A 72,089-nucleotide genomic window follows, 5' to 3' on the forward strand; every position below is an offset into this window, starting at 1 on the left:
TCCTGATACATTTTGTCATTTCTCATTTCTCGCGCTGCTTTACGCGCATACAATAGTTCGTTACATATGGTTCTATTATATGGAGAATTATATTTATCACGATTTTTAACGATATTTCTAGCAGTAGTCTCTTATATGGGTATAGTACCCCATAGTGCAATGTTCGATCACAGTCTACGTTTTAAGTTAAGTCATTTTATTACAGTTCGTATTCCAAATGTACGTAAAGTTCCTCATCGAAATTCATCCCTCTGGTCATCTTGGTTTTCAGTCTGATAATAAATTTGGATTCGATTTGTCGCAATTTGCGTAGCCTGTTGCCCCCTCGTTCTCCCAGGTTGACCATATGTATGCCAAAATACGACATTGCTTTCCAATCTCCTCTCTGACATGATATTATGTGTTTAGCTGTTGCATAGGCCATGTCCTTGTTTTTCACCGCTCTGATGTGCTCCATGGTGACATTAGCGTAGTTGGGTGAAAATGAAATCCCCATTGCAGTTCCACATTCTTGTTTGTACAGTTGGCTGTCAAATAGAAATACATTGTTCTTTAAACACAACTCGATCATTTTCATCAACATTTCAGTGTGTCTACGTTCTCCGATATTCCGCTGCTTTAAAAAATAGTTGCATGCCCCCAAGCCAATTTCATGTTTGATGGATGTGTACAGTGAAACTGCATCAATGGTGATCAGTAGGTAGTTCTCACTCCATGCAATGTCATTTAATACTCGTAAAAAGTCCCCGGTGTCTTCGATATAGGAACTCATGCTTTTAGCAATCGGTGCTAGGAACAGATCTACGTACTGGGAGATGTTCTCATAGAGGCTTTGACATGTTGATGAAAATGATCGAGTTGTGTTTAACGAACAATGTATTTCTATTTGACAGCCAACTGTACAAACAAGAATGTGGAACTGCAATGGGGATTTCATTTTCACCCTACTACGCTAATGTCACCATGGGGTGGTGGGAGAAATCAATTGCATGGGATCCCATAAATCAAACAGATCTAGACAAAATAATACTGTGGGTTCGTTACATCGACGATCTGTTTTTAATTTGGAATGGTACGAAAAGTGACTTTGAGGCATACTTCAAAAAACTATGTGACAATGACATCGGACTACAGTTCACTCACACCATCAGTGAACAAGAAATTGACTTCCTTGACATAAAAGTATATGTAGAAAATGAACAATTACAAACCACATTGTTCAGGAAGCAAACATCAACTAATAGTATCCTCCATGGAACTAGCTTTCATCCACAACCTTTGCTAGCTAGTATCCCGTATGGCGAATTTATTTGCATGAAAAGAAATTGCTCCAAAGAACAAGACGCTGAAAATAAAATCATGGAAACCACAGTTAGACTAAGATCGAGAGGATACAGTGAAAGAATACTTGAGAAAAGCAAGAAAAAAGTTGAACCCAAAACGAGATCAATGATATTATCTACAAAAAGAGTGAAAGATAAATCTGATGAATCACCAAGATTTGTGACAACCTTTAGTAAGGAAAGTGGCATTATCAAGAGTAAAATTCAAAAATACTGGCATCTGATTTCGGGAGATCCTGACCTAAGAAAAATCGTAGGTGATGGACCGAAGATGAGTTACAAAAAAACGTCCTCACTGAAAGATCAACTGGTAAATAGCCATTTTAAATCTAAGAAACCTGGAAAGGAAAATAATTGGCTAACTGATCAACGGAATGGATTTCGGAAATGTAATGCATGCAAAGCGTGCAAAATTGACCTGAACAAAAATACCTACGACGAACCGAATGGTAAAAAAACGCCCATCGAAGGAAAAATAACCTGCTCATCCACACATGTGGTCTATGTGATACAGTGTAAATGTGGGTCATGCTACATTGGGAGTACAACTTGTGCTCTAAAAAAACGAATATTGGAGCACATCAGAGCGGTGAAAAACAAGGACATGGCCTATGCAACAGCTAAACACATGATATCATGTCAGAGAGGAGATTGGAAAGCAATGTCGTATTTTGGCATACATATGGTCAACCTGGGAGAACGAGGGGGCAACAGGCTACGCAAATTGCGACAAATCGAATCCAAATTTATTATCAGACTGAAACCAAGATGCCCAGAGGGATGAATTTCGATGAGGAAATTTACGTACATTTGGAATAAGAACTGTAATAAAATGACTTAACTTAAAACGTAGGCTGTGATCGAACATTGCACTATGGGGTACTATACCCATATAAGAGACTACTGCTAGAAATATCGTTAAAAATCGTTATAAATATCATTCTCCATATAATAGAACCATATGTAACGAACTATTGTATGCGCGTAAAGCAGCGCGAGAAATGAGAAATGACAAAATGTATCAGGATACTGTTATTTAGTGGAGAACGAGCAAACATTGACGAGAAGGATAATAATGTTTTGAAACCGTGTGTGTTGAAAATGGGTACTATACCCGGTACAATAGATACTGTCTACATATGATGCAAATATGAGACTATAATCATTATGTGCGCGTAAGGCAGAGCGTATACAAACTGGACTATTGAGAATTGTACATATTGTGACCACACGTTGCCCTTTCACTTTGGAATGTAATTAACTACTAGTCCCATAATGCACCCTTACTGCTAACTGGGATAAATAGTGGACATATAAAAAAGCTCACTTACCGTGAACAAAGCCTGTGATGGCTGAAACGCGTTGGTCCAAGCTGGAGAAGTAAAGTAAAGCTGTTTAAATCTTACAAACGCTGAGTGCCGCATTCTTGGAGAGAAAATTGTTATTGGGCCCTGATCCGGCCCCGTTGCAGAGCACCCACAGTTGAGCGCACAGAATCTGAGGATCGCTTTGGTGGAGAATATATATATATATATATATATCCAAAGACACTCCTTATCATTTCACCTTCTCCTTCATGGGAAAGAAAGAGCACGGACCACAGAAGTTCGTTCCTTTCGCAATTTTGTTACTGCTCCCCACAAATCGCAGAAGCCATGACGCGTTTCGTCCCTCACATTGGACTTGATCACATGACGCGGACTTAGCTAGACCAGTTGTTTAAATACCATTTTTTTCCTCCTTTTTGCCGCATGATTTATTTAAAGTGACCAGTGCACTGTAACAACAGAGACAATCATTGACATAGAAATGGTAATGCTCGAGTGGGTTTCAATTGTCTGGCATATACTATAAGCAATTGCAAGTTAGTAACAGTTTCAGTTGTGACATGTGCATCAATTTATAATTAAATAAATACATATAACACTGTTTGTTAAATATATAAATACTAATAAATAAATTAATTAATTAATAGCAGACATTCGCATACTGAATTGATTTTTTGAAGAATGCGGTACCAATACCTAGAATCGCATTTAAAAAAAACCTCTGTTTCATTGCCATTAAATAAATAAATAAATAAAATTATATATATATATCACTCTCAATTCCAAAAGGAAACACGCTGCACTCGCGGGGTCACTTCAAATATATTTATTCGCAAAAGTGCGTTTCGGCGTTTAGCCTTCTTCTAGCTTGCTTATGGATACAAGAGCACCATCGTGGCAGTCTTCAAAACAGGTAAAGTAATTTCATTGGATGCAGCCTGTAAAGGGAGAAAGAGGACTGTTATATCTTGGACAAATGTCCTTTCACATACAGCACATACAGGGATTATAAAGTCCAATGGTAACTCTTTGGGAGCACAGAATCATTGTATTCGTGTCTGCATGACACAGTGGCCCCGCAAGAGCAGTGTGTTTCCTTTTGGAATTGAACCTGATGTTTGACATGGACCCACCTCCTTGTACGGGTGCACCCGCCAGGAAGAGTGCAACAGATGCCTATGGTGGAAAGCGGAGCAGAGTGGGTTCCGCAAACTTCACGGAACAGAGACTGCTCTCATAAAAGCTGCCAACGACATCAGAGCCATCAGGGACCAAGGAGGAACAGCGATACTGGTCCTGTTGGATCTCTCAGCGGCCTTCGACACGGTCAATCACGCTGTCCTGATTGATCGTGTCGAAGAAATGGGCATCTGCGCAAGGGCAAAAGAGCTTTTGGCTTCATTTCTGTCCAACAGAACGCAAGCAGTGACCCTGGGCGCCTTTCAATCTACTGAGCTCGCCCTCCCATGTGGCGTTCCGCAAGGCTCATCCCTAAGTCCGACACTCTTTAACATCTATGTGTCGGACTTAGCGAGGGTAATTAAGAACTACCGGATGAGCCTTACCTCATACGCCGACGACACCCAATTGGTGATCGCTATCAAGAAAGACGGTGAGGAGGTAGCAGTCAGATTCCAAGAAGGCATGATGGCCATCAAGGAATGGATGTCTGAGAACTGTTTACGCCTCAACTCAGACAAGACTGAGGTAATGATTTTTGGAAAACTTTCACCACAGTGGTCTACCTCCTGGTGGCCGATACCACTCGGAGCCCCTCCAGAACCCGTGCAAAAGGTTAGGAATTTAGGAATCTTGTTCGACGACAATCTCAATTTTTCCAGCCATGCCAATCAGGTTGCGTCGTCCGCTTTTTATAAACTTAAGATCATCAGGAAAATACTGCCCTACCTTCCTGAGAGTACCAGAAAAACAGTGGTGAGTTCCTTAGTGCTCTCATCACTTGATTATTGTAACGGACTGTTCGTAAATGCTCAGACACGGGTGGTGACCAAACTGCAGCTAATTCAAAACGCTGCAGCAAGGCTACTAGCTGGCATTCCCAAGTTTCAATCCACCAAACATGCGATAAGGAACTATCACTGGTTAACGGTGAAAAATCGTATTAAATTCAAGACCTTGTGCCTCACATTTAAAGCTCTGAAAGGTCTTGGACCAGCATTTCTCAAACAGAAACTCCTCCACTACCAACCGAAAAGATCCCTACGATCGGAACAGAGACATCTACTGGTAGTGCCACGCACCAGTACGGTCAAATGGGGCGACAGATGTTTCACCAACTCTGCAGCCAGACTTTGGAACACGCTTCCAAACGAAATAAAACTGGCACCCTCCCTTCTCCAATTCAGAAAATTGATAAAAACTTGGTTATTTGACCAATAATCTGTTCAGGCCAACTCTTCTTAAATTAAGATACATGTTTAATCTGAGACTGCTAGCTAAGTCATAGCGCCAAGACACCCACGGGTATACGTTGCGCTTTATAAATTTTTAAAATAAATAAATAAATATATATTACCTACTAGCGGTTGCCAGTAGGTAGTTATAGTTACAACCTAGTTTCCATAGGATAAGCATTTTTTGATTTGCTAATACCTTTGGCGTCGTTTCACGAATCCTTGCGAAATTCTCCAAAAAAAACGTCTATCCATGTCAGATGCCATCCTGCAAGTTTGGGGGTGATTCGTCAAGCGTGGGCTGAGAAAAAATAGGGGGTCCACGTTCATTTCTATAGGAAATTTTGCGACGAGCTACAGTCCGAACTGTTGACCGGAATTACCCCAAATTTGGCAGAAAGGTAGAGCCTGGTTCAGAAATAACCTTTTTATTAAATGGTGTGAATCCGTTGAGTAGTTTTTTAGAAATTCAAAAATTAAGAGTCAAAAAATCTATTTCCCATAGGAAACTTTGTGCAAGGCTACAGCTGAAACTACTGAACGGAATTACCCCAAATTTGGCGAAAAGTTAGTGCTTGGTTCAGAAAGTGAGCTTTTGCTAAATGGTGTAAATCTGTTCAGTGGTTGCTGAGTTATTAGAAAAATTAAAGTTTCGATATCTGGGCGGAGTTTAAGTCTCGAGCTTCACTGTGATTGGCTGCCAACTCTCCAAACCAGGAAGTGTTGGCAGCCATCTTGTGACTCAGTAGAAGCGAGTCACCAGAAAACAGAGAAACAAAGATATAAAACAAGAGAAGGGGGCAGGGTAGAAACACTTTGACCCCCTAGGCCTGCTCAGGGGGACCCAGAAGGACCCTCAGGGCCAAAGAAAGCATTTGTTTAAAAAAGAAATTCGATTCAGAAAAGGGGGTGGTGATGGACAGAGTATCTGAATTAAGCAGAACACTCCTACCCAGTCAACAGATCCGGGCTTGATCCATCACCGTTTTTTAGCTCACTGCACCATCCCAGCTCAGAACCTGGCTACATGCAAATTAGTCTGTCCCTGGCCCAGTGCATCATGGGAACAGGGCAGACCAAACTACCAAGCCAATTCTTTTACTGGAAAGGAAACAATCTTCCAGGGACCGGTTTCTGGCATTAGAGCCGTCTTTGGCCCGGCTTGCTTGAATCCTGATGGTGCAGTGAGCAAAGGACTCATGTCTGAGCATACCCTTCCACGCTTATGGTTGACAAAACGATTCAGAAATGGGGGTGGTGATGGACAGAGTATCTGAATTAAGCAGAACACTCCTACCCAGTCAACAGATCAGGGATTGATCCATCACCGTTTTTTCGCTCACTGCACCATCCCAGCTCAGAACCTGGCTACATGCAAATTAGTCTGTCCCTGGCCCAGTGCATCATGGGAACAGGGCAGACCAAACTACCAAGCCAATTCTTTTACTGGAAAGGAAACAAGCTTCCGGGGACCGGTTTCTGGCATTACAGCCGTCTTCGGCCCGGCTTGCTTGAATCCTGATGGTGCAGTGAGCAAGGGACTCATATCTGAGCATACCCTTCCACGCTTATGGTGGACAAAACGATTCAGAAAAGGGGGTGGTGATGGACAGAGTATCTGAATTAAGCAGAACACTCCTACCTAGTCAACAGATCAGGGCTTGATCCATCACCCTTTTTTAGCTCACTGCACCATCCCAGCTCAGAACCTGGCTACATGCAAATTAGTCTGTCCCTGGCCCAGTGCATCATGGGAACAGGGCAGACCAAACTACCAAGCCAATTATTTTACTGGAAAGGAAAAAAGCTTCCGGGGACCGGTTTCTGGCATTACAGCCGTCTTCGGCCCAGCTTGCTCGAATCCTGATGGTGAGGTGAGCAAGGGACTCATATCTGAGCATACCCTTCCACGCCTATGGTGGACAAAACGATTCAGAAAAGGGGGTGGTGATGGACAGAGTATCTGAATTAAGCAGAACACTCCTACCCAGTCAACAGATCAGGGCTTGATCCATCACTGTTTTTTAGCTCACTGCACCATCCCAGCTCAGGACCTGGCTACATGCAAATTAGTCTGTCCCTGGCCCAGTGCATCATGGGAACAGGGCAGACCAAACTACCAAGCCAATTCTTTTACTGGAAAGGAAACAAGCTTCCGGGGACCGGTTTCTGGCATTACAGCCGTTTTCGGCCCGGCTTGCTTAAATCCTGATGGTGCAGTGAGCAAGGGACTCATGTCTGAGCATACACTTCCACGCTTATGGTGGACAAAACGATTCAGAAAAGGGGGTGGTGATGGACAGAGTATCTGAATTAAGCAGAACACTCCTACCCTGTCAACAGATCAGGGCTTGATCCATTACGGTTTTTTAGCTCACTGCACCATCCCAGCTCAGAACCTGGCAACATGCAAATTAGTCTGTCCCTGGCCCAGTGCATCATGGGAACAGGGCAGACCAAACTACCAAGCCAATTATTTTACTGGAAAGGTAACAAGCTTCCGGGGACCGGTTTCTGGCATTACAGCCGTCTTCGGCCCGGCTTGCTTGAATCCTGATGGTGCAGTGAGCAAGGGACTCATGTCTGAGCATACCCTTCCACGCTTATGGTGATAAAAACGATTCAGAAAAGGGGGTGGTGATGGACAGAGTATCTGAATTAAGCAGAACACTCCTTTCCAGTCAACAGATCAGGGCTTGATCCATCACCATTTTTTAGCTCACTGCACCATCCCAGCTCAGAACCTGGCTGCATGCAAATTAGTCTGTCCCTGGCCCGGTGCATCATGGGAATAGGGCAGACCAAACTACCAAGCCAATTCTTTTACTGGAAAGGAAACAAGCTTCCGGGGACCGGTTTCTGGCATTACAGCCGTCTTCGGCCCGGCTTGCTTGAATCCTGATGGTGCAGTGAGCAAGGGACTCATGTCTGAGCATACCCTTCCACGCTTATGGTGAACAAAACGATTCGGAAAAGGGGGTGGTGATGGATAGAGTATCTGAATTAAGCAGAACACTCCTACCCAGTCAACAGATCAGGGCTTGATCCATCACCGTTTTCTACCTCACTGCACCATCCCGCCTCACAACCTGGCTACATGCAAATTAGTCTGTCCCTGGCCCAGTGCATCATGGGAACAGGGCAGACCAAACTACTAAGCCAATTCTTTTACTGGAAAGGAAACAAGCTTATGGTGGACAAAACGATTCTGAAAAGGGGGTGGTGATGGACAGAGTATCATGTAGCCAGGTTCTGAGCTGGGATGGTGCAGTGAGCTAAAACTCGGTGATGGATCAAGCCCTGATCTGTTGACTGGGTAGGAGTGTTCTGCTTAATTCAGATACTCTGTCCATCACCACCCCCTCTTTTGAATCGTTTTGTCCACCATAAGCGTGGAAAGGTATGCTCAGATGTGAGTCCCTTGCTCAATGCACCATCAAGATTCAAGCAAGCCGTGCCGAAGACGGCTGTAATGCCAGAAACCGGTCCCCGGAAGCTTGTTTCCTTTCCCGTAAAATATTTGGCTTGGTAGTTTGGTCTGCCCTGTTCCCATGATGCACTGGGCCAGGGACAGACTAATTTGCATGTAGCCAGGTTCTGAGCTGGGATGGTGCAGTGAGCTAAAAAACGGTGATGGATCAAGCGCTGATCTGTTGACTGGGTAGGAGTGTTCTGCCTAATTCAGATACTCTGTCCATCACCACCCCCTTTTCTGAATCGTTTTGTCCACCATAAGCGTGGAAGGGTATGCTCAGATGTGAATCCCTTGCTCACTGCACCATCAGGATTCAAGCAAGCCGGGCCGAAGACGGCTGTAATGCCAGAAACCGGTCCCCGGAAGCTGGTTTCCTTTCCAGTAAAAGAATTGGCTTGGTAGTTTGGTCTGCCCTGTTCCCATGATGCACTGGGCCAGGGACAGACTAATTTGCATGTAGCCAGGTTCTGAGCTGGGCTGGTTCAGTGAGCTAAAAAACAGTGATGGATCAAGCCCTGATCTGTGACTGGGTAGGAGTGTTCTGCTTAATTCAGATACTCTGTCCATCACCACCCCCTTTTCTGAATCGTTTTGTCCACCATAAGCGTGGAAGGGTATGCTCAGATGTGAGTCCCTTGCTCACTGCACCATCAGGATTCAAGCAAGCCGGGCCGAAGACGGCAGTAATGCCAGAAACCGGTCCCCGGAAGCTTGTTTCCTTTCCAGTAAAAGAATTGGCTTGGTAGTTTGGTCTGCCCTGTTCCCATGATGCACTGGGCCAGGGACAGACTAATTTGCATGTAGCCAGGTTCTGAGCTGGGATGGTGCAGTGAGCTAAAAAACAGTGATGGATCAAGCCCTGATCTGTTGACTGGGTAGGAGTGTTCTGCTTAATTCAGATACTCTGTCCATCACCACCCCCTTTTCTGAATCGTTTTGTCCACCATAAGCGTGGAAGGGTATGCTCAGATGTGAATCCCTTGCTCACTGCACCATCAGGATTCAAGCAAGCCGGGTCCAAGACAGCTGTAATGCCTGAAACCGGTCCCCAGAAGCTTGTTTCCTTTCCAGTAAAAGAATTGGCTTGGTAGTTTGGTCTGCCCTGTTCCCATGATGCACTGGGCCACGGACAGACTAATTTGCATGTAGCCAGGTTCTGAGCTGGGATGGTGCAGTGAGCTAAAAAACGGTGATGGATCAAGCCCTGATCTGTTGACTGGGTAGGAGTGTTCTGCTTAATTCAGGTACTCTGTCCATCACCACCCCCTTTTCTGAATCGTTTTGTCCACCATAAGCGTGGAAGGGTATGCTCAGATGTGAGTCCCTTGTTCACTGCACCATGAGGATTCAAGCAAGCCGGGCCGAAGACAGCTGTAATGCCAGAAACCGGTCCCTGGAAGCTTGTTTCCTTTCCAGTAAAAGAATTGGCTTGGTAGTTTGGTCTGCCCTGTTCCCATGATGCACTGGGCCAGTGACAGACTAATTTGCATGTAGCCAGGTTCTGAGCTGGGATGGTGCAGTGAGCTAAAAAACGGTGATGGATCAAGCCCTGATCTGTTGACTGGGTAGGAGTGTTCTGCTTAATTCAGATACTCTGTCCATCACCACCCCTTTTCTGAATCGTTTTGTCCACCATAAGCGTGGAAGGGTATGCTCAGATGTGAGTCCCTTGCTCACTGCACCATCAGGATTCAAGCAAGCTGGGACGAAGACGGCTGTAAGGCTAGAAACCGGTCCCCGGAAGCTTGTTTCCTTTCCAGTTAAAGAATTGGCTTGGTAGTTTGGTCTGCCCTGTTCCCATGATGCACTGGGCCAGGGACAGGCTAATTTGCATGTAGCCAGGTTCTGAGCTGGGATGGTGCAGTGAGCTAAAAAACTGTGATGGATCAAGCCCTGATCTGTTGACTGGGTAGGAGTGTTCTGCTTAATTCAGATACTCTGTCCATCACAACCCCCTTTTCTGAATCGTTTTGTCCACCATAAGCGTGGAAGGGTATGCTCAGATGTGAGTTCCTTGCTCACTGCACCATCAGGATTCAAGCAAGCCGGGCCGAAGACGGCAGTAATGCCAGAAACCGGTCCCCGGAAGCTTGTTTCCTTTCCAGTAAAAGAATTGGCTTGGTAGTTTGGTCTGCCCTGTTCCCATGATGCACTGGGCCAGGGACAGACTAATTTGCATGTAGCCAGGTTCTGAGCTGGGATGGTGCAGTGAGCTAAAAAACAGTGATGGATCAAGCCCTGATCTGTTGACTGGGTAGGAGTGTTCTGCTTAATTCAGATACTCTGTCCATCACCACCCCCTTTTCTGAATCGTTTTGTCCACCATAAGCGTGGAAGGGTATGCTCAGATGTGAATCCCTTGCTCACTGCACCATCAGGATTCAAGCAAGCCGGGTCCAAGACAGCTGTAATGCCTGAAACCGGTCCCCAGAAGCTTGTTTCCTTTCCAGTAAAAGAATTGGCTTGGTAGTTTGGTCTGCCCTGTTCCCATGATGCACTGGGCCACGGACAGACTAATTTGCATGTAGCCAGGTTCTGAGCTGGGCTGGTTCAGTGAGCTAAAAAACAGTGATGGATCAAGCCCTGATCTGTGACTGGGTAGGAGTGTTCTGCTTAATTCAGATACTCTGTCCATCACCACCCCCTTTTCTGAATCGTTTTGTCCACCATAAGCGTGGAAGGGTATGCTCAGATGTGAGTCCCTTGCTCACTGCACCATCAGGATTCAAGCAAGCCGGGCCGAAGACGGCAGTAATGCCAGAAACCGGTCCCCGGAAGCTTGTTTCCTTTCCAGTAAAAGAATTGGCTTGGTAGTTTGGTCTGCCCTGTTCCCATGATGCACTGGGCCAGGGACAGACTAATTTGCATGTAGCCAGGTTCTGAGCTGGGATGGTGCAGTGAGCTAAAAAACAGTGATGGATCAAGCCCTGATCTGTTGACTGGGTAGGAGTGTTCTGCTTAATTCAGATACTCTGTCCATCACCACCCCCTTTTCTGAATCGTTTTGTCCACCATAAGCGTGGAAGGGTATGCTCAGATGTGAATCCCTTGCTCACTGCACCATCAGGATTCAAGCAAGCCGGGTCCAAGACAGCTGTAATGCCTGAAACCGGTCCCCAGAAGCTTGTTTCCTTTCCAGTAAAAGAATTGGCTTGGTAGTTTGGTCTGCCCTGTTCCCATGATGCACTGGGCCACGGACAGACTAATTTGCATGTAGCCAGGTTCTGAGCTGGGATGGTGCAGTGAGCTAAAAAACGGTGATGAATCAAGCCCTGATCTGTTGACTGGGTAGGAGTGTTCTGCTTAATTCAGGTACTCTGTCCATCACCACCCCCTTTTCTGAATCGTTTTGTCCACCATAAGCGTGGAAGGGTATGCTCAGATGTGAGTCCCTTGTTCACTGCACCATGAGGATTCAAGCAAGCCGGGCCGAAGACAGCTGTAATGCCAGAAACCGGTCCCTGGAAGCTTGTTTCCTTTCCAGTAAAAGAATTGGCTTGGTAGTTTGGTCTGCCCTGTTCCCATGATGCACTGGGCCAGTGACAGACTAATTTGCATGTAGCCAGGTTCTGAGCTGGGATGGTGCAGTGAGCTAAAAAACGGTGATGGATCAAGCCCTGATCTGTTGACTGGGTAGGAGTGTTCTGCTTAATTCAGATACTCTGTCCATCACCACCCCTTTTCTGAATCGTTTTGTCCACCATAAGCGTGGAAGGGTATGCTCAGATGTGAGTCCCTTGCTCACTGCACCATCAGGATTCAAGCAAGCCGGGACGAAGACGGCTGTAATGCTAGAAACCGGTCCCCGGAAGCTTGTTTCCTTTCCAGTTAAAGAATTGGCTTGGTAGTTTGGTCTGCCCTGTTCCCATGATGCACTGGGCCAGGGACAGACTAATTTGCATGTAGCCAGGTTCTGAGCTGGGATGGTGCAGTGAGCTAAAAAACTGTGATGGATCAAGCCCTGATCTGTTGACTGGGTAGGAGTGTTCTGCTTAATTCAGATACTCTGTCCATCACAACCCCCTTTTCTGAATCGTTTTGTCCACCATAAGCGTGGAAGGGTATGCTCAGATGTGAGTCCCTTGCTCACTGCACCATCAGGATTCAAGCAAGCCGGGCCGAAGACGGCAGTAATGCCAGAAACCGGTCCCCGGAAGCTTGTTTCCTTTCCAGTAAAAGAATTGGCTTGGTAGTTTGGTCTGCCCTGTTCCCATGATGCACTGGGCCAGGGACAGACTAATTTGCATGTAGCCAGGTTCTGAGCTGGGATGGTGCAGTGAGCTAAAAAACAGTGATGGATCAAGCCCTGATCTGTTGACTGGGTAGGAGTGTTCTGCTTAATTCAGATACTCTGTCCATCACCACCCCCTTTTCTGAATCGTTTTGTCCACCATAAGCGTGGAAGGGTATGCTCAGATGTGAATCCCTTGCTCACTGCACCATCAGGATTCAAGCAAGCCGGGTCCAAGACAGCTGTAATGCCTGAAACCAGTGCCCAGAAGCTTGTTTCCTTTCCAGTAAAAGAATTGGCTTGGTAGTTTGGTCTGCCCTGTTCCCATGATGCACTGGGCCACGGACAGACTAATTTGCATGTAGCCAGGTTCTGAGCTGGGATGGTGCAGTGAGCTAAAAAACGGTGATGGATCAAGCCCTGATCTGTTGACTGGGTAGGAGTGTTCTGCTTAATTCAGGTACTCTGTCCATCACCACCCCCTTTTCTGAATCGTTTTGTCCACCATAAGCGTGGAAGGGTATGCTCAGATGTGAGTCCCTTGTTCACTGCACCATGAGGATTCAAGCAAGCCGGGCCGAAGACAGCTGTAATGCCAGAAACCGGTCCCTGGAAGCTTGTTTCCTTTCCAGTAAAAGAATTGGCTTGGTAGTTTGGTCTGCCCTGTTCCCATGATGCACTGGGCCAGTGACAGACTAATTTGCATGTAGCCAGGTTCTGAGCTGGGATGGTGCAGTGAGCTAAAAAACGGTGATGGATCAAGCCCTGATCTGTTGACTGGGTAGGAGTGTTCTGCTTAATTCAGATACTCTGTCCATCACCACCCCTTTTCTGAATCGTTTTGTCCACCATAAGCGTGGAAGGGTATGCTCAGATGTGAGTCCCTTGCTCACTGCACCATCAGGATTCAAGCAAGCCGGGACGAAGACGGCTGTAATGCTAGAAACCGGTCCCCGGAAGCTTGTTTCCTTTCCAGTTAAAGAATTGGCTTGGTAGTTTGGTCTGCCCTGTTCCCATGATGCACTGGGCCAGGGACAGACTAATTTGCATGTAGCCAGGTTCTGAGCTGGGATGGTGCAGTGAGCTAAAAAACTGTGATGGATCAAGCCCTGATCTGTTGACTGGGTAGGAGTGTTCTGCTTAATTCAGATACTCTGTCCATCACAACCCCCTTTTCTGAATTGTTTTGTCCACCATAAGCGTGGAAGGGTATGCTCAGATGTGAGTCCCTTGCTCACTGCACCATCAGGATTCAAGCAAGCCGGGCCGAAGACGGCTGTAATGCCAGAAACTGGTCCCCGGAAGCTTGTTTCCTTTCCAGTTAAAGAATTGGCTTGGTAGTTTGGTCTGCCCTGTTCCCATGATGCACTGGGCCAGGGACAGACTAATTTGCATGTAGCCAGGTTCTGAGCTGGGATGGTGCAGTGAGCTAAAAAACTGTGATGGATCAAGCCCTGATCTATTGACTGGGTAGGAGTGTTCTGCTTAATTCAGATACTCTGTCCATCACAACCCCCTTTTCTGAATCGTTTTGTCCACCATAAGCGTGGAAGGGTATGCTCAGATGTGAGTCCCTTGCTCACTGCACCATCAGGATTCAAGCAAGCCGGGCCGAAGACGGCAGTAATGCTAGAAACCGGTCCCCAGAAGCTTGTTTCCTTTCCAGTAAAAGAATTGGCTTGGTAGTTTGGTCTGCCCTGTTCCCATGATGCACTGGGCCAGGGACAGACTAATTTGCATGTAGCCAGGTTCTGAGCTGGGATGGTGCAGTGAGCTAAAAAACAGTGATGGATCAAGCCCTGATCTGTTGACTGGGTAGGAGTGTTCTGCTTAATTCAGATACTCTGTCCATCACCACCCCCTTTTCTGAATCGTTTTGTCCACCATAAGCGTGGAAGGGTATGCTCAGATGTGAATCCCTTGCTCACTGCACCATCAGGATTCAAGCAAGCCGGGTCCAAGACAGCTGTAATGCCTGAAACCGGTCCCCAGAAGCTTGTTTCCTTTCCAGTAAAAGAATTGGCTTGGTAGTTTGGTCTGCCCTGTTCCCATGATGCACTGGGCCACGGACAGACTAATTTGCATGTAGCCAGGTTCTGAGCTGGGCTGGTTCAGTGAGCTAAAAAACAGTGATGGATCAAGCCCTGATCTGTGACTGGGTAGGAGTGTTCTGCTTAATTCAGATACTCTGTCCATCACCACCCCCTTTTCTGAAACGTTTTGTCCACCATAAGCGTGGAAGGGTATGCTCAGATGTGAGTCCCTTGCTCACTGCACCATCAGGATTCAAGCAAGCCGGGCCGAAGACGGCAGTAATGCCAGAAACCGGTCCCCGGAAGCTTGTTTCCTTTCCAGTAAAAGAATTGGCTTGGTAGTTTGGTCTGCCCTGTTCCCATGATGCACTGGGCCAGGGACAGACTAATTTGCATGTAGCCAGGTTCTGAGCTGGGATGGTGCAGTGAGCTAAAAAACAGTGATGGATCAAGCCCTGATCTGTTGACTGGGTAGGAGTGTTCTGCTTAATTCAGATACTCTGTCCATCACCACCCCCTTTTCTGAATCGTTTTGTCCACCATAAGCGGGGAAGGGTATGCTCAGATGTGAATCCCTTGCTCACTGCACCATCAGGATTCAAGCAAGCCGGGTCCAAGACAGCTGTAATGCCTGAAACCGGTCCCCAGAAGCTTGTTTCCTTTCCAGTAAAAGAATTGGCTTGGTAGTTTGGTCTGCCCTGTTCCCATGATGCACTGGGCCACGGACAGACTAATTTGCATGTAGCCAGGTTCTGAGCTGGGATGGTGCAGTGAGCTAAAAAACGGTGATGGATCAAGCCCTGATCTGTTGACTGGGTAGGAGTGTTCTGCTTAATTCAGGTACTCTGTCCATCACCACCCCCTTTTCTGAATCGTTTTGTCCACCATAAGCGTGGAAGGGTATGCTCAGATGTGAGTCCCTTGTTCACTGCACCATGAGGATTCAAGCAAGCCGGGCCGAAGACAGCTGTAATGCCAGAAACTGGTCCCTGGAAGCTTGTTTCCTTTCCAGTAAAAGAATTGGCTTGGTAGTTTGGTCTGCCCTGTTCCCATGATGCACTGGGCCAGTGACAGACTAATTTGCATGTAGCCAGGTTCTGAGCTGGGATGGTGCAGTGAGCTAAAAAACGGTGATGGATCAAGCCCTGATCTGTTGACTGGGTAGGAGTGTTCTGCTTAATTCAGATACTCTGTCCATCACCACCCCTTTTCTGAATCGTTTTGTCCACCATAAGCGTGGAAGGGTATGCTCAGATGTGAGTCCCTTGCTCACTGCACCATCAGGATTCAAGCAAGCCGGGACGAAGACGGCTGTAATGCTAGAAACCGGTCCCCGGAAGCTTGTTTCCTTTCCAGTTAAAGAATTGGCTTGGTAGTTTGGTCTGCCCTGTTCCCATGATGCACTGGGCCAGGGACAGACTAATTTGCATGTAGCCAGGTTCTGAGCTGGGATGGTGCAGTGAGCTAAAAAACTGTGATGGATCAAGCCCTGATCTGTTGACTGGGTAGGAGTGTTCTGCTTAATTCAGATACTCTGTCCATCACAACCCCCTTTTCTGAATCGTTTTGTCCACCATAAGCGTGGAAGGGTATGCTCAGATGTGAGTCCCTTGCTCACTGCACCATCAGGATTCAAGCAAGCCGGGCCGAAGACGGCAGTAATGCCAGAAACCGGTCCCCGGAAGCTTGTTTCCTTTCCAGTAAAAGAATTGGCTTGGTAGTTTGGTCTGCCCTGTTCCCATGATGCACTGGGCCAGGGACAGACTAATTTGCATGTAGCCAGGTTCTGAGCTGGGATGGTGCAGTGAGCTAAAAAACAGTGATGGATCAAGCCCTGATCTGTTGACTGGGTAGGAGTGTTCTGCTTAATTCAGATACTCTGTCCATCACCACCCCCTTTTCTGAATCGTTTTGTCCACCATAAGCGTGGAAGGGTATGCTCAGATGTGAATCCCTTGCTCACTGCACCATCAGGATTCAAGCAAGCCGGGTCCAAGACAGCTGTAATGCCTGAAACCGGTCCCCAGAAGCTTGTTTCCTTTCCAGTAAAAGAATTGGCTTGGTAGTTTGGTCTGCCCTGTTCCCATGATGCACTGGGCCACGGACAGACTAATTTGCATGTAGCCAGGTTCTGAGCTGGGATGGTGCAGTGAGCTAAAAAACAGTGATGGATCAAGCCCTGATCTGTTGACTGGGTAGGAGTGTTCTGCTTAATTCAGGTACTCTGTCCATCACCACCCCCTTTTCTGAATCGTTTTGTCCACCATAAGCGTGGAAGGGTATGCTCAGATGTGAGTCCCTTGTTCACTGCACCATGAGGATTCAAGCAAGCCGGGCCGAAGACAGCTGTAATGCCAGAAACCGGTCCCTGGAAGCTTGTTTCCTTTCCAGTAAAAGAATTGGCTTGGTAGTTTGGTCTGCCCTGTTCCCATGATGCACTGGGCCAGTGACAGACTAATTTGCATGTAGCCAGGTTCTGAGCTGGGATGGTGCAGTGAGCTAAAAAACGGTGATGGATCAAGCCCTGATCTGTTGACTGGGTAGGAGTGTTCTGCTTAATTCAGATACTCTGTCCATCACCACCCCTTTTCTGAATCGTTTTGTCCACCATAAGCGTGGAAGGGTATGCTCAGATGTGAGTCCCTTGCTCACTGCACCATCAGGATTCAAGCAAGCCGGGACGAAGACGGCTGTAATGCTAGAAACCGGTCCCCGGAAGCTTGTTTCCTTTCCAGTTAAAGAATTGGCTTGGTAGTTTGGTCTGCCCTGTTCCCATGATGCACTGGGCCAGGGACAGACTAATTTGCATGTAGCCAGGTTCTGAGCTGGGATGGTGCAGTGAGCTAAAAAACTGTGATGGATCAAGCCCTGATCTGTTGACTGGGTAGGAGTGTTCTGCTTAATTCAGATACTCTGTCCATCACAACCCCCTTTTCTGAATTGTTTTGTCCACCATAAGCGTGGAAGGGTATGCTCAGATGTGAGTCCCTTGCTCACTGCACCATCAGGATTCAAACAAGCCGGGCCGAAGACGGCTGTAATGCCAGAAACTGGTCCCCGGAAGCTTGTTTCCTTTCCAGTAAAAGAATTGGCTTGGTAGTTTGGTCTGCCCTGTTCCCATGTTGCACTGGGCCAGGGACAGACTAATTTGCATGTAGCCAGGTTCTGAGCTGGGATGGTGCAGTGAGCTAAAATACGGTGATGGATCAAGCCCTGATCTGTTTGACTGGGTAGGAGTGTTCTGCTTAATTCAGATACTCTGTCCATCACCACCCCCTTTTCTGAATCGTTTTGTCCACCATAAGCATGGAAGGGTATGCTCAGATGTGAGTCCCTTGCTCACTGCACCATCAGGATTCAAGCAAGCCGGGCCGAAGACGGCTGTAATGTCAGAAACCAGTCCCCGGAAGCTTGTTTCCTTTCCAGTAAAAGAATTGGCTTGGTAGTATGGTCTGCCCTGTTCCCATGATGCACTGGGCCAGGGACAGACTAATTTGCATGTAGCCAGGTTCTGAGCTGGGATGGTGCAGTGAGCTAAAAAACGGTGATGGATCAAGCCTGATCTGTTGACTGGGTAGGAGTGTTCTGCTTATTTCAGATACTCTGTCCATCACCACCCCCTTTTCTGAATCGTTTTGTCCACCATAAGCGTGGAAGGGTATGCTCAGATGTAAGTCCCTTGCTCACTGCACCATCAGGATTCAAGCAAGCGGGCCGAAGACGGCTGTAATGCCAGAAACCGGTCCTCGGAAGCTTGTTTCCTTTCCAGTAAAAGAATTGGCTTGATAGTTTGGTCTGCCCTGTTCCCATGATGCACTGGGCCAGGGACAGACTAATTTGAATGTAGCCAGGTTCTGAGCTGGGATGGTGCAGTGAGCTAAAAAATGGTGATGGATCAAGCCCTGATCTGTTGACTGGGTAGGAGTGTTCTGCCTAATTCAGATACTCTGTCCATCACCACCCCCTTTTCTGAATCGTTTTGTCCACCATAAGCGTGGAAGGGTATGCTCAGATGTGAGTCCCTTGCTCACTGCACCATCAGGATTCAAGCAAGCCGGGCCGAAGACGGCTGTAATGCCAGAAACCGGTCCCCGGAAGCTTGTTTCCTTTCCAGTAAAAGAATTGGCTTGGTAGTTTGGTCCGCCCTGTTCCCATGATGCACTGCGCCAGGGACAGACTAATTTGCATGTATCCAGGTTCTGAGCTGGGATGGTGCAGTGAGCTAAAAAACGGTGATGGATCAAGCCCTGATCTGTTGACTGGGTAGGAGTGTTCTGCTTAATTCAGATACTCTGTCCATCACCACCCCCTTTTCCGAAAAAATAATTTCAGCGCAATTCGCGCAGTGGACACGAGTTCCTGGGGTTTTTTAATGAGGCCCCTGGGTGGGCTAGGTCCCAGGGGCATTTCTTAAAAAATAATAGCGGGGTCCGCTGGGGCCCCACAGCCCCAGGGCTTTACTCATGTTGGGAGGGGGATTCAGTAGGCGGTAGAAATTATATCGGGAAAAAAATAATGCGCCGTATTGCAGTGTTCCTTTAATATGGTCGGCCAACATGGGGCTGATTAAGACTGCCCGTATCAGGAAGGCGCGCTGGGGGGGCAGAAACTTCGTCAGAGGGGCGGCGAATGCTTGGAATGCTCTACCTCTGGCCCTAAAGCAAAGTGCTAACCTGTTGGCATTTCGGAAAAAGCTGAAAACATGGCTGTACACGAGCTAGACGAGAGGCTTGAAACTCATGGAGCTACGACTTCAGCGCCAGGACACCGGTTGGTAATAGTGCGCTTTATAAATGGTATAAATTAATAAATAAATAAATAAATAAATAAATATGATACGGAATAATGTTTACTTATATTGCAGTGTTCACTTTTATCACGATAGTGTCACTTTGTTACAGGAAATTTAATAATATGTGGGAGAGCGTGTTCTGTATCTTTGTGCGGAACAAATTTAATGTTTAATTTGCTGAGGTGTTTCAAGAACAAGCTTAATGTTCATTGGCTGCGAACCATTGAAAGTAGAAGTGTTTCCAGCCATTCACTTCCCCTCCACAGAGTAGCAAGGACCTCTGATTGGCTCACATGTTCTAATGAGATACTTCCAGAGGTTAATGTTCATTGGTTGCGAACCATTGAAAGTAGAAGTGTTGCTAGCTATTCGTATCTCCTCCGCGGAGTAGGAGGGACATCTGATTGGCTGACGTGTTCTAAGGAGGAGCTTCCAGAACTTAATGTTGTTTGGTTGCGAACTATTGAAAGTAGAATTGTTGCCAGCCATTCACTTCCCCTTCGCGGAATAGGAGGGACAACTGATTGGCTGACGTGTTCCAAGGAGGACTTTCCCAAGCTTAATGTTGATTGGCTGTGAACCATTGAAAGTAGAAGTGTTCCTTCCCCCTCCGCAGAGTATTAGGGACATCTCATTGGGTAACGTGTTTCAAGCGGGAGCGTCCCAAGCTTAATGTTCATTGGTTGTAAAGCATTAAAAGTAGAAGTGTTGACAGCCATTCCCTCCCCTTCTGCGGAATACCATGGATATTTTATTGACTAAAGTTTTCCAAGTACAAGTTTGCTTCTTATTGGGTGGGAAAGGTTCACTGCTGTCAGCTATTTTGTGACGCACTTCAAAGGAGTACAGGAAAACAAAGTTGTAGAGGGTAGTGTAGGAACACTGTTAACTCTATACAGTGGTCACAAGGTCGTGGACAAGGACTGTGAAGGTAAATTTTGCGGTACATTTTACGGTTTTGTAAGAGTGGAATGTCCAGCTAACTATAACGTCCCTAAAACCTATGGTTTTTTCAGTCAATTTCCAAGGTTTTTTAAATGCTCATTTCTAACTATAACGTCTGTAAAACCTATGGTTTTTTCAGTGAATATATACATATGTATACACATATATAGGTTTCGATAGTGCCCTAAACATGTGTAATTCACATGCTATAGTCTCACTGTCTTTATTGTGTAAATGTCTCACAGCACATTGCCAAACGCAGTTTCAGGAGTAAGAAAGAAAGAATTCATTTAGTGATTTATATATTAAAAATGCTGTGTTTCTGCTGCAAGTTAGAGGTTCTCTTAAGAACAGAACAGCATGATGCCCATGGGTATGAATTCCTGACAACACAAAGGGCTGCACTCTTTTCAGACTTGCTAGATGAAAGGGTGAAGGTTATTTGAGCACATTGCTTCAGACTGGCAGCATTTACAATGAGAACTCTATTAGTCCATTATAAAATGTTAGATATATTTCTTGCTTTCAGGTTTCTAATATTTGCCTGTGATAAGCTTTATTAGCACCATAATTGGCATTCCCTTTTGTGCTCTAGCTTAGAGTATGACAAAGATTTGCAGCCACTCCATTCTTGTATTAATTGGGTTCTCAGGATCAAGTGGGGACCGGGGCCCGTCTATACAAATCATCCTGCTACGGTCACCGGCAGGTCTCGAGGAGTCTCTTACCGACCCAACCCCATGACTTACCCTATGGTTGGACCCATAAAACCAGCTTTCCCTGTTCTATGGCCCACAAGCTATCTACACGAGGCCAAGTGCTGTGGGAAATTTATCCCAGGGGTAGGCCAAAGTTTGGCTCACATAACTAGGCCCTCCTGGTCTGTTTCTACACCAACAGGCTCTTTGCCCTCCTCAGTCATCTGCCTTGCCTCTGTTTTTCACACGCACGGCTTTGCCTCGGCCCATAGGGTTATTTTCTTTGGACCTATGGCTTTGGCTTCTACCTTTTTCTTTGCAGTTTTATATAGCGTAAATTCAAAACCCAAAGATATTGGAGCACTTTACATAAGCACCGGTTTCACTACACAAGGAGACATTCATTTTTGTGTTTTTAGGCATGAGGAGTTTAAGTGATTTGCGTAAGCGGATGAACCTTTGCCAAGACTAGTACCTGGTTCCCCAGTACCAAAATAGGCAGGTCTGGACGAATACCACATCCTCTCCCCATTTGTCCATCCCACTGCTCGGTGGTGGCTCCTCCGCTGAGGCGAAGGAGCGTCACTTCACTGCTCAAAAGGAAAAATAATATGACAATAACGTATCGTTATTATCATCTTATTTTTCCTATTTCTGTCAGTGGGGGGGAGGGGCTGTCCAGAGCAGTGGAGGAGTGGGTTGCCCACTAATTGGGCATGAAGTGTTTGGCCGGGCGTTTAGGGCCGGCCAAAATGTTCATAGGAACTTTGCATGACTATGCACAGGCTCCCTGTCTGAGTCTGAAGGCCGAACCACAGCCCTCAGACCAATCCCAACACTGCATTGAGTGTTGTGATTGGCTAAGGGGAGCCTGTGCCCCATGTGCTTCCTGCTGCTGGCTGGGACTGCAGGAAGATCGAAGATGACGAGGACGGAGGAGAGGTGGCGGCTGGGCATTAAAGGGAAGTCCTTTTTTTCTTATTTTTTCATTTATTTATTTTATTTATTGCAGGTTTGTACCGCGCTGGCTTCGACTCCCGGGGGAGTATCTCCGCGCCTTTGGCTTCTACCATATAGGTTTAGGGGAAGAGCTAATTTAGCAGCCATTCTAGTGATGGAACAAGAAGGTCATCAGCATTTCTCTAAAAGGAAAGTGTTCTGCACATAGCCTGAGAGATTTTGGGAGACTATTCCAAAGGGAAGGTCCTGCTACTGAAAGTGCTTTACTTCCGTGTCTGGCCTTCTTTGCTCTAGGTACACAGAGAAGGCCTTGTTTGCTCGACCTGAGTGACCGAGAGGGTATATAGGGGACAAATTTGGTGGACAGGTATGAAGGGCCAATTCCGTTGAGGCTTTTATGTATGGTGCAGCATACCTTGAACTTGGCCCTCTGTTTGACAGATAACCAATGTAGTTTTGTCAATAGAGGTTTGGAAGGCGTACGAGGAGGGGCATTCAGGACTAAGCGGGCAGCCGTGTTCTGGACCACCTGAAGTCTTGTCGTGACTCCCTCGTTAGCCGATAGTAGCAGGCCATTGCAATAGTCTAGTCGACTCAGGACTAGAGCTTGTACCAGCGTCCTCCTAGTTGCATCTGGTAAAAGGGGGAACATTTTACTCAGCATGCCAATTACATGAAAGCAGGCTCCCGCCACCTGGTTGCCATGTTGTTTGAGAGTAAGTTCCTGATCTAGTCGGACTCCCAGATTCTTGACTATTTCTTTAGGCTTAGGTACTGGGCCTGGTCTTGTGGCCACCAGTCAGGAGTCCAGAGTAGTTTTACCTCACCAAACAACATGACTTCTGTCTTTCCAACGTTGCACTGCAAGAAGTTGGAGGACATCCAGTGTGCCACTGCTTTCATGCCCTGAGAGAAGGAGTTCCGAACCTCGGGAGTAAAGATCTTAAAAGGAAAAAGGAGTTGCGTATCATCCGCGTAGGATATCGGGATGAATCCATGCGTTCTCATGATGTTAGCCAGGGGTGCCACATTCACCAATCAACTCCCCACCCCGCCCCCACCACCCCCATCTGGTAGCAACAGCTGTTGCCTCTGCTCCCATGTTTTTGCCCTCAGAGAGCGGGACATATCCAACCACAGAGTGAAGGGGGATTATGGAATGATTTATAGAGAGAGTCAGAAAGAAGGAGATTGGGGGGTCGTTGGGAGGGAGAAACATTAAAAGAGTCAGAAAGACAATGGGAGGCAATGGTGAAAGATGGTAAAGTTAGAGGGAAAGCAAGATTTCAAAAGAGAGTCAGGGAAGAGGGGTAAGAAAAGGAGGGGAATAGTGAGAATGGGGAGTAGTCGGTGAAGAGGCAGAGGAAGAAAATCAGAGGGGTATAATTAGAAAGACAGAGACATAAATGGAGTGAAAGAGAAACACATTGAGAAAGAAGGATTGAGAGAAGGTGGGAGCGAATGAATGGACAGAGTAGGAGTGAAAAGAGTGAAAAGAGTGAAAAGAAAAAGAGGGGACAAGAGATGGTGAAGGAAAGAGAGTGACAAGTAAAGACTGTTACAGCGTGATAAGGCTCTTGGTCCATAGGCACTACTACGGGTAAATATTTGGATTTTCTACAGACATACTGTATACGTGCAATGACTGCATAAAGTGTGTAATGTTAATAGACATGCCTCCATTGATGTGACTAAGGGGTCCCAGTTGTAATTCATGGAGCACTTTTTGAGTCAGTCGTGTGCGTCTCAGTTCACAAACAGGGTAGTGCTTGCAATGTTAACAGCCCTGGGAAAGGATAAAGAAGTATGTTCATTTTGAAATGTAGAGCACTGATCACTAGGGTGAGAGGTATACCCAGACCATAGTTTGTGATGACATAGGTCTGTCTGTTCTGACATAACCCCTCACAACACTCTTTAAACCCTCATTAACATTTTGAAGACATCTTTGGAGTTATATTTGTCGACCACTCCTTCACTCTCCTGATGGGGCCCCTCCTCGTGGCGGAGGTCCATTAGTGTTTATCCCCATGGTTAAAAGTCCTGAGATCCCTTGTGTCATTTTATACTTACCATTCTTTCCTCCCTACCTTTCCCTTTGTCATGTACACTACATACTACTCCATCTGTTGCACACACCTCTACCTATCTCCACACATATATTCTTCCATCATCAAATAGCATTACCCATTTGATTCATTTATTATTTACCTGATCTTTGTTACAGTCCAAGGTCCCTTTTTATCCTCTTTTTCTTCTTACTTCTGGTTTTATTTCTCTTCTTTCTTTCCTAGTCTTATCTGACATGTCCACTTCACACAATCTTCGAGTAATAACCTGGAATGTTCATGGATTCACAAATTATATTAAAAGAAAAAAGACACTCTCTTGTTTACAGTCCAAGCATATGAATATAGCGCTCACCTTGATGCTAAAGAGTCCGAAAAATTACGTCGAGACTGGGTGGGTCAGGTTATACACAGCAGCATACAGACGAGAACGGACCCAGATGCGACACCAGCCCGTAAATGTGGAGTTGCGATTCTTATCCATAAATCTTTACCAGTGACAGTCTTGAAATCCTGGATAGATCCGGATGGCCGATATGTCTTTGCCAAACTTTGCCTCGGTGAAACACACATATGCGTTGGCTCCATTTACGCTCCCACTGGACCAAAACGATCATTCCTCCTTCAACTAAACCGCCTTTTAATTGAAATAGCTGCTTCCCAGTTTCTTATCGGTGGAGATTGGAACCTAGTGCGTGATCCTGTCCTAGACAGAACAGGCTCTCTAGATAAGGCAAATGTGTCAGATAGGGCTCTAATGGATGATGTGGTGGCAGATAATGGTTTGGTAGACCATTGGCGACTTTCTATCCGATGCATAAGAACTACAGCTTCGCTTCCCCTACGCTTGGCACAGTCTCTCGTTTGGACTATTTTTTAATCTCTCAAAATGTAGTTCAAATAACACAGGACTCTCAGATACTGGAGGCAGCGATCTCTGATCATTCTCCAGTTCTACTTTCCTTACAAATTGGTTTATCTAAGCCAGGTCGGAAACCCTTGCGTTTAAACATTCAATGTTACAGGGCAACCAAAAACAAAATGTTATCACAATCCCATTTTCAAGACTTTATGTCAGTCAATCAAGGGTCCGTTTTACTCCACCGGAACTCTCTGGGCAGGGGCAAAAGCCACTATCCGTTGGCAGCTTAAGAGAAATGGAGCTCAGTTAAATAAACAAAATGCTAAAAAGCAAAAAGAATTGGAGCAAGATATTGTGTCTTACACTTGCTTATATATACTTAATCCAACAATTTCACACCGTAAGTCATTGGAAAAAGCTTGTATGGCTTTAAACAACTTTTTTACCTCTAAGGCCGAATACGCCCTACATAGAATGAAAGGGAGACATTATGAGCAGGGGGAAAAGGCGGGAAGATTATTAGAAGCCCAACTATGTCAGCAGCAACAGCTATGACTATACCTGCCATTGTTATAAGCTGTTTTGTTATATGCTGATTTGTAACGCGCACAACTACTACCGGAGTATCCTGGCGCGGTATACCGCTGGGGAACCCATCCTGGCTTTCCCTGTGGGATGGTCCCTACTGGGAGTCCCCAAGGTGGAGCCAGGCATCCCCGGCGTTGATGGGGCCGTTGTGGAGATTAGGCAAGCTAATGCCCAGAGTTGCCGAGTGGGACCCCTGGTTAGAGTGGGCACCGAGGCGAGAATTATCGAGTCCGCTGACCCTGGTCCACGACCCTGCCGCGTCAGGAATTGAACCCTGGTCCGGGGCCGACTCCTGCTTCCGGGTCTGTCGCCTCTAACCAGTGAGCCACACCACTCCACTAAGTCAATGAACTGTGTTACCCAAACTAAACCCAGAGATATTTGCCCAGTATTATCAGTCTCTTCACACTGCTGAAACATAACTTGACACTGACAAATTGGATTCTTTCCTTACAAATGTAAACTTACCCTGTTTGTCAGATGAAGGTAGTATCTTATTGGAAGGTGAAATTACCAGGGAAGAAATAGTGCGTGCAGTTGCTGGCTTGCCATACCATAAGGCCCCAGGAGAAGATGACTTTCCTGCAGAGTTTTATCGCTGGGCAGGAATAGATGTGCTTGACTATCGTTTACTCGCATTCCAAGAGGCAGAGCGTGAGGCCTCCTTGGACCTCATATCTAAGAAAGCTATTATTGCTGTGTTACCTAAACCTGGTAAAGATCCTCTATTATGTGGCAGCTATCATCCCATATCTTTATTGAATTGCGACATCAAAATTCTAGCTAGCATTCTGGCCTCTCGTTTACGTAAGGTTATCCCATCTCTCATACACTGTACCCAAGTAGGATTTGTTCCGGGGCGTTCCTCTAGGAACCATCTTCGCACACCTGCCCACACACTATGGTATGCCAAGAATCTTCGTGATGACGCTTTGGCCTTGTCGCTTGACGTGGAAAAGGCCTTTGATCGGATTGAATGGGATTATCTTTTTAGGGTGTTACAAAAATTCTGCCTGGGAGGCCAAAATATAAACAAAATACGCTTGTTGTACAAAAATCCCTTGGCACAGGTAAATTGTGGAGGCTTTATCTCAGATCCATTCTCTATCAATCGAGGTACTCGTCAGGGTGGCCCCCTCTCCCTGTTGCTCTTTCTTCTAGCCATGGAACCGTTAGCTGCCTCCTTAAGACAATCTACTTATATTAAGGGCATTTCTCTTCCGACAGGTGATTCCAAAATGTATCTCTACACAGATGATATTCTTCTTACACTCACAGATCTCTCCACCTCTTTACAATCTGTGTTCAAAATAATAGCTCTTCCCTTACTGGGTACAAAATTAATTGGAACAAAAGCAAAGCACTACCCATCTCGAACAGGACCACAATAGCAGCCATTCAAGGTTTTCCCTTTCAATGCAAATCTTCCCATCTCAAATATTTGGGCATACTAGTGAACAAAGGTCTAGAGGGCATGGTTACGGATAATCTCAATCCCCTCATTGCTCAATTGCAACGTGATTTTGAAAAATGGAAGGCATTGGGACAGGGACAGGGTTCAAGCCGTAAAAATGGTTACTCTTTCTTGTTTTCTTTATATCCTCGGCATGCTCCCTATTCAGGTCACTTTAACTATGTTATGTTCAATTGATTCTAAGATAAAATCTTTTATATGGAACTCTGCCAAACCCCGTCTCTCAGCTTCAAAACTAAAGGCTCATTGATAATATGGAGGAATAGGTCTACCCTCAGTGGAACATTATGCTTTGCCATTACAACTTTCTCAAACGTCATATATGCTTCCACATTCATCGGATGCGCCACAGTGGGTACATCTTGAACACTACCTTTCCTTAACAAAAGCAGGTCTTTCTGTTTTATATGGCTCTGAATATCGTCCCTGAGACTCCACTAATCCTATTTTGTCAGCTATGCGTGCCGCTTGGCAAAGGGCACACTGCTTACTGGGCTCATAGGAAAGCACCATTATGGAATAATTCTGCAATTCCTATTAATAGAAAATCTATTTTTTGGCCTGTTCAGGAAGCAGCAGGTGTTTCGACCTAGATCAACTTTTTTCAAACGGTTATATTAAATCATTTGTCCAACTGCAGGAAGAATTTCATTTGCCTGATATTCAACTTTCAAAATATAACCAGTTACAACAATCCTTACAAACAAGCCTAGGACCTCCACCTTGGCTCTTACCCTACTCACCAATTGTGACATATCTCTACACTTGGGGTAAGATGAAAGGAGACACATCTGGCTTCTACCAAAATCTCACTTCGCATCTTTTTTCTCAACCCTTATCACAAACTTTACATACTAAATGGCAAACCTTATTAACAGTCTCTTATGCGGATGATGAATGGTCTGACATTCTTAGCAATCTCAATAAGGGTGCACGTGAAGCACGATTGAAATGTTGCTTATTCAAGATTTTACATGATTGGCACTGGTCACTAACAAAACTGCATAAAGCTGGCTTGCTTCCCTATTCTAACTGCTGGAGATGTGATAGTACGTCTTGTAACCTTTCTCATATCATCTGTGGAACCCTTTTGAAATTATATAGGTAAAACCTTACTTTCCACGATTCCTTTACAAATTCCACTTTCACATGCTACCATTCTTCTGCATGAGACACGTCAATCACAATCACCTTCTAGGCCCCAAACCCGACTTTTACGCACAACCTTAGCTAAAACCAAAATTTGTATATTACGGAAATCGCCTCAACCACCATCACAAGAAACTTGGATGGTGGCCATGATCCAAACAGCTTCCTACGAACGTATTATATACAACATACAGGATTGATCTGATTGCTTTCTTCGAATATGGGCACCTTTTCTAGCTTCATATACTGATGCTAACATTAATGACCCATCAACGCAGTAATTTAATTTCTTTCTATTGCCTCTCATTCTCATTCATTATACATTATTGGTGGTTATAAATCTTAACACATATTGTATTTATGCCGTCCTGAGCACGGAAGAGGTTATCTACTATTTGTTATTGTTTTTTAATAGCAATTCACCAGAGCCTTTACATGTAATTCTATATCTTTTAATAAACATATTTATACATGTGTGTTTCTCTGCTTACACTTACATTCTCCACAATATGCCTACTATTTTCATTTATTGTTTGTACATTTCTCTATAATGTCCATTTCACTCTCTTTTTCTATCCTTATCTTGTATTTCCTTTTTCTACTACATCTCCCTTGGTTCCGTAACAATATATTCATATACCTGTAATATGATGTAATTTATTTAATTTTGTTTATGTCAGCGCCAGGATACCCTTTGGGTGATAGTTGCGCTATATAAGTGCACCTTACATTACATTACAATATTACTTTTTCTCTTTCTTTAAATCAGCATAATTAATTTATTTTATGTTAGGTATTTATCATATTTTATCTTACTTTATCTTACCTTTTCTTATCTATTTTTTAGAATGTCCTCTCATACATTTATATTGATGTACATCAAATGAAATTACTTAATCCTTATATTCATCTTTTACCTATTCACATTGCTTTTCTAGAGTGTCTTTTTAATCCATGTAACAAACTCATATTGTATTATGCATCATATTTGTAAATATTACAATTATGGATTTATTTTGTGATCCCTTCTTTCCTTACCTCTCTCTTCCCCGTTCCATAAATTCCATTTTTTATGGCCTGAAAATAAATCCAAATATTTGTCCTTGCACTTGTATGTCTATGTATTTATTAAATTATATATGATTAATTATTCAGAAAGTTTTTCTATATGCTTATATATAACAATCTGGCTCAGATGGAGGCTTAGGAGTACCGACGGAGAGTGCGGTGCTTCCCTCGAGCCCTGAGCCGTTGCCAGGCGGGGTGGAGCCATTTACTCCTACTATCATGTGACGAACATACTTTCTACAAACAAAAGAATACACCTCACATATCAGGTGATCTTTTTTCATGTTGTAAGAAATGTAAATATTGAGTCACTATAATTAGTTCATTTATCACTTCACTTCACTTCACTTTTTGCAGTAGCATTTAAACGTTTACCGGTCCTGATGAAAGCAATGGACTCGACAGCCCCTAGTAGATTGCTGAAACATGTTGACCAATTTAATATCAGAGTAGATATTTGTTAAATCTACCTATGCTGCTTTTTAATATTGGCAGAGCGAGCATAGAACCTAATAAAGTTTTCTTATTTCTGCTCACTCACCCAATTTTATATATCTTCACTCACCTTTTCCACACACCCCTTTTCACAGCACTGCAAATCAGTCACCCACCAAACGAATTGATGGGTAGTTTGTGATACACTACCACTGCTTGGCCGCCACTTGGCTCTTGGGAGGTTATACCAACTGACCTCTCCTTGTCTGAGCCAGTGACGTACCAATTATTGTGAACAACAGGAATGCCAAATGATGAGGGGCGGTTCCGTGTGGTGACTGATGGATAACCTGTAAGTGATCACTGGTATCCAACAATTCTTCTTTTTATTATGGTTAGATGAGTTGACACTGTTCTGTTAGTTTAATGACCCACACATAGACTGGTTAGACCCTCAGACACTCTTTTGTTTTTCTATATATATAACAATCGTCATATATTTATTGTATGATAATGCATACAGTTATCATAATATATGTATTTTTTCTATTTAAAATTTCAATAAAAAATTGAAACACATAAAAACCCCTCATTAACACAATCCTTGGCTGAATCACACTTTTCAGTCTGTATTTCGCCTGTGATATAGTATAGAACAGAGGTCTCCAACCTTTTTAATAATAAGAGGTACTTATGGTCAATGTAAATTCTCTCGAGCTACTAATATTACTTAAGATGTAATAGACCACATCGGACAAGAATACATTAGTGACCATCTTATGCAGCGATCATCTCAATGCATCAGGCACAGTTTCCAGCAGTAATGTGAAAAAGGCTCTACATTGGTAATACATAACAGCCACAGGTGCAATGCCCTGACACGAAGTTAATAATATTAACTTCCTCCACACCATTTGATTTTTCTCATTCAAATATCAGCTCTAAATGTATTTTGAAAAGGCATCCATATTTCTCTACACATCAGCTTATGAGTTCTGAAAATACACACATTTTCATCTCTAATACTTGCTTTTCGGTTTTGGTAACACATAGATTAATTCAACCAAGCACAAGCTTCTAATTTAGTGTCCGAAGCTACACACAAGAGAGCTACTTACAGGTACCTGTAGCTCTCTAGCTACTCGTTGAAGAAGCCCTGCAATTACCCAGACAGCAGGCAACATCCTACTAATCATTGGCAAGGGTGATCCCTGTTTTTTGGTTCTGCATTAATCACCAGGTGCTTTTCATACTGTTGACTATCAGGTCTTATGTGAAACTCTTACATGGAATCTATTCCAATTCCTATGTCTTATGGAGTTCCGCAGAGCTCTATTTTTGCCGTCTTCGTGTTCATTATCAACAGTGTATCCAAATGTCAATCTACTAAAGACCGAGGAATAGATTTACCAAAGTGTTGCATGGGCACTACCATGCTAGGCAAAATTTTGACAAAGTTACACATAATTATGTCAAATGCAAATATGTCATTTTAAGATATATTTTAGCAAGAAATGAGTCCTTGCATTAATTTTTGATGCATGAACGCATTTAGCACTTAGAACATAGTGCAAAAGGAAAAGCACCATAAGCAACAGCCAGTCCCATTTGGTACATTAGGGCGTAATACCACAAATTGGCTTTTTACATAATTTCTAAAAGTTCACTAAACAAGCAGTTAACAAAAATCTAACCTTGCAAGATTTCTAAAAATGTACTAATACTTTCTAAAGGGCCACTCCATGCACTTCAAACCTAGTGCAGGAATATAAAGAGGTGAAATGTATTATCAACTCATGTGCCCATACACAATGTTCCAGGCTATCATATAACTCCTTATAAGCCCTAGAAAATACTTTCGCAAAACGATTCAGAATTTTTATCAGGGGCCACCATAACTGAGTTAACCCAGGAGATGATGTGCAGCATGGCTAAAAGTTTGAAAAAAAGCACTATGACACTATCATAGCTGGTTTTGCCAATGCACTTTTTTTCTTTTGGCGGATCGGGTGTGCCACACAAACATAGGGAGAGTGGGTCGGAATGGGCAACAAAGACAATGGAACGGAATGTGGCAGGCAAAGTACAGTAAAAAAAGAGTACTTTTTATTTATGGCAGATGGGGTAAAGGGTTAAAGTAAAATAGGAAAAGGACAAGTGGGAGGGGCCACAGCAACGTGAACAAAGGGGGGGGGGTGGGAGGGGTTAAAGCAGCACAGATAAAGGGTGGGTAGGAGAGGTTAAAGCAACACGGACGAGGGGGTGGGAGGGGTTAAATGAACTCAGGCAAATTTTAAAGCAACACAGACAAAGGGCAAGTAAGAGGGAGTTAAAGCAACATAGGCAACGGGGTGGGAAGGTATAAAGCAACAAGGATAAAGGGTGGGACGGTTTAAAGCAACATGGATGTAGCATGGTTGGGAGAGTTTAAAGCAGCACGGAAAAAGGGTGATAGGAGTGTTTAAACCAACAAGGATAAAGGGTAGGTGGGAGGGTTTAAAGCAACATGGATAAGGGGTGGGTGGGAGTTTGTTAAAGCAACACAGATAAGGGGTGGGTGGGAGTTTGTTACAGCAACTCGTATAAGGGGTGCGTGGATGGGAGGATGGTAAAGCAACATGGAAAAGGGGTGGATGGGAAGGTGTTAGAGCAACATGAATAAGGGGTGGGTGGGAGGTTGTTAAAGCAAAACAGATAAAGGATGGGTGGACGGGCTTAAAGCAACATGGATAAAAGGTGGGTGGGGGTATTTAAAGCAATACAGACAAGGGGGATGGGAAGGGTTAAAAACAATATGGACAGAAGGGGCTAGGAGCGGTTAAAAGCAACACAGAAAAATGAGGTGGGTGGGGTTAAAAGCAACATGGACAATGGGTGGGTGGGAGTCATTTAAATCAACACAGATAAAGGGTCGGTGGGAGGGTTTAATTCAACATAGATAAAGGGTGGGTGGAAGGGTTTAAAGCAACCTAGATAAAGTGTGGGTGGGATGGTTTAAAGCAACATGGTTAAGTGGTGGGTGGGAGGATTTAAAGCAACACGGTTAAAGGATGGATGGGAGGGTTTAAAGCAACCAAGTTAAAGTGTGGGTGGGATGGTTTAAACCAAAACAGGGAAAGGTGGGGTGGAAGGGATTAAAGAAACATGGCAAAGGGGGTGGTAGGGTTTAAAGCAACATGGACAAAGGGGTGGTGAGAGGGGTTAAAGCATCATAGACAAAGGTGGTGGAGAGGTTAAGCAACACAAACAAAGGGGTGTGTGTGGGCTAAAAGCAACAGAGACAGAAGAGATGGAAGGGGTTAAAGCAACACAGACAAAGTGGGGCGGGGACGTTAAAGCAAGATAGAAAAAAGAGGGTGAGTGGGGACTTTAAGCAACACAGACTAAGAGAGGTGGAAACGGTTAAAAGAAACATGGACAAAGTGGGAGGGGTTAAAAGCAACACGGACAAAGGGGGGTGGGAGGGCTTAAAAGAAACATGGACAACGGGGGTGGGAGTGCTTAAACACGGACAAAGAGGGGGTAGGAGGGGTTAAAAGCAACACAGACAATGGGGTAGTGGGAGTGGTTAAAAGCAACATGGATGGGGCGTGGCTTGGACGCCGTGCAAGATGGCCGGCTAGTTGCAGAGCTCCGCCGCATCAAAGACTCTCCAAACAGTTTTCCCGATGTGAAGGGAACTGTTTTCACAGCGGCCTGCAGTATCTGGCACCGGAACCGGCGGTGAGCACCTACATCACTTGTACGGCCCCTTACAAACCGATTTTTCAGTGTAATTCGCGACGCACCTGTCGCGTACTGGAAAACGCGCGTTTTGGGAAGCCGCCATTTCACATTTCGCGTTGCCGCAGCACCAACGGACTTCTCCGTCTATCTATCCTCTTCAGCGTTGGTTCTCCGCTCTCACCCTCAATCACCTTGCGGACATTGCGGTAAGCGCCGAAGGGATTCCTGCTGCCTGTGATACGCCCTGCCTAATTTTAACCTTTTACTCAAGATGCGATTGTCGCCTGTCAGGAAGCCGCCATTTTGAGCGCATTTTGCTCGCGCTGCAGCTTCCCTCAGCACAATGACTTTTTCTTCATGGCTTCACTGCTTTAGCATCATTTTTGCCTGCTTCTATCTCCTACAAAATGTCTGTTGCATACTGGAGTGTACAACGTTTGCTTCTCTGTTTAATAAATGAACATAAATGAACATTCTTTATGATGAACCCTCTTCTGGATGTATAGCAATATTTCTACAATTGCCTCTCTACGCTTCCTACAGTGTGCCTGCCTATTAGGAGCCTTCCAGCATTCCTATTGTATTGGACCATTGTGCGTTCCATGTTTTCTTCGGAACCTTGTGAACTGCATTCCAGCCATTCTGCGCCTTCTGCCATTTCACATGTCATGGGTGGTCTCTCTATGCTCTAAGCTTTTCAATGTTCCACAAGGCAGTTGTGTCTTTCAGTGACTTTTCGTAAGACCATAAGTACAGTTTAATATCTTTGTGGAGTCCTTTGTTCAGTTCCTATTCCTACCTCTGGTATCTATACTTGACTAACTTTCGCTGGACGGAGTGCTGTCTCTACACCTCCTTTTCGTGCTATCATTAAACTGGACTTTCTCGTATGGTCAAGTTAGCAAGCCTAAATTCATTTTTCCTTCCTCTGTGAAGACTCCTCTAAATTCTCGCACTGATTCACTCGCTTCCTCACAGACTCTCAAGATGGCGACCTCTACTTCTCAACGAGCCTCACAATTGCAGGCCTCTTCAAATAAATCTTCACCTCCGGCGTCTTCTTCCAAACAACTATAACAACATCCTCCTTCACCGGATAAATCTTCCTCTTCATCCTCCATGGATTTGATTTTAGAAGAAATCCGGGCGTTACGACCATTTGTTGAGGAAACAAGTAAAGATATGCAACTTTTAAAAGATAAGTGGGAGATCATGGATGCTCGCATTTCCTCAATTGAACAACAAATCCCTGAGGTTCAATCTAACACACAACGCATCACTTCCTTGGAAAATACTGTTCTTTCACTTCAACATCATACGGAGGATTTGGAAAATCGCAATAGAAGGAATAACCTACGTATTTATGGTTTGCCAGAATCTCTTGAGGGGGATGACCCAGTCACTTTTTTCACCTCTTTTCTTCCAAAACTTTTGGACATGCCATCTTCTACGACCATCAGCATCCAAAGGGCTCACAGACTTGGACCACGTACAACTACATCTACAAAGCCTCGGGGTGTCATCATCCTTTTTTTAAAATTTACGAATCTTCTATCCATTCTTTCTGCAGCTACAGCCAAACGACAAGTATCCTGGCAAGGTCAACGTGTATTTCTAACCCAAGATGTATCTAATGCTACTACCTCTAGACGTAAGGAATTTCTTTCCCTCCGCCCCTCTTTGCGCTCCATGGGAGCACGCTATGGCTTGTTTCATCCCTGCACCTTCAGAGGGACTCATCAAAATAAGACTTGGACCTTTCAAGACCCTGGTGAACTTCGAAACTTCCTCCTTCTGCAGAATAGTGATGGAATGGAATCCTCCCCTTCAAATAGTGGCTAACTGGTTTTACTATTTTCTTGCCTCTACCTTCTAGTTGATCTGTTCTTTCTTGTACTTATGTACTCCATGTGTTATGCTTCTTGTTCTTTCTCCCTTTATTTATTTCCTCTAGTATGCTGTAGTGTTTATTTCTGATTTATATTCCGCTTGCTTGTATTTTATGTTATTTTATATTGTTTGTATCTCATATTATACTTATTTTTGTTCAATATGACCCTCTTAATAATTGTTTTTGTTTCCTTCCATTGCAGAATTGTACTTTACCGACTATTCCCTTCATCCTATGTCATCCCTATCTAGTTTTGTGAGGTCTCGGTGCGGTCTTGTCTCTGCTCCTGGTCTGCTTCGTCTTGTTACGTGTCACCACTTCCCCATATCCCTCTTTGTATTCACCTTCAGGTATGTTTTTTGCAGTCATCCTTATGGATTTGTACTGTCTTCTCTGTTTTCTCTCTCCCTTTTCTCGCTCTAATTTTTCTTCCTTTCCTTTATCCCTGCTTTTCCCCCTTTCCCGTATTCTTTTTTCATACTTTCTTACTTCCAGCCTTTTTATACTTGGTTTTTCACTATTACTGTATATTTTGCACTTTACGAATTTGAATTGTTAACTCTGTTTCAATATTTAAAGTTGTTTCATGGAATGTGAAAGGTTTTAATAATCCTATTAAGCGGCAGAAAGTACTATCTCACCTTTCCTCTTATAATCCTGACATGGCTTTTATCCAAGAGACCCACCTCTCTGAAGTTGAATCTCTAAAGTTGAAAAGACAATGTGTTGGTACCGTGTTATTCTCTCCGGCCCTCCATAAAAAGAATGGAGTTGCTATTTTGATCCACAAACGACTCAAATGCAAGATTGTACTGGAGGAAAACGATGATGAAGGTCGTTGGGTATTAGCTAAATTACTTATTAATGCAATTCCAATTACCTTGTTTAATGTCTATGGTCCCACGCACTTTGATTCTTCCTTTTGGCCAACAATCACTCCCAAATGCATCCAACGTAAAGACGATTGTTTCCTTCTAGGTGGTGATTGTAATCAGATAGTTGATCCCTTCTTGGATCGTAAGTCCTCTGTCCGCTTCACCCCACATAAGCCCCATAAACAGTTCTTGGATACTATTGCAGAGGCCCACCTTGTAGACTCTTGGAGACTCACTCATCAAGACACTTTAGATTTTTCTTTCTTCTCTCCCCCACATGCTTCCTTCTCTCGTCTAGGCTATATTTTTCTCTCCCCTTCTTTATCCCAAAATCTTTTATCTTCCTCTATTGAACCTATTGTCATCTCTGACCATTCTCCTATTGTTACAGACTTTGACCTCCTTCCCCCTCTTCCTAAATCATCTCGTTGGCGTTTTAGTTCTTCCTTACTAACTGACCCTAATTTCTCCACATCCTTCCGCTCTTTTACTACTAAATTCTTTCAGCTCAACTCTGATCCTCATCTCTCTCCACATGTTTAATGGGATTCTTTCAAAGCTACAGCTCGGGGATTCATTATTGGCTTTGTTTCTAAGGAAAAAAAAAATTCTCCATAAGCGTACTGTTGCTTTGGCGCATATTAAATCCTTGGAACATCGGTTTTATACCTCCTCCCCCAAACATATGCCTTCTGAACTCCTTCAAGCTAAAATTGCCTTCAACAAACTCACCACTGATTCGGCTTCTTTCTTCCTTCTTCGTAGTAGCGCTCGCTACTATGGGGGTCATAACAAATCAGGCAAATTACTCGCTAATTACCTCAAATCACGGAAAGAACGTATTTTCATAGATTCCATCTATTCCCCTTCTAATGTTCTCCTTCACACCGATAAAGATATTTTGAACCAATTTCAATCTTTTTAAAATCTTTGTATACTCCCGAAAATCCCCCTTCACCTTCTCTTCTTCAATCATATTTTGATAATTTGCCTCCACCTGATACATCCCACCTTCACTTCTCAGATATCGAAACTGATTTTACCTTACATGAACTTTCCACTGCATTGTCTTCCCTTACCAAAGGCAAAACTCCAGGTCCCGATGGTTTTCCGGTTGAATTTTATTTACACTTTTCTGATCTTCTTTTGCCCAAACTTCTATCTCTCTTTCAGTCTTTTTGCTCCACTGGTCTTGCCCAAGGTTCCTTTCAAGATGCCACTATCTGTCTTATCCCTAAAGAAGGTCACGATCCGAAATTCTGTAAAAATTACCGCCCTATCTCTTTGGTTAATGTTGACTATAAACTATATGCTAAACTGTTAGCCCTACGTCTTGATCCCTTCATGCCATCCCTCATTGGGAAGGAACAATGCGGATTTGTTAAAGGTCGTCTCACATCGGATAATTCCAGACTTTTCCTCAATGTTTTAAATAAAGCCTCTTCTCTTTCTATCCCCCTGGCAGCTATCTCTGTAGATGCTGAAAAAGCCTTCGACAGAGTTGATTGGTCTTTCCTACTTGCTTCGCTAAAGTGGCATGGTTTTGGTCCCAAATTTATTTCGTTTATTTCTTTAATTTATTCTACTCCCAAAGCTTCAGTCCTGGTAAATGGTCAGCTCACTTCATCTTTCACACTTCAACGTGGGGTTCGTCAAGGATGTCCTCTTTCCCCGCTTCTTTTTATCTTAGCTCTTGAGCCCTTTCTATCCTCTATTCGTAACAATTCTTTGATTTCTGGTTTTCCATATGGAGACCATCAACTCAAATTATCTGCTTATGCTGATGATATTCTTTTATTTATTTCCGATCCAGTTTCTTCTGTCCCCTCTTTGTTAGCTGAGTTTGAGAAGTTTTCTCTTGTCTCAGGATATAAAATCAATTCCGACAAGACCGAAATTCTTCCATTGACTAAATATTGTCTCCCACACTTCTTTACCTCCACAGGCTTCGCTTGGAATAGTAATAAGATAAAGTATCTTGAAGTTCTTTTCTCTAACTCTATCTCCTCCTCTATCAAACTTAATATGAATGCAGTCATCTCTAGAATTGAGCGATTGCTGTCCTCTTGGAATCCTCTCTTTCTTTCCTGGTGGGGTCGTCTTGACTCTGTCAAGATGGTGATCGCACCTATTCTGATTTATTTATTCTTTATGCTTCCTGTCCACATCCCGGCCACTTACTTTCATCGCATTGACTCTATTCTATCCAAATTTCTGTGGAAACAGAAAAAGCCTCGTATATCTTTAGCGACTCTTCGCAAACCCAAATCTAATGGAGTAATTAATTTTCCAGACTTTCAACTCTATCATAAATCCTTCTCTCTTCGTCAGGCCTCCCGATGGCTATCGTCTGAGTTATCCCCTTTTTCTCCTCTTTGGCTTCTTGTTGAACGTTCTTTATTACTACCTTTTTCATTTCAAGATGTTCTTCGCTTTACTTCTAAATCTCCTTATACTATCCCTCCTCTGTTCAAACATACTTCTTCTCTTTTGAAGCCTTTACTTTCCCCATTGCTCATTTCTCAAGAGTCTTTTCTACTTTTACCCATTTGGTACAACTCGCTTATCCTTTTGCACAATAGACCTATTTCCTGGTCCTCTTGGAGATCGAAAGGTATTATTAGGGTTCATCATCTCTTTGATGGTTTTTCACCTTGCTCTTTTCCTCAATTTCAGTTGCAGTTTCACTGCCCTCGTTCATTTGCACAGAAATATTATATCCTTATGGAAATTGTCCTTGATCGCTATTACTCTCTCCCTTCTTCAGAAATATCTCCCCCTTCTTCCCCTCTTCTTTCCATACTCTCCACTGTTCCTAAAGCCTCTCTTATCTATCGCTTCTTCTCTGCTCCTAACCCTGACCGCCCCAAATCTAAGATAGAATTATCCTGGGAGAAGGACTTGGCTTGTTCCTGGTCTATCTCTCTCTGGGATAAATTATGGATGAAAACTTTGAAGACTTCTCGCTCTGCATCCCTTACTCAGTCCGTCTTTTTATTCTATCATAGACTTTATCTTTCTCCTCTTTCCCTGTCTCATTTCCTTTCTTCTTCCACCTCTAACTGCTAGACATGCAATACCCCTGAAGCTGATCTATTTCACCTTTTCTTTCTTTGTCCTTCTGTTCAAGTTTTTTGGAAACAAGTTTGGTCTCGCATCTCACACATCTTTACACTCTCTGTTCCCTATTCCAATTCCCTCATCTTTCTAGGAAGTCTTTCAGACTCTTTGGACCTTCCTCCACATTCACTGGGTCTCCTTGATCTCATGCTAGCCCACGCTTTTCAACACATTGCCTCCAATTGGAAGTCCCTTACAAATCTCTCCATTCGTTGTTGGTGGAATTTCCTGTGTAACTCCCACAGACTTGATGTTGCCTTTGCCTCCTCTTGTAAACCTCCTCGCAATGTTGAGCTTTATTGGTTATCCCTTACTTTGTATTTAAATCAGTCTGTCAACAAAGGTTATACTCCACTTTCCTCTGACAATTTTAATCCCCCTTAAACATATGTACTTCTGCCTGCAGTTTCGTTCCTTAAATTTCACAGTTTAGGTTTTTCACTCAAGTTATAATTGATACTTCTGCTTTTAGTTATTGTGCACTTGTTTTTGTTTTTCCTTGCCGATAATTGTTTATTCCTATACTTACATATATATATGATTGCTGTTAACATGGTTTTTTTTATTTCCCCTCTTCCCTTCCCTTCTTCCCTCCCCCCCCCTTAAAATTAGAAAATGCTTGGATTTTCTCTTTGTGTCACCAGTAGTTTAATATTCATTTTTATTTCCTATTTTTTCCTATTCATTTTGTTCCTACTGATGTCACCTTGTTGTTTTTTTATATCTTGTTGATTCAATAAAGTTTTCAAACTTTAAAAAAAAGCAACATGGACAAAGAGGGGTGACAGGAGTTAAAAACAACATAGACAAAGGGTGCTCAGAGAGGTGAAAAGCAACACGGAAATGGGGAATGGAAGGAGTTAAAAGCAACATGAACAAGAGGGTGGGAGTAGTTTAAAGAACATTGACTTTGTGTTGTGAGGGGTTAAAAGCAGCACGGAGAAGGGGCATGGAAGGGGTTAGAAGGAACACGAACAAGGGGTATGGGAGGGATTAAAAGCAACACATACAATGGGGCAGAGGGGGGGGTAAAAGCAACACAGACAAGAGGGGTAAAAATGGGGTTAAAAGCAACATCGATAATTTTAAACTAACATGGACACTAGGGGTAGGCAGGGTTGAAAGCAACGTGGAAGCGTAGCCTAGACAGAGACTTCAACACCCTCTTTACCTCCAAGGCTGAATACTCACTTCAGAAACTGAGGCACAGGCATTACAAACAAGGGTAGAAGGTGGGTAGGCTTCTGGTGGGGCAGCTGAGACAGAGGGAAGTGGAGTTAGCTATACCTACCGTCACAACTGACTCAGGGACCCTGGTCACCAAACCGCAGGAAATCACAGCTGCATTCGCTTACTAATCCCGGGTTCTTAACTCCTCAGAAATAACCCCCATGGAGGCACAAGAAGCCACCTTCCTGGACGTTGTCCATTTACCCTGCCTCACAGATGAAGGCAGAGAATGGCTCTGAGGTGGGATCTCCAAGGAGGAGATAGTACAGGGCATCTGAAACCTACTGTATCACAACACCCCGGGGAGGGTGGCTTCCCCGCAGAGTTCTACAGGTGGACCAAGTCCGAGATAGTGGAGCTTCTCCACAAGGCCTTTACTAAGGCTGACTGATCGGGTTGCCTTGGTTTAACATCCAACAAGGCACTGATCTCAGTTCTGCCCAAGCTGGGTAAAGACCCCCTTCTCTATAGCAGCTATTGTCCCATCTCCTTGCTCAACTGGGATATTAGGATACTGGCAGCATACTGGCTACCTGCCTCAAGCAGGTTCTCTCCTCCCTTATCCATCACACGCAGCTGTTGTAATGGGCCGCTCATCACGCAATCACCTACAAAAACTGGTCGATGCAGTATGGATAGCAGTGGACCTGCCGGAGGTGGTTTCTGTACTTTCGTTGGACACTGAGAAGACTTTTGATAGGAGTCCTTTTCACCACGCTCCAGAAATATGGCCTAGACGAGAAGTTCCTCTCCAAAGTGCACTGGCACTATGACTCCTGCACAGCGCATGTTAACAGTGGTGGCTTCCTCTCCAACCTTTCACAATCTGCTGTGATACACTCTAGGGGTTTCCACTCCCCCCCTTCTGTTTCTTTTTACCATGGAGTCCCTGGAGGTGTCAGAATGGTTTGTGGGTTTCCCTACCCCTGGAGGCCCCTCAATACCTATACTCAGACGACATTCTGCTCACCCTGTTGTCCCTTCCCTCCTTCATCCCCTCTGTGCTGGAGGTCATCGGTGCCTTTGCGTTCATATCCGGCTATTTGGTCCACTGGGGTAAGAACAAAGGCCCTCCCGTTATTGAGGATTACCACATGCACGGCCTTTGTCAGGTATCCATTCCAGTGGAAAAAGGCCCGGAGAGCATGGTGGCCGATAATTTGGACCCATGTGGCATGAGCGCATGTGGCAGGATTTTATGAAGTGATCCCAAAAGAACCTATCACTGTGTGGTCGGACTCAGGTGGTGAAATGGTAACCCTCCCACAGTTCATGTGTGTGTTGGGTATGCATCCTCAGCTGACGCCCCTCTTTACTCTTCAGCAGGTGGACAAGGCCATTAAAGCATTCATCTCGCAACCGGAGAGACCTCATCTGGCCATCAGGAAAGTCATTGTTCATAGGTTCGGAGGGGGCTTGAGCCTCCTATCTGTGAAGCATTAGTGCATGGCTCTGCATCTGCATCTGGCACAGCTGGCATACATGCACGCCCGGGTCCAAGACCTGTGCTTTGGGTCATGATTGAGAAAGGATTCCTGAAGGGCTCTCCAGGGCAGTACTGGCCCTCTCAATACCAGGACTGCAATCCCCATTCACCAGTCAATGTACAAAACCTAAGCACGAGCCCACAAGCTCTTCTTGGTAGACGCACACCTGCATGACAGGGCACCCATTTGGAACAAATGCGCTATCTGTGTTGCGGGGAACATGCTTAATTGGGGCCCCTGGTGCATGGCAGGGATCCAAATTCTCACAAATTTGCTCTCTCACGGTGAGCTCAATACCTTTGATGCTGCAGGGCAAATTTGGCCTACCACCTAATCAACAGTGGCGCTACATGCAACTACGTCACTGCATGATGAGCAGACTTGGCCCACAACCCTGGTCCATTCCCCATTCCTCTGTGATTGCGTACCTTAACGCCTGAGACCAGTTTAAGGGCATGATGTCTGGATTCTAAAATCTTCTAATTCGACACCTCTATTCACAACCTCAGGTGGCAAGCCTTAAGGGCGACCTGGTAGACTCATCTACAGTTTTAGTATGAGAAGGGGGGCTGGGGAGAGGTCCTGGAGGGCCTGAGCCAGGGAGTTCGGGAAGCCCGGATGAAATTCAGCCTTTTCAAGATCCCCAGGGTCGGCAGTGGACATTAGTGCGGCTCCAGGATGCGGGTCTGTGGCCACACTCTTCCTGCTGGAAGTACAATCACGTTCCTTGTGACATCGTCCATCTCTTACTGGACTGCCCTGCTATCCATCCCATTTGGGATGGATAGCTACCAGAATCCATGAGCATGCCCTTGCAACTCCCGGGCCCATTGATCCTTCTCCATGACCTGGCTCACCAATTTCTCACCAGTGGCCTCACAGCAGCCAGAATCTGCATTATGCGACATCGGCACTCCCCACAACTGCTCACGCACGATGAATGGCTCACAGCCATGAATTAAACTGCCTCCTATGAGAAGATAATTCATAATCTGATTGACAAGTCCAACCTGTTTCTTTTCATATGGTCCCCCTTCCTGCTGGAGGACTGGCCCTCACCCTTCTCCTCTGCCACGATGTGCCTTCTCCACCTTCCCCCCTTTCCAACTGTGTTTCTTTTGCCATGCCTTACACGAACACTGCCCGCTTCTGCCACCCTCCCATCCTCTTCTTCTCATTCCCCTCTCTTCCCTGCCTCCTCCCTCTTTCTCTTTTCTTTCCTTCCATCTCTTTCTTTCGCCTCTTCTGGAGGCGACTCTCCCCTCACCACCCACCATGACCCCCGACTTATGACTGGCTCTGTTGATCCACCCCTTTGCTTGATAGTTATGTTGGATAAGCATGCGTCACTGCTAACAGTTGTATGTCTTTCTTGTGTCAGCGATGGATGTACATGACATTACTGCCTTTGTTTTCCTTGGAATCTTTGACATCAAGAAAGATAATTACAAAGAAAGGCAACATGGACATCTAGAAGCAACAAGGACAATGAGGAGGTGGGAGAGGTTAAAAGCAACTTGTACTATATGGGGTTAAATCAAGCAACTTGGCTAACGTGGTGGCAGGATTTAAAGCAGGCGTTACAGGCAACAGGGGTAGGAGGGAAGAAGCAACACAGAGAAAGGGGTAGGAAGGAAGAAGCAACATGGACAATACGGGTAGGAGAGAAGTGGCAACACAACATGAAGAAAGAAAAAGGAAACTAGAACCTCAATTACACCACGAGCAGTGAAAAGACACTAATCAATCAATCAATCAATCAATACATTTATAGAGTGCACTACTCACCCCCGAGGGTCTCAAGGCGCTGGAGGGAGAGGGGGCCCTACTGCTCGAAAAGCCAGGTCTTGAGGTGTTTCCTGAAGGTAAGATGGTCCTGGGTCAGCCGTAGGTGTGCGGGGAGGGAGTTCCATGTCTTGGCGGCCAGGTAGGAGAAGGATCTTCCTCCGGTGGTGGTTCTGCGAATCCGTGGGACGGTGGCGAGGGTGAGACTGGCGGAGCGGAGGTGGCAGGTAGGATTGTAGAATGATAGGCGGTTGTTGAGGTATTCGGGGCCTATGTCGTGGAGAGCTTTGTGTGTGTGGGTGAGGAGCCTGAACGTGATCCTCTTGCTGACGGGTAGGCAGTGCAGGTTTCTCAGGTGGTCTGATGTGTGCTGTGACGAGGGATGTCGAGGATGAGTCGTGCGGAGGCGTTCTGTATGCGCTGAAGTCGTTTCTGAAGTTTGGCCGTAGTTCCAGCGTAGAGGGTGTCCCGAAGTCTAGTCGGCTGGTGACGAGGGCCTGAGTGACTGTCTTTCTGGTTTCAGTTGGGATCCACCAGAAGATCTTTCGGAGCAAGCACAGGGTATTGAAGCATGAGGATGAGATGGCGTTGACTTGTTTGGTCATCGTGAGGGAGGAGTCCAGGATGAATCCCAAGTTGCATGCGTGGTCAGTGGGTGTTGGTGCGGTGCCCAGCGCTGCGTGCCACCATGAGTCGTCCCAGGCGGATGGGGTTTGTCCGAGGATGAGGACCTCCGTCTTGTCTGAGTTCAGTTTCAGTCGAGTGAGCTTCATCCATTCCGCGATAAATAAATTAATTAATCAATCAATAAAACTTTATTTCGGCTCTAAGTCATAAAAGCACAAAAGATAAAAACATAACAGAAAATAGTTGAAAATATATTATATGAAATGTGCAATATAAAAAACATTATGATATCCAATGCCTCCTTACTACCTATCCGGCTCCTGCAACATGGTAGTTTTATGCATTAAGTCAAGAAGTACCAGGTGTCTCCCTCACTGATGTTGTTCATTGACATAGTTGCATAATGTTATGTTCTTGTTATGTTGTTATGTTATTTTGTGTCTTTTATAGCGCTCGGCTACTCAAAAGAGTGTCCCGGCGCTTTATTGACAACCTGAAAAGACAAACACAACACACATATTAAAAGAAACAGGGTCAGCAAAATACAGAAATCTAGGAAGCAAAAAGCCAAGTTTTCAAGCCCTTCCTGAAAGCGAACAAATTTGGGGTGCTACGTAGTGCCAGGGGTAGGGAATTCCAAAGCTGTGGGGCCCGGAGCATAAAGGAACGACCTCCCATACGAGCCTTCCTCACACGCGGAACGATGGCAAGGAACAGCAACTCTGACCTCAGAGATCGGGAAGGACGATAGGAGACAAGCCTCTTCTGAAGATATTTAGCCCCTGTGGCATAGAAGGCCTTGTGTGCAAGAGTTAAGGCTTTAAAAACTATCCGCTGTTGGATAGGCAGCCAGTGAAGCAACTGCAACAAGCCAGAAGCTCTGACACGCCTATGCAGGCCAAAAATGGCTAATACTATAACTGCACATCAAGCTGTATAGAAGTTAATACACAATATAATAGATTGGACAGCGATCAAAGATTAAAATATATAAATACCCTGGTAAAAATTCCTGAATCATTTAAATAAATATTGCTCCATTATTAATATCAGTATCCATTTTCAGGATCGTCACTATATAAATTTCCATATGAAATGCTCATCTTGTAACTTACTCTCCACACACCAACAGAAAATGAGAAATAGCAAAGACTATGAATCTACTTGTATCAAATCTCAAGATCGTGAGTGCTTCTTTGTACTTCCAGGTTCTCAAATTCCAACAAATCGGAATAATCCAACATCTACTATAGATCACATAAGTTGGACAGAAAAAGAAAATGAGCTTAATGCTTTCTTTTGAGTCACCACAGACCGGGCACTGCAGCTCATTGACCCGTGGCGTACGCTCCCACTTGACAGTATAGGCCTGGAGAGGCAAGGTTCCATACCAGAATTGCAAACACTGTTGCCTTGCTAGAGGGGGTTCTATTTCATCCAGGACGTTTTCCTGTTCAAAGAAATCCTTAACTGTAATAAAGGCATTTGGTAACGATTCATGCCTTGACTGACTGTGTAAGAGATTATCCCTATATTGCCAATATATTGTTTTGATAAATAATTTGGCAATAGCTCCAGCCTGGTTCGGGTACTCCATAGACCATGAATGCCAATCTCTGTCACTGTCCCCTTCACATACTTTAGCCATGGAATTCTACAAGAGCCCACTTTAGACAAGATTTCCTCTAGCCATTGGTGATAGAAAGATGACTCTGTGGTAGCCCAGATACTCTTCCAGTAAAGTAAGGGGCGCAGTGGCAATCTGTCTGAGAGATCTCTAATCCAAAAGTCCAACCTAAGTGGAAGCACCCACCAACAGAAGTATAAAGCGATTTTCTACCATTGCCAATGGGGTCGCACCCAGGTGCCCCCGCAACTCTGCACTGTAGGCAGCTGTCCTCCAGGCCATAAGATTATAAACCTATATTGCTGGCAGGATGGGACGATACTGTGAGCTGCATGACAATTTTAAAATATCTCCCACTACTCGCTCCGTTTACTGCATTATGTGAGCTTGACAGCCCAGATGTTCTGTCAGAGTGAAGCCTAGATACACAAATGTGTGCATACGTTCCAATGGGGCCCCTACTAAGTGAGATGGGTCCTGGTCAAGAGCCCAGGATTCAGGACCATGTACTTAGTTTTTCTCACATTAATCTCTAATCTCCTCAATTGGCAGAAACATTCAAACAGGTTCAACAGCTTTTGGAATCCCATCAGGGTTTTGGAGAGTAGTAAGGTATCATCAGCACACATGAAGGCAAGAATCCTCCTATTTGCTAATATGGGTGCGTAGTTGTCACACTGATCCAGGAATCAGGCCATGTAAACAAAGTGGGGGCCAATACGCACCCATGTCTGAGTCCTCTGGTTATGGGGAAGGGATCAGTTAGCTCACCTGCACTACCATGGCTAACATGTGCATAGCTGTTAATATGCAGTCTAAGTATAATGTATAGCAAATGACTTGGCACCCCCACCTCAGAGAGAACCTGCCAAAGCATTGACCTTGGTACTAAATATAAGGCAGAGCGCAGGTCTACAAACACTACATAAAGACGCCCCTTCCCAATGTGACTGTGTTCCAGTACAGCATTTGTAAACGGAACACTTCATCAACTGTACTGTAGTGTAGTTCCTATTTTCCCTATAGGCCCTGCGCATTGGAATAACATGAACAGCTGTGTAGACGTAGGACTGAGGTCTTCTAGGTCTCTACTGACTATGTTAGACTTAATTTAGGTTTGCGCCAGCTAGCTCAGAGGTCACTGGAAACTTTCTTGCCTGAATAGGAAGTGATCAGCTTCCCTGGCTCAGACAAGAAGGGATTCAGCTTCCGACAACCGCATAAACATGACAACTTTGCTCCCTCAGAATAAGAGTCAATCTCTAGAGTCGTGTGAAACAAAAGACAGCTATTTCACTCAGTCAGTTGTGCAGTTTTAATTTCACCACGGTGCAGAGAATAGAGAGACGGGCGTTTTCAATAAAAGATATTATTTATTGAGCAGTCTTCCTTCTCATGCAAGAGAAATGAATTGCCACAATTGCAAGACTTGTTATAAAGTAAAGTACGTACAGTAAAAGGAGTATTATGAAATAATACTGTAAAAGCATTGATATGGTTTCTTAGCCATAAGACACTTTAAAATGGATAAAATATATATACATATATACATAGGCTGACATGCTCAACTGGTGCTTCTAAAATACGCCTACCCCGGTGTACCTGACCTAAGCCTAATACGTGGGAAGGAGTAAGTAAGTAGCAATTTAAGTTAAGTAGGTTTGTTGCCAAGGAACTATTCAAGAATTCTCTCTAAAGGTTTAGTCAGCACTGTACCTTGGGAATAGAATGTAGGAGGTCTTGTATCTCACTCTCAGGACTCGATATTCCAGTCACCCGCAAGGGTAGGCTGGAACCGCCGGAGCTGGATTTTCACGGCAGGAGAAAAGACAGCGTCTTTCTCAGCGCGTCAAAGAGGAGGGGCAGCGTCCGTGGGCTTCTCGCTTCAGCTGGGCTCTCGGAAAGTAGATTAGCTGCTCTGCTCCAGAATCACCACTGTGTCTTTGCTTAAGGCAACGTTGGTATATTTATACCTGAAAGATGCCGAATTTGACGTAAGGTTTGGACATAAGACGTCAATAAAGATGTCACTAAGAACTGGTCCTGCTTACAGTGCTCGCAGGAGTTCCATTACAAATCAAAACAAAGCAAGCGGGACTTTCCCAGGTTGCTGGGGGTTTGGTGTGTCGAAAGAACTCGGTGTGCTCTCTAGGAATCTAAGGAAGTAGCTTCTGCTGTGTAATGGACTGCAGAGGCGATTTACTGAAATATGGCTCTGATTATTATGCCATTATAGGGATATTTATTGATTATAACCGTATAGGGGCATAAGGTCACAATATTGAATCGGGTTCCTAGATAAAACACATCAGTACTTGTAGACTCTCTAGAGCCTGCCTGCAGAGGTATCACGTTCTCATTATCGGATAGCCTTTCATGTAGTCTACCCAGAAAAAGGTTTTTGCATATTATCTATGAGACTTATTGGTTGATAGTTCGCAGGCAAGTCAAATTAGTCCTTTATTTCCACTCCCCGCCCCCCCCTAAGTGTGTGGAATAGGTGTGCCCTTAACAATTGCTGTAGAAAGCACTGCAAAATAAGCACTCAAAAGATTTTTCTCACTCAAGAATAGGCCACCTGTGATTTTATCTAATCCAGGGGGTTTATTGGGCATTACTCCCCTGATTGCCAAATGTATTTCCTCAGCTGAAATATCCTTGGGTGCTTCTTCTAGTGCATAGGTGGTGAACCCTGGAAAGACATAGCACTCATGCTCATCTTACCTTGATCACTACGCGGCTGGCAGATTTGCCCAGAACCCAACAATCTTGCTTATCAACCATCTGCATATGTAAACTGGAGAAGTTTGCCACCCAATCTCTTGCTGCAGGGATATTTCTATGATGCTGAACCCTTCCTTGCTACCCATTGCTTCCAAAGTCCAAAATGAACGATTATCTTTCAATTTAGCATCTACTAGTAGGGCCTCCCATATACCCTGCTCCCGATAAAGAAATCAGTACTTTGTTTATGCTCTACGCGAAAAAAGAGGAATTGAAACTGAGACACACTGGCAATTTAAAAGTTAGCAAATAAGAGTAACAAATAAGAGTAACAAAGCCGACAGATGGTAATTAATGGACAGACTCCAAGCCTCTTGTTTTATACAATATCTGACACAAGCAACAGTGATTGTGTGCCGTCTTAGGAGAAGACACCTAAAGGTACATATATGGTCTGATTCATATAGGTTAACTTACCCTTTTGTGTAAGTTTACTACTTGAAGGTATTCACAAGCTACTTGCAGAGTATTATGACTCAACACTCCCTATACTAATTTATTTTTATTTTTTTGAGACCCACGGCCTCAGATTTTATTTATTTTCACAAAGTAAAATGTACACAAAGCCAATCAACCATACAATGTTATATAATCAGCAGTCTTTTCATACTCGGCAGTGTGCCCGGCATTCCGGACGTATTCAAGTGAAAGTAAACAGTAGCCAGGAAAGATGCATTAGTCCACAGTTAACGGTACCTAGAATAAAGCAAGCATGTTATATCTGCAGCGTACCCCATTGCATATGGGCAAAAATTGTCCATGACGGGCCAGAGCAGTTGTTCAGGGCTGTGCTTCCTGGGTAATACAGATGGTGCATTGGGCTCAGCCACTTCCCGCAGTATATTACGGAGCACGAGGCTACAGTCATGTGATCATGGCAGTACATAATTACATAGAACTAAAACGCAAGAACAGAAATAATGATCACAGCAGAAACATCACCAACTGCAAACAGAAAAGAAAAGAAAAAGGGGGGGAAACACATCAACAACAATAAGACTAGTGTTCGCATGTATACAGTGTGACTGTATTGCCAACATACTGGGGACATCAGATGGGGCCAGTAGAGGGAGGGAGCAGTCGTGTATTGAGGGTTGCTGTAGCAATGAGGCGGCAGGGGGGAGAACGGTAGACAAGTCTGGTTGATCGTAGCCCCGATGGGGGGGGGGCGGGGCAAAGAGGGGGGGTCAGGGCCAGGCCCCAGGGTGCAATAGTTACTAGGTCATCACCCCACTACAAATGGGCAATCATGTGATACCCGACTGGAGGCAGGCCTGATGGTATGCGGTCAGAGTGGTGTCCCATTCCTGGGCATTTGGATACATGCGGAGCCCCGCCGTCTCCTCCCTGTGTAACGCCACGCTTTCCGCGCTAGCCCAGTTAGCAAATGAATGACGCCAGTCTACCGGCCGAACACTCCCTATACTCATGTGTGCTAACTTCTCCACCCCAATTGCAAAACCACTTGGTACACAGAACTATGCACACCTACGTATAAGGAGCACAGCATTCACAAACTCTACAAATAGTTTGTGAATACTGAAAAGTAGTAAACTTACAAGCTACACCCCACCATCCTGGACTTGATAAGGGACCTGCACCCACTCCTGGAGCACCCAACACAAAGGGCGCATGCCATACCACCACATGTGCAGGTGCTCTGTAGCCTACACCTGCTTGCATCTGGCAGTTAACAGGGGGTGATAGCTGCGATAGGTGGGTGTCCCATAGCTGCCTGTCCCATTTCTTCAGGAAGTTCCTGGAGGCCGTGATGCAGAGAATGCATCATTACATCAGCTTCTCTGACACACATGCGGAACTGCTGAAGACCAAGACTGACTTTGCCAAATGGCACAGCTCCCACATGTCATCTGCTGTATTGATGGCACACACATCCCAATCTGCCCACCTGCAGCCACTGTGTACATCTACAGGAATAGAAAGTCCACCCACTCCCTAAATGTGCAGGTAATCTGTGATGCTGCCTCCCAGCTGCTCCTCCCTTGCTCCGCCCCCCTCCACTATCCACTTATGTCAGAGCAACATACACGCAGCGGGCACGCACTATGCGCGCCGAAGACGCGCCAAATGTAAGCCAGTCTTCACCCGTCCACGCCTGGACAGCACCCAGCCCCGGGCCCCCTGGTCCCCGCATAGTCCACTCCACCCGCATAATGTACGACGCTGCAACCCTCTCTGCACTCAACTCCGGCCGTCTCCCTGACTGCCACCAAGCCGCCCCTGGACACACCCATGGGTCCTTCACCTGCCACTCCTGCAAGTTCGACTGCATCAGGACCCACACTAAATCCACAAACGCCAAACAGAGCTCCGACACTAACCACCTGAAGTGCATCCTGCTCAACACCCGCTCGATCCACAAAACGCCACTGAACTATGGAACCTACTAGACACCACAACGCCGGACGTCGCCTTTCTTACAGAAACCTGGATGAACACCTCATCAGCGCCCGACATCGCCATAGCTATCCCAGACGGTTACAAGATCATTCGAAAGTACCGCATCAACCAAACAGGAGGAGGCATAGCCATCGTCCATAAGAACACCATCCGCATCACAATCAGTTCCGACGACAACCTCGCAGCCGCCGAACACCTTCACTTCCAGATTCACACCGACCCTAAGACCACACTTAGAGGCACCCTCATCTACAGACCACCAGGACCCCGCACACAATTCAGCGAAGACATCACCGACTTCATCAGCTCACACGCCCTCCCCTCCGAGGACTACATTCTACTAGGGGACCTCAACTTCCACCTGGAAAAGAACAACGACAGCAACACCACCACCCTTCTGGACAACCTCGCCAATCTTGGACTCAAACAACTGGTAAACACCCCCACCCACTACGCCGGACTCACGCTCGACCCAATCTTCTCCTTCAGCAAGCAAATCTCCTTCAATCACACCACAGGACTCCATTGGACGGACCACAGCTGCGTCCACTTCAACTACAGAAAGACGACGACCCACCACCACCCACAACAAATCCCCCGTAGAAACTGGAACAAAATTACCACCGACCAGCTCACCACATCGCTATACCAAAACCCTCCCGCCAAATCATTGGACCCAAATCAAGCAGCCATCAACCTCACACAATGAATCACCCACATCGCTGACGAATTAGCACCATTGAAAAACCATCAAAACAAGCCAGGTAGCAAAAAAGCCCCCTGGTTCAATGATGACCTTAAGAAATCCAAAAAGTCCTGCCGCACCCTCGAGAAAGCCTGGCGAAAAAACCCAACCACAGACAACATGACTGCACTCAAGAACGCCGCCCGCAAACACCATCAGTTGATCCGATCCACCAAGAAATCAGCATTTAAGGATCGACTCGACAACAACGCCCACAACAGCAAGGGACTCTTCAGCATCGTCAAAGAGTTTACCAATCCCAGCGCCGGCACCAACGACATCACTTCCTCTCAAGACCTCTGCGACTCTCTAGCCTTGTTCTTCCACAGCAAAATCACTGACATACATAACAGCTTCGGCGATCAGTCTACCCCCCCTACCTCCGAACCGAAGCCCCCACCACCAACCTTTGCACCTGGAACCCAATCAGCACTAAAGACACCATCCGCTTGATGAACTCCATCCACTCTGGATCGCCAACCGACCCATGCCCCCACCACATCTTCAACAAAGCCGACTCCATCATCACACCCCATCTCCGAGACATCATCAACTGCTCCCTCAACACCGCCACCTTCCCGGAAAGCTGGAAACATGCCGAACTCAGCGCCCTCCTGAAAATACCCACAGCAGACCCCACCGAACTTAAAAACTACCGCCCCATTTCGCTCCTCCCATTCCCTGCCAAAGTCATTGAGAAAACCGTCAACAGTCAGCTCGCCGCCTTCCTCGAGTCTAACGGCTCCCTCGACCCATCACAGTCCGGCTTCCGAGCCAAACACAGCACTGAGACCGCCCTCATCGCAGTCACAGACGACATTCGAACACTACTTGACAACGGAGAAACAGCTGCCCTCATCCTACTGGACCTCTCCGCAGCATTCGACACGGTCTGTCATAGCACCCTCATAAAACACCTCAGCGACATCGGAATACAAGGAAAAGCATTGGACTGGATCATCTCGTTCCTCACCGGAAGAACCGAGAGAGTCCGCCTCCCCCCTTTCAGATCAGAGGCCACTGAAGTCATCTGCGGCGTACCACAAGGATCATCGCTCAGCCCCACCCTCTTCAACGTCTACATGAGCCCCCTCGCATCCATCGTGCGCCAACACAACCTCAACATCATCTCCTACGCTGATGACACACAGCTGATCTTCTCCCTCACCAAAGACCCAAACACCGCTAAAACCAACCTACACGAAGGGATGAAAGACGTAGCTGAGTGGATGAAGAACAGCCAATTAAAACTAAATTCAGAAAAGACGTAAGTCCTCATCCTGGGATCATCCCCCTCTGCCTGGGATGACTCCTGGTGGCCCCCGGCCCTAGCAACGCACTCAAACCAACGGACCACGCACGCAACCTGGGCTTCATCCTAGACTCCTCCCTCTCTATGACCAGACAAGTCAACGCCATCTCATCATCATGCTTTAACATCCTACGTATGCTCAAAAAGATTTTCCATTGGATCCCCACCGAAACAATAAAGACGGTCACCCAAGAACTTGTCACAAGCCGACTGGACTACGGAAACACCCTCTACGCCAGAACCACAGCCAAATTACAGAAAAAACTCCAACGCATTCAGAACGCCTCCGCCAGACTCATCCTTGACATCCCCCGCCACAATCACATATCCGATCACCTAAGAGGCCTCCACTGGCTCCCCGTCAACAAGAGAATAACGTTCCGTCTCCTCACCCATGCACACAAAGCCCTCTACGACCTAGGACCCAAATACCTCAACACGCGCCTGACCTTCTACACCCCCACCCGCCAACTACGATCGTCCAATCAAGCCCTCGCCGCGATTCCACGCATCCAAAGATCCACCATGGGAGGAAGATCTTTCTCCTACCTAGCGGCCAAAACCTGGAATTCTCTCCCCACCCACCTCCGCCTTACACAGAACCACCTCTCCTTCAGAAAACAACTCAAAACTTGGTTAGTTGATAAATAACGTACCCCCCCTCCCTCAAGCGCCTGGAGACCCTCTGGGTGAGTAGTGTGCTATACAAATTTTAACTTGACTTGACTTGACAGACATCATGGACAAATTCCCAGGAAGCATCCACGACTCCTACATCTTCCAGAACAGTGGGATCTACACACGCCTGGAATCGGGAGATTTCGGAGAAGGATACCTGCTAGGTAAAGCACTGTGACACACCCTGATAGATATTGCAGATGTAGGTGTTCTTATGCATGTGAGTAATGGCTCTCTCTTTTCCACGTAGGCGACAGCGCATATGCCGTCCGCTCATTCATCCTCACTCCCTACCTGAACCCATCAACCCCGAGTGAGAGACGTTACAATGTGGCACACAAATCTACACGCAACGTCGTGGAGCGCACCATTGGGTGTAGTTAAAAGGAGGCGCCCGTCAGTACTCACCCCTCATCTGCTGTAAAATCATTGCAACTTGCGCAATGCTGCACACTAGGAAAGGAACAGCAGTAGTTGAACTGACAGATATTGAGGATAATGATGATGAATTTGCACAGACTGAGCCCAACACAGCAGGAGTGGCACCAGCAACAGATGGGAGACAGAGACGGGCAGAGCTCACACGTAACTATTTTTAAGTAAGTAAGGAGACACAGCCTGTACATGACGTAGTTTAATAACTGGGCACTACGACAATGAACAAAAGGCACACCATGCCAGTCCAAATGGTGACAACCTTAATAGGCAGTCATGGGTTACTTCACCCTAAATATGTTCATTAATTTGTGGAAGGCATTAACGTCTGCGCCCACGCACAACAGTGCTGGGTGCCTGCAGCTGGCTATCCTCACTGTCTGCTGAGCCAGGGCCAGCAGCATGCCGCCTGCTGCTCCTCCGGGTGTCTGGTACGGGGGTAATGCCGCTCCTGCTGGTGGTCTCATCACTCTCCCCCACACTTAGTGCACCAGCGTTGGCTGACTGGGTGGTCAGCAGCACTTCCAGTGCAGATGTCACCTTCCCCATCCCCCTGGAGACATCAGTGCAGCAGTGCACAAGCCCCTCCTGCATTGCCACGGAGCGCCTGCGGAGCAAGGAAGTGGCAGATGCCAGGCGGTTCACTGCCCTGGTGTGCTGCTCCATATACTGCCTCTTCTTGCCCTGTCCTCGTCCAGTTTGTCACACAGCACCAACACAGACTGGGACATGTTCCGCATGCCCTCAGCCATCTCCTTGATGTTTGTCTCTGTACTGACTGAATCTCCTTCCCCTGCCGGCCCTACACCTTTACCATACTGGCCCCCAGCCCTTCAAAGACCCCATCACCCTGCTGAGTTGTGCTGTGCTCCCGGGCCCTGTGGCGTCTCGCACCTGTGTGCGCACCCTCTGAGGTGGACTGCAGCCCAGCATTTGTTTTCTCCAGTGGACAAGTTGGTGTGTCACCCCCCCTTGTGTCCTCAGAGGACGACTCCATGACATGGAGAGTGGCAACAGCATGCCTCCTGGCCCTTACCCCTAAAGGTGATGTTGCTGCTGGTGAGGCTGAGAGTTGTTGTGAGGCTTGCTGTGGTGGTGAGTCAATCAGCAGTGTTGATGCTGGCTCTGCTGTTGCGGCTGGCTCTGTTGGTGCAGCTGCCTGTGGTGTTGATACCGGTGGTGGTGGAGTACTGTGACCTGCACTTGTGCTGGCATCCTCTGTTCTTACCTTACGGGGTGCCCTTCACTCCTTCTCATGCGCAGTCCTGCGCAATGACTCTCCTGTGGACAGATATGGACATTAGCTCAGTGGTCCTGCAGCCCTGCATTTCAATATTAAATTACATTCCTGTCACACTATCTCAATGTCCTCTGCTACTTCTGACTGATGTGTGTGGCATGCCTTGTTGTTTAGTGTGATGACTGTCATGATGGGTGTTTCACTGACTACATCTCCCATAATGCATTGTTGGTGTATACTAAAACCTGTACTGGAGTGCGAGTCACACAGCCACATTGGGGAATGGGGATAGGGAAGGGGGAGGATTGCTGTGCATGCTTCTTACCTTGTTTTGTGGGAGCTCTGGCTGAGCTGTCTGAATCCCCAATTCCAGACACACTCTCGGGCTCCAGGGTTGACTCAACCAGCTGCTCCAGGTTAGTGAGGGCAGGCGCCCTGCTCCTTCCTCCCCCTTGAGACTGGCCTCTTTCCTCTGTGCAGCCAGTTTCCTCTTGGTAATGATCCGAAGGTCATACCACCTTTTCTTGAGGTCATCCATGTCCTGTGGGCTCACCCCAATAGCATTCACCTGCGCCTGGATTGCCAGCCAGATCTTCCATTTAACTGCTTCTGCTACCTGCAGGGACTGCTTCCCAAAAAGCTGTGTGTGGTGTTTCACCACCTCCTCCACAAGGACCCGAAGCTCACTTGCACTGAACTTTTCCTTTTCCTGTCTGCTCCTTCCCTCTCAGATTCATTGGATGCCATCCTGCAGTTCTCCTCAGCAATGTTCAGCCAGTGGCTCAGTTGCTCTCCTCTGCACTCCCAGCTCTCCAGAAGGTTCTGATTGTCTGCACCTGCATTGGTGTGGCCACTTCCTGGTTGTGGGGTGGGGTGGTTGCACAGGATTGGTTGATTCCTCAATTGCTTGTTTTTTGAATCTCCGATTCGGTATTTACAGATTCGGTATTTACCGATTCGGTAAATACCGATTCGGAAAATACAGATTCGGAAAAATACTGATTCCGTGCACATTTTCCGAATTTATTTGAATCGGTAAATGTTACCGATTTTTTACCTACATCGCATTTACCGAATCCTAAATACCGAATCAGTAAAATTTGGTATTTAGGAATCGGTAAATACAATTTACCTGCATATGGTCCGGTGAAATAGAGTCTAAAAACAGTGCAAGTCTGCTGTTTTTTCCATAAGTGGGGTAAAATAAATAATTTTGCATTTCTGCCTGGGAAAATACTAGGAAAGTGCATCAAGATTGTTTTCTACTTAAGGTTCAAAATCTGATTAAATGTGAAAGCAGATTTTTGTAAATGTGAGTGGATAAGTAACTTTAAAAATGTAATTTAAACTGTCTGAGACAGAAGTGGTTTAAAATCAGTTCTGCCACTCATCACAACTCCACAGCTAGAATGCACATAATTGGCAAGGACAGTTAAAAAATCTGACTTAGTAGGCAGTGGCCTTCCTCTAAGCATAGGAAGGACAGCGTAGTGTTAACTGATGATCACTTAGTAGGGATTAGCAGAATAAAGGGCAGCTTGAGCACTACCTCTTTTGACTTGAAAAGGGTAGGCCTCTCCTCATAGTTCCAAGGAGTCTCCTGGGTAGCCAGGCTCCAGTCACAGTGGGGGAGAGAATCAGTTTGGATCATGTCAAGTGACAGGACAGCTAATCTAAATAGGGAAGTGGCAAGGGAGGTTAAGGCAGTTCACCTGGTGGCAGAAGGTTTTTGCCCTATTGAAATAGTTGCTCCCGGGTAATTTCAAAGTAGGGGCGAGAAGATGTTTTCTGAAAGAAAGGTTAGGGACTGTAAGTAAATAGTTTGGAATAAGTAGCAGAATTTCTACAATAACTGGTCAGCGCACAGTGTCAATTTGGCACCTCAACCACGGTATGCAGTCTAAATATCGAGTTTTTTTATCGAATGGAGATAATATCGAATCAGGAATATCGAGTCTGCAATAATATCGAGGTAAGTAATATCAAGGTAAGTAATATCGATTTTAATAGTAAAGAAAATATCGTAGGTAGTAATATCGAGTTGTTAATATCGAGTGTGTAAAATATCGTATTGTTAGTAATTAATTAATATCGAAAGTAAAAATATAGAGTGTCAGAATATCGACTGTAAAAATATAGAAAGTTAAAACATCGAAATTATAAATATAGAGTGCAAGAATATTTATATTTGTATTTTAGATTGTTAAATATGAAATTTAAGTTATTAAAAAATATATATATTATATAAGTTGTAATAAATAATTTAAAAAAATCATTTATTTAAAAAAAAGTATAATAAAATTTAGGAGCGGGATGTGGGTTTTTAGGGGAATAAGGTGGGGAGTGTTTTAAAAAATTGAATTTTTAATTTAACATTTTTAAATTTTTAATAAACAAAATGTTTTATTAAAAATATTTAAATAAATGTATAATAAAATTTAGGAGCGGGATGTGGGTTTTTAGGAGAATAGGGTGGGGATTGTTTTAAAAAATTGAATTTTTAATTTAAAAGTTTTACATTTCTTATTAAAAAAATGTGTTATTAAAAATATTTAAATAAATGTATAATAAAATTTAAGAATGGGATGTGGGTTTTTAGGGGAATAGGGTAGGGAGTGTTTTAAAAAATTTAATTTTTAATTTAAAATTATTAAATTTTTTATAAAAAAAATGTTTTATTAAAAATATTTAAATAAATGTATAATAAAATTTAGGAATGGGATGTGTGTTTTTATGGGAATAGGGAGGGTAGTTTTCTTTACATTTTGATTCATATATATATATATATTTATTTTTAAAAATGTAATTTATTGATAAAAATTTCAAAAATTTAAATTAAAATTTAAGAGTGGGATGTGGGTTTTTATGGGTATAGGGTGCGGAGTGTTTGAAAAATTTGAATTTGTAAAAATGTTTACTAAAATGTTACAATTAAAATAAAATAAAACAAATAATAGTAAATTATAATGGTTTTGTGTACACTACATTACCTGAGTTTGTTGTTGGTGGAGTGGGATTACTTAATAATATTGTTTGATTGTTCAGCATCTTCCCTGAGTTTATACTTGGTGGAGTGGGAATAGTAAATTATATAGGTTGATTGTCCGGCACTTTTCCGGAGTTACTACTAGGTGGAGTGGTAATAGTAAATTATATGGGTTTTGTGTCCAGCACCTTCCCTGCCTTTGTACTTGGTGGAGTGGAAATAGTAAATTATATATGTTTTGTGTCCAGCACCTTCCTTGACTTTGTACTTGGTGGAGTGGGAATAGTAAATTATATGGGTTTTCTGTCCAGCACCTTCCCTGAGTTAGTACTTGGTGGAGTGGGAATAGTAAATTATATTGTTTGAGTGTCCAGCACCTTTTCTGAGTTTATACATGGTGGAGTTGGAATAGTAAATTATATGGGTTTTGTGTCCAGCACCTATCCTGACTTTGTACCCCCCGTGTCCACCCCCCTTTGGCCTTCACTCCGGGGGCCCACAGGGGGCCCCCAGAGTGAACACCGCCTGCCTTTCCGTGGCGGCATTGCCGCCGCGGAAAGGCATTGCACACTTGCCATTGTAATATGGCTGGCGGTGTCTCATAGACACCGCCACCGCAATGCGACCGGGGCGGAAAAGTGGCGGGCGGTGTTTCCCTCCGTTGCGGTCCCCCCCCCGCCATTGTAATGTGGCGGGGGGGAAAAGGGTGGCGGGCAGTCATTTCTCTCGGGCGGATCGCCACCGCCACCATGGCGGTGGCGATCCGCCCGACATCCTAATGGAGCCCTTAGTATTTTATGAAAGTAAATATAATGATATTAACTATGTTGAACTCATGTATGTTAAAATTATTATAACAATATTAATGAATTTTTGGAATTGTTAGTAATTAAAAAAAAATATTAGAGTCATAGCATGTTTTAAATATTTTATAATTTTTAAAAAGTAGGTTGTAAAATAAGAAATCAGAAAATAATTTTATTGACATTTTTCAATGTTATCTGTACATTTTTATTTTCATTAAATAAATTAAAAATATTTACATATTCATCACAGTTGTACATTTGTCTCCAAAAATTATTATTGCAAATATAATTTATTAGAATTATTTTGAAGTAAAGTAATATTTATTAAGTGTACATTTTTTGTTTTTTTCACAGTTTTTAATGTAAAAATAAAAATGTATTTGACAAGTCATATATAACAACATTTTTTATAATTTTTTAACATTGTGGTAGTATTTTTTTAAAAATATTGTAGTACACATATTTATAAACATTACTACAAAAAGGTAGGTTTTGTTAACATTATTATAATATTTACATTTGTAATTTTTGAAATACATTTTTATTATTAATATATAAAATATTAATAATAATAATTTTTAAGGATACATTGCTAATGTTTTTAGGTAAAATATTGGTTTATACAAACAGTAAATAATAGTAATATTAATAACAGTATTGTTTATTCATACAGTCATGTAAGTAATTTTTAATAAGATAAATGTTTGTTTATTTAATATAAAGTCATTGAAAATAACATATAGTACATTGGAATAATTTTTATAACAATGTTACATTTTTGTTTAATTGAGAAAAATACAATAGTTACATAATGTATATTGTAATATGTGTAAAATAATTTTTCAATGTTATTTAATGTTAATATAAATGGGACTATTTGTTTGTTTGGGCCTATTTTGTAACCGCACCATGTTATTTTGGGTCATTTAGATTTCGAAGAGCTCGCGGTTGGAGCCTGCTTCGCGTGTGGAAGGGTAAGTTTAATTTTAAGTACTTTATATAAGTTATATGTTTAGTTGGAGTGTTTGTGGAGTGTGTGTAAGTTTTCTATTGTTTGGTAGTTGTAGGATGTGTGTGTTTTAGGCGGTAGTTACGGTTATAATTTTGGTTCCGGTTTACTAGTTTTGGGTTAGTATGTTGATGTGGTAGGAATAGGGTTAGAAATGTAACGTAATGTTTAGGATTGTGTTTAATAATGTTTTATATTGTATGTTGGGGTGTATTGTGTGCGGGTGGGTATGTATTTTTTCTATTTTACAGGTACTTTATATGGATGTCGTTTTTGGGAGAAGATTGCGTTTTTTTTCGTAAGAAGGGTCTCTATTATTTTTTAATATATTAAAGAGACACTTTCTAACATTTTCGGTTTTTCCTGGAGCGTTTTTTATCTTTTACACTATTTTCGGGTCTTTAATGGCTTATCGTTGGATCCATTATGGAGAAGAATCGTTATGGATCTTTTTTTTAAATTTTATTTATATTACATTTCCATGGAGCGTTTTTTCTATTTTTGTGAACTATTTTCGGGTTTTTTAACGGTTTCCGAGTGGATTGTGTTGGAGCAGAATTTTTTTGATTTCGTGTTATTTTTGGATGATAGCGTTTGGATTGTTTAGGTGGATTACTTCGAAGGAATGACTTATTTGATTACAAAGGTTTCTCTTCAGCAACAAAGTGAGTAAGTATTTTTCATTTTTTTATTGGTGGGATTGTTATGTTATTTTTTATGTAATTTTATGGTATATGTTAGAAATTGTAAGGAAATTATTTAGATATATTTAAATAAATATATTAAATATATTTTAACAATTTTGTTACAGTTTCTAACATGTGTTTAATATCTATATTTTATGTTTACTATTTGAATATTGTAGGTATGCGACTTATGTTTAAATAATTGTTTTAGCTATGGTAGATCGGTATGGTAGGTCTCTGGTGTTGGATATAGGGTTACTTGGCTTTGTAAGGTGTTGTACATTTTTTTTGTTTCTTTAGTTAGTTTCGGGCCTATTTGTGTTATAGATAGCTCCATTCAGAGTTCTTGGTAGCTGTGCTCTTTTTGTAATGCTTGAAGGAGTTTATGTAGGGTTAGGGAACCTCTACCTGTACCTGCTTAGAAAGCATTGTGCCATCCTTCGACAGCGTTGTTGCTTTTAGCTTGTTCATTTAGTGTACTTAGGTAGACGTTCCACTAGGGGATTTGGAATTTGGGTTGCCTTCTGTGTCCAGATCTGTGTAGTCTCCCTACCCATGTGTCTTCAAAATAATCTAAGAGAGGGCTTAGTTTAGTTTCATTTTTTTTATAATAGGGGCTGTCTATTAATAGGTAGTAATGTTCCGCTACGCCTGTAACTGGAATGTAGGCCAGTGCAATTAATTATTTTACCTGGTAGGCAAAAGTACTGTCAGTGCAGTATTGGGTGATTAGGGCAGATTTTTATATATGTTTCCATATACATTTGTTAAAGTGGTAGTAGTAACCTTGGATTGCTGTGTGAGGGTAGGTTTTTAGAATTGTATTTATCATTGCTTTCTCAAAGTTAATGATAATTTTTTGGGGGAAGTAATTATTTGTGAGGTCTTTTATTTGATTTAGTACCTCAGTATAGGTTGTTTGCTGTTTGTTGGGTAGTAGGGCATATATGAAGGAGGATATTGCAGATGGTGTATAATTGGTAGAATGGTTTTGGGCACACTGAGAATGTGCCATCCATCATCCATGTTTCGCATTGGTGTAATTTCACCATATTGTCAGCTGTAGCAAACATTATAATTCTTTCTTTATATGCATTGTCATATATGATGAAAGGTTCATTATTATGGGTAATTGTTAGTTCAGGGGGTATTTGGACTTCCTCCAATGTTTTTGGGGCAGGTGGTGTAGCTGTAGTTATTCTTTTTTGCCTAGCTATTGTCCTTTTTAGAGAATCTATAGAAGGGACTTGACTTGATGCATGTTGGGGGAGAGTTCTTAGATGGTCTTTAAGAATAGTTGTAGATGGGCGGTCTGTGTTAGTGCTTGCTTCTTTTAGTGAGTCAAGCATTTGTATAATTTCTATTTCTGTAACGTTAGGAGGGTCGTTATGTTCTGTTGTGTTAGTTACAGTTGTTTCCTGAGTTATAGCACGACCATAACATTTATTACTGTAATATTTGCTGCATTTCCAAAACACTTTCAATTGATGTTGTTTTTCTTGGGTATATGTATAGCCCATATAACAAAGAAGCATTTTGCCTTTCTGTGAAGTTACAAATTTAGCTTCTTCTGTCATTGTTCTGGTTTCTTTCTACAGTAAATAAATGTTACATAGAGAAATTTAGGTTTGTTTTACGTTTATCATTACATTTATCACATTTGCACAGTATATTTACCAGTTTTTCAGTTGTTTGGAGGGCTGTGCTCTGTGTTTTCATGGTTTTCTTCTCTGTTTCTTTTGTTGATGGCTCTGTTGGTAAAAGAAAAATAATTTATTGTATATGTTTTGTTTACAAGTATTGGATTCCTTTTCACTTGGAAGTTTTCTTTCTAAGTTTCGTTATATAACTTGTCTCTGTTATTTCAGTTTGTATACTTACTTTGTTTTTAGAGTTAATAGGTTTGTAAATGTTGGCCTTTTTTTCTTTAATTGTGGTATATCTGCAATAAATGGTAAAAATTAAAGAAAAAGATTAGTTTATTGTTTAATTTATTATTTGTAGTTTGTAGTGCTAAGCCTAGTAGTTAATGTCAGGTACTTACTTTGGTTTTCTTTATCCATTTGTTTGATAGTAGCAGTTTTCTGTTCTGGTGAAAATTTGGCAGAGTTTCCCCTTCTTCACGTTTTGTAGCACCAAGTGGTATCTAATTGTGTGTTTGCTTTTTTTATATAGTGTTTGAATTATGTGTTGGTTGATTTGATTGGTCGATTTAATTGTTTGGTGTTTTTTATTGGTTGTTTGAGACATTTTTAATTTTTTTGGTAGTTCAGTGAATCGTTTTGTAGATGGTAGGTAATGGTTTTATATTGTGGTGCATTTATTTTTCATTTTTTAAATGTAATATTGTTTTGTAATGTGAGCTGTATAATGTTTTATATGATTATATCATGTGAACTTATTGTAATATAAAAATGTTTTATATGTTATAAATGTTGCTGTTTATTTATTGTTTAATTGTAGTATGTTATATTTTATATATGTATGCTGATTTATGTTACGAATAAAGTGTTTTTTTACAGATATATTTGTATATTTATTATGTATAGTGCAGTCGATAATTAAATTTTTCGATATTTTAGTGGTCTATATTTTAGTTTTCGATATTTTTGATTATGTTTTTATGTGTATTGAAAGTCGATATATTTTAATAGCGATATTTTTTAGGGTCGATAATGTTGTTTTCGATGTTTTTTTGTTGCGACATTTTTGTTGCGATATTTTTGTAGTTTTATGTTTAAGTATTGGGAGTCGATATTTTTGTACTCGATATAATTACGTCGATAATTTTTGTACTCGATATTCGGTCCGTCAATATTGTTTCAGGGATCCCTCAACCACCACCTCCTCAGATAATTTCTTGGTCTGAGTAGACGCTGCTGGAAGAAGGGGACTCATTTAAGGACTCAAGCACCACTCAGTCCTGTTCGCACCCAGGGTCTGGAATGTCCCCCCAATGATGAATGGTTGACCCCTTGTGTGTCTGTCCAGGGACAGAAAAAGCAGAACGTTTTCAGACTCCAAGATAGCCCAGATAACCACAGAGGGCTAGCCCTGCAGGAGTCCAGGCTGGAGAGAGACCTAGAATCTAGAAGCCTGCTCTGAGGAATGATAGTGGAATAACCAGAAAGAACTTCCCTACCATTGTGCAAAAGTGGGACCAAGTCATTTTTTCCCCCTTCGCAGGACAGGAATAGGGTGCTTAGACTTGCCAAGGATGGTCACTATCTAGGAGGGCAAGAACACCAGAGGGCTTACTTAGAATCCCAGTCTGTGCCGGTGTATCACTTTTTATGATGCTCCGGTGGCACAGATTGCAGATCCATATCTACAAGGCCACGCAAAGCCACTTTGTGTGGCTTTTCATGGCCTCGTAGATAATGTGTAAGGCAATGCAGCGTAAGTCACTGTGTTGCCTTACACTGGGTCGGGGAGGCGTTGCAATGGGTGTTCCCACTATGGGAGGGTGGCGCTCACATGGTTGCACTACGTGGCATTCTGCGGAGTTGCAGGAGAACTCAGTGGAATTCCGCGGAGTTCCGCAAGTGGGTGGAGTTGCTCCCTAGCATTCCAATCTGTCTTCCAAGCACAGCAGCGGCACCATTCCACTCAACTTGCATTTTATTAGCCTTTGTCTGCCTGTTTACCACTACAATTGGTGCACTCTGCAAAAAGGTGTCTCTAAAATTACTGAACTAAAAACTATTGTTACTTTACAATAGCCACAGCATTAGGCTTGTCATTCTTTAGTTTAGATAAAACCGCTGATTGATATTCAGAGCCCCTCTAGACCGCAAAACACACCATTATCTACATGATGCTATGACAGCAGCAGCAAGTGCACATCATTCACGTGTCTGACAGTATTAATCGCTCGTGCGTCACGTCAGCACATTCTCTGACACTTTTATAGTTGTGTTCTTATTTGGATGTTGCTGTGAATTTCCATACACCCCGTTCATATCCCAATCTGTTTGCCGGGCTGAAAATCCACCCTCCTGTCAACAACTGATGTTTTCCCAATCAAGTAAGACATTTTAAAAGGCTATGGGACTTATTTACAAGCCCTTTGTGACACTTTTGTGTAACTGTTAACATGGGAAAAGTGACGCAAAAGTGGTGCAAGGGGCTTGTAAATCTGCACCTATATCTTTGTGTGTATACATAACACAATGATGAAAACGAGCAAAAAGAAATACTGAAATACCATCAAAACATCCATGGAATGCTCCATAAATAAGTACTCTGGCTGAAATGTCTTAAAACCTCATTAACTAGGCTTTATATTTCACCATTATAAAACAAGAATAACACGCAGCCTTACCTCCAGTTGATCAGATTGCAGGTCGATTTCACTACAGCGGTCCTGAAACCCGTTCTTCATTAAATGTTTGGTAGCAATATTCCCAGTATAATTTCCAACAGCTCGTGCTAGCCGGGCACAAACCCACAGCTCTGCAGAGCCCGCCGCCACAGCCCTGGGGTTCAGCTAGTGTTTCCAGTGGTCTCAAAGGATCATGATGGCCACTGCTTCCCACACAGCCCGTCAATGGGCCTGTCTAAGGCCCCCAGAGTGTTCCACTGGGGTGTCTTTTTATTGTCATCTCCTCATTGGTCTGCATCCAAACGATGGGTGACAGCGGGTGGTTTGAGAGACAGAGGTAGGTCTGTTATTCAGCCAGGATGTCTGGGTTGCTGGCTAGCAAGTGGAGTACGGTCACTTTAACCGTGGAGTCGGGGAGTGTGCAGAGGTAGGCGCCATGATACCTAGGCCGCAGAGAATGACACCATCTGACACGTGACCTGTCTCAGCCGGAGTCCATGAAGGGTACTCAGAGAGAATAGCTTCAGGCCACTCCACCACAGGCCTCGAAAGATTGCACCTCTCACAGGCCAAGAGGTAAGTCACCATAGGGGAAGACAAAATGCATGTGCTATGTTTGTGCCCTAACCTCCTAGAGGATAGAAAGGCTCTGCTACGAAGAGGTTGGATCGAGAAGGAGGTAAGATCATGCAGAGATGCAGTGGTGGCTTGTTTCGACCCATGGAACACTAGCTTAAATTGTCCTTGGTCAGGTTATTGGAACGCTTCGTAAAAAAGCTAGTGGAGGTGAGATGTCTACCAACTTTTTGGCCTGAGACCAAGCCCTCCTGCCCATTTGCATCAGCCTGCTTTGAACCATCGCTATCTGTGGATTGGCTATGCAAACGAACAAGGGTGAACAACAAAAATGCCAATAGAAGGGAAGAGGCGTACAGGCCAGTTGGTCTGGGTTCTAGACTTTTATTTTTCAGGACTGCTGCCTCCTACTGAAAAACAACTATAGGAGTTATGGATAGTGTATTTATAACAGAGTTCCATTAGTCATGATGACAGGAGTTTTTTTACTAAAACTGTAAAAAAAAATCGGGGGGGGGGCTTATTCTTTAAGTTAAAGGCAGAATGGAGCTGCAGGGGCCCTGAGAAGGGGTGAAACCCATCAAAGCCTAATTAACAAGCAAAAGGTATTTAAAGACCTGTGAAGTACTCGGGTGCAGCTGTGTGTGTGCCCGAGAAGCTGTCTCATCCCGGGCTGCCACACACGACGGGGGGCTGAAGCCCTTTGAGTCCAATGGGCGTTGCGCGCCTGGTGCTAGGGTGCCTTCACTGGCACAAGGCAGCCAAAAGGGCTCCAGCGCGGTGGGAAAGGACAGGAATGTGCTGCATACCATAAATAAGATGCATTTGTGTCCTTTCCTGATGACGCAGTGCAGCAAAGTGATTAAGGGCCAGATGTATCAAAGGGTTTTGCCCATTCTGTGTCTATGGGGAAATGTGTTGATACATATGGCCCTTACTGCGCTGCCCTGCATCAAAAACTTAAATGAGGCCCCAGAGATTTTTGCATCACAAAAAAGTTCCAGTGGGACCTCACAACAGTAATGGTAAATAGCCAGGTAGAGTCGTTCCTGGCTACAGCTTCCAGCCTTTGTTCACTAGAGGGTTTTGACTTGCAAAAAGGTGACTAAGGGCCAGATTTAGGGTTTGGTAGGGGTAGTTCATCAGTCGATGTGGTGAAAACATTTCAACACACTACCGCAAGGCACATTTAGAGATCACCCCTGGTCCAATGGTGATCTCTGTTCATTCAGAGGAACTGCCATCATGGAAAATCTTTGAAGGCACAAAAACCTTGGCTGTCAAAAACTGATGGCAGCAATCCACCAAAACTTTTATTTTTCAAAAACAAAATCTCCAAAGTGGGAGATTATTTTTGAAAAACAAATAACTAGTCGCCAATATAGACAGGGAGTTTTTCTGCTGGGTGTTGGGGTCATTATTTTTTTTCTAACTGTGACCACCAGCGTATTCCTACAGGTAATGGACATGGGGAAAAATGATTGCACTGTCCAATCTAAATAGTGTGGGCAGTCTGATTGTTTTCTCCAATGGCTCCTACTCCATCAGAATGTTAGAGCAAGTTTTCCAACAGTAGAGCCAGCAGGGGAACTACCATTGGAAAACCAGGGACTCTATATTATTTGTGACAGAGTGCCCTGTCTGCCAAACTTCAAATCTGACCCTAAGTCTGAAGGTAAAAGCTTGGACCGTTGGAGAGACAGCAAATCTATCCCACCAGTGAAGCATCCTCCCTAGCCACTAGATTCATCTTCGTCCTGCTTGGAGCTTTTAGTACCAAAGCCAACAGCACCAGTGGAAAGTCAATGATGATATATCTGACTTTGAGGGATGGCAGCTGGCAACAGTCTTGGACCTTGCACTTCTGAGAGATGTTGACTACCATTTTAGAGACTAACTTAAAAGGTAACAACTTCAACTGAGATGAGCTGCTTGTGTACGCAACATCCTCTCTATCGTGGTCGGCCTAAAATTCTCCCAGTCAACCACAAACTGTTCTTGACCTGAACTCTAAGGAAAGAGGAGGTTTAGTGGACAGGGGCCAGGTGCACAAAGCCATTTTGTGATAACAAACCCTGCGATTCATGAAATACAAGGTATGTGACTGAGCAAAAGCTATTCTTAATGTACAAAAGACCTTTTATGTGGTGGAAAAAAAATTCTGCCTTTGCAAACCTTTAAAAATCACAAATAGGTAGGCCCATAAAAGGAGATTCCTTTTCCTATTTCTGATTCAGAAAGTAATGTGTTAAAGGTTTGTGACTGTAACTGTGGTTGCAAACCATTGAAGAGGTACTAATCCCTGAGGTGGTGCGGTAACTGATTCACAAAGGCACAGATGTGACCTTGGAATACCTTTCTTTTGGTGAATCATGTCTGCAGGTTTGGGGGAGGATCAGCTGCTCCCCAGATGCAGTCCCAAACAGGATACATTTTTAAAAGCATTATCCGTGCCTGTAATGGACATGCGCTGCTTTAGAAAATGGTTACTATTTTGGGAAGTAAATGCAGGGACGGAGGTCGGCTATACCTTGCAAATCTCCGCCCGTTTTCAATGTGACCTAATACTGCATATGTCTCAATACAAATTGCATTGCCATTAACAAACCATTCGATTTGCAAACAGCACATATTTGTTTTGGGATTGGCAATAATATATGACAGTGAATAACATTTTGTGACTGGAGCTGTAAGGGATACTGCCTGTGATTATTTTGTATTCATTAGGCCACTAGACTTAGCTTCTAATTTTGGTCTTAGTCAGTCTTTTGGGACGTTCTTTAGTTGCCTCCTCCTCGACTGACTCTTTAGCAATAACAGCTACCACAGCTGTGGTTAATTTAGTGCCCTCATGTATTCTAAATCCAGTATTTCTCATATGAAATAAAAGGAATAACTTAGGACTGTTCTGTTGGGAAGCCTCTTGTTATTATTGTGAAGGCTTTCTATTAGGCTTTACAAAAACTGCTGTCAAACAGCACTTTCTTTAGCAAAGTGCCCTTGGCTTCACTCTGTCGCAGTGACACTTATTGACACTTTTTGATGCATCAGTATATAGAACCTTATCAGTAAGAAGCAGCAGTAATGGCATCAAGCAGAAGAAGGAAGCTTGCGCTGCCGGAATTAAATAAACAAAGTCCAACCGCAATGTCAGACTTCAGCAATGTGTAGAATGTGTAAAAATGTTAAAGCCCCAAAAACTAGTGGTCTTGGAATATGAAGTGTTCAACAAAGTTAAATACAGATAAGCCACGGGTACAGCCATCTAAACAGTCAACAGTCAGTAGCCAGTCAGATTAGAACAAAGAGCCAGAGAAGGTGTAGTGTCCCTTTTAGATATGCCTTGTAGATATGCTGTATCCCTTTTAGATGACATCACCTCTCTTCACCTTCCTTCCTAGAATTGTTATCATTTCCTTGGGTGTTCCACATTCTGTATGTGGGAGTTACTAGATCTACTGGCACTGCCAGCTTGTGGTTGTATAAGCTGTTTCCTCCCTGTAGAATAAACCACTTTCTTCTGCAAGCTGTGTTCCTGTTTACTTCACAAACTGGCGACGATCGGGATATCATGAAGAAGAAGGACTCACTCTTGCCTTGACACAAGAAATATTTAAAAAAAAAAAAATACAACGGAGGAACAGCGTTCACGTATCTTTCAAGGTATTATATTTCTATTTTTTTTTTTCAAGTGCAAAAATGATTGCACCAACGGCAGCAGTAATTATTTCAGTGCTTTGATCGCACCCGCGGCTGTCCACAGACTTGCGCTTCTGTTAACATTGTTATCGTTTTTTTTCTTTCAACCTGTCTGCGTGTTACGGCGTATATCATTGGAGTTAATCCTATTTCCTGTGACTGTTGCTTCAATTTACGCTGTGCCATTTCTAGCACGAATGGGATTATTTTGGTTTAAACTACCGTGTTGTTTAGAAAGCACACAAGCTGTACATTTTTAAAACTGACCTGACATTCGACTGCGTGTGTGGCCCGCGCCAGTTCCATGGTTCGCATTGTCGTCTGAGTCAGCGTTCTTCCCTTCAGCTGTGCGCCTGCTCTACGTCAGCATTACGCACGACGCTCAAACGCTCCAGAGCTGCGCAAAGGTCAAAGCATCACGCAGCCTTCGTCTCTCGGATTCATTTTTTTTTCTCTCATCTTCACTTCGTGTTCAGTACATCTTGTACACGCTGGATTAACTCTTTCATTTCCACAATTTATTACGAACAGCTACACGCATTTGTCTGCATGTAATTCTCCTCAAGAAACGAAGTTGACCACGGTGACTACGTTTATTTTATTAATTTATTATTTTCAATATGCACTCAAATATTTGACTAAGTTACCAACATTGTTTTACTTTTCTTTCTCCAGTTTTAACTTTTCCTTTTGTTCAGGTCTCCTGTTTACTAGTAGAAATGTCAAATAATATTGTTGCTCCTTCTCATTTTTTACCCACTGCTGGGGATCCTAAGGTAGAATGGGACCTGTGGTATCCCACATTTCTAGCCTATGTGGATGTGGTAGAGGAGGATGGATGCTCTGCTAAAAGAAAACTAGCCCTGTTAAAAAATTGTTTAGGTGGCGCAGGCCTTAAGGAGTTGGAAAACTTACCTTCCATCGATGGAGCAGGTGACTTTAATATTTTTGAGATCGTTGTAAAACAGTTAGCCACTAGATTTGGTAGGAGAATAAATGTAGTTATGGAAAGGTTTAAATTTTACTCCCGAGCGCAGAAAGACGATGAGTCAATTGAAAATTACGTAGCTGCATTACGAACATTAGCTGCTTCTTGCGCATTTGAAACAATTAATTTTGAGCAGGTACTAAGAGACCAATTAATGATGAAGACCAAAAGCAAAAAGATACAGGAACGGTTGTGGATGGGAACCGAGTCTTCTCTAAATGCTGTTCTGAACATAGCTAAAGGGATTGAACAATCGGAACTTTTTGTAAGTGAGATCAGAAGCCATGATGTTAAAAGTAAAGCAATAATCCCAGAAGTTGCCTTAGTAAAAGAGCTCCATAACCAAAGGAAATTTCCTTTTACTCAAACTAGGAAAGAGTATTTCCCAAGAGACAATAAATTCACTGGCAAGAAAACCCCCATTATTTGTTATAGGTGCGGTGCGAATGATCACGTTGGGAATTATAAGGGTTGTCCAGCGTGGAATAAAATTTGTGTTAAATGTAAAAAGCCTGGGCATTTCAGTAAAATGTGCAGATCCCCACAGAAAGTGAACTTGTTAACCGAGTTTGACTACGAGGTTCCTGAAGAAATCCAGGAAATCAACACTCTGCTATGTGTTGGTGATTCTAAATGTCAAGGTTTTCCCAAGGATAAGATTTTTGTTAATGATATAGAAATCCCTATGCTTATAGACTCCTGTGCTTGGTATAGCATAATTGGCAGTGATATTTTTAACAGATACTGGAATTCCTCATGCCTGCTACCATCAGATGTTCGTCCAGGTGGATATACTGGTCGGAAGATTGATTTGCTAGGATACATGTGGGCGGATATAAAATTTAAAGGTAATAGCATCAAAGGGAAAGTCTATGTAGCATCCAAGGGTGCCTCCATTCTGAGTTGGCCACACCAACACGAGTTGAGAATTAAATTAGACCCCAATGCTTCTCCACCTGTATATATAGTACCTCCTGCTGAGGATGAATTTACTGTTTTGGTAAAGAACAAGTTCCCTGAGATTTTTTCCGATACCTTGGGTGAATTTGTAAATTTTAAACACAAAATTATTTTGAAAGAAAATGCAACACCAGTCCGACACAGAGTCAGGAACGTTCCCTTGGCCTATCGAGATAAATTAAAAACCATTTTATCGGATTTGGTGACT

Source organism: Lissotriton vulgaris, chromosome 4_1, assembly GCF_964263255.1.
Source record: "Lissotriton vulgaris chromosome 4_1, aLisVul1.2, whole genome shotgun sequence".
Taxonomy (NCBI): Eukaryota; Metazoa; Chordata; class Amphibia; order Caudata; family Salamandridae; genus Lissotriton; species Lissotriton vulgaris.